Source organism: Lactuca virosa, chromosome 3 (assembly GCF_052849685.1).
Source record: "Lactuca virosa cultivar CGN04683 chromosome 3, Lactuca_virosa_CGN04683_v6, whole genome shotgun sequence".
Classification (NCBI taxonomy): domain Eukaryota; kingdom Viridiplantae; phylum Streptophyta; class Magnoliopsida; order Asterales; family Asteraceae; genus Lactuca; species Lactuca virosa.
Window position 1 is genome coordinate 55,393,045 of NC_136428.1, and position 72,089 is coordinate 55,465,133.

The following is a 72,089-nucleotide window of genomic DNA, read 5'->3' on the forward strand; positions in this document are numbered from 1 at the left end:
TAGATCTTGTTCTAGGTCATTTTATGAGCTTTTTGGTCTCAATCTTCTTATCCATGGAGTTTGGGTGAACTACAGAGCCTTTAAATTCATTATTTGGTTTCTGGACAATGGTGTTGGTTGGAATGTGGTCTTGTATGACTTAGTATAGTGTCCATGCATTTGGTGCAACCATTAAGAACTTAGACTTGGAGATCTTGACTTATCATGGTGTCTTAATTGATAAAGTTGGAAACTTTATCCATCAAGACCTTGGGGAGTTTCAAATCTGATTTTTAGAGCTCTTGGGATTAGGGGTTAAGAGCGTAATCCATTAAGTTGTCCCAGTGCAGTTGTCGTGATGTAGTGACATGCTTGACACAACGTGGTTGCTGGTCTGGTTGTGACTGCTTTGTCGTGAAGCTGCCACGACGTATCCAATGGGTGGCCACAAAGTAGAGGTCAGCCAGCATTGACTTTGACCGTTGACTTTTTGACATGGTTGACTTTTGGTCAGATTGCTAGTTTTAGAGTGTAGAGCTTGGGTGTTTCAATGGGTGGGTTGTATCACCGGTTTCACGTCTGTATGAGCTGTGGTATATTCGATTCGAGTGTGAGATGAGTTTTCTCACTATATACTATGTAGGATGCTAGTTGTCTTTGTGACTCTTGCATGTATGTTGGGCGGGGCCCGTTTTCTATGTTGGACAGGGCCCGTTATGTGAATTGGTCGGGGCCCCTTATGTATGATGGACGAGGCCCGATATGTGAAGCTGGGTGGGGCCCGTTATGCTAGTTGGGCGGGGTCGTATGGTTATGTGATACTTTGGGTAACTCACTAAGCTTTTTGCTTATAGTTTTATGTTTAAATGTTTCACGTAATTCTTGTTCCAAAGAGAAGGGTCAGACTTGATCACATTACATCCCTTGGATTTTTATTTCGCATTATCTTTTTATGACTCACTCTGATGTTTGAGAATACATTATAATTTGATTGCCTTTTGAAAAAATGATTGAATGGTTTGGGTTGTTTTAAAAATGAAATTTTTACTTGGTACTTTTGGGACGTTACACGTGAACTCCCTTGAAAACATATTAACTTCTTAAGCCCAAGACCACCCGTCGATTTGTGTGGAAAGGGAGATGCTTAAAAAAACAATTAGCTCTTTTTTGGCCTCTTCCTCCCTTTGAAATATGATTTTCCTTCTCCAATTCCAAGTATAAGATAACTTCATCCACCATGAAATTTTTATGTCGTTTCCAAAACTTACAAAGTTGTATGTCTAAGTTGGATTAGATCCGTACATCCTTCATTCATATTTTTGTCAAAAACCTTGTATCACCACCGTTCCCTAATTTTGATTATTTTTTTTATTGTAAATCCATATCGATATCACATAAATCAGTGTAGGAATCATTTTTTTAACAGGAAGAATGGGATATTATTGAAAAAAATATAGCGAAAAGCTAGTATTACAACACCTTTAGGCATTCTACTTTAGGGCTATTCCACCAATTTGTGTGGTCAATGATAAACCCTCTCATATCTTGACTTTTAATCAAGCTGAAAGTAGAAATTTTGATATCGCTAACCAAATCTTTAATGTTCCTTAATTTGCTATTGAAAACACAATTGTTTCTACAATTTCACATAGCACACACAAGCGCAACAAGACCACCTTTATACCCATTTGATCATTTTCTAGTAAAACAGAACCAACTCCAACATGGAATATATAATTATCGGATGAGAACAACATGATTCCGAACATCATACCACCACATGTTAAGGATCAATTTCACCTCTTTAGCTAGAGAACATTCAATAAAGAGGTGTGATTATGTGGCACAAAGGGCAATTTGATGAATCCAAGTTAATCCCGATTTGCTCGAGTTTGATACGTGTGGGTAGCCTACCAAGTCTCATTCGCCAAATAGTAATTGACCTTCCATGGAGCAATTCGATTTCTAAATAGTGTTAACGTGGGTTTTGATCTGGATACAGTGGCGGAGACAGGATCAAAGTAAAGGGGTATCCCATTTTTTTAGGGAAGCCTAAATTTTTATTCGGGGTACAAGGGTTTCCCCAATTCAGTTTCGGTTTTAAACCCAAACCTTAATCGAATCCTTAGCTAACCTCAAGTCTTGTTATATAAGCGTGAAGTTGAAGTATCCAAGTTGATCCCAATTTGCTCGAGTTTGATGTGAGTGGGTAGCCTACCAAGTCTCATTCGCCAAACAATAATATTGACCTTCCATGGAGCAACTCGATTTCCAAATAGTGTTAACTTGGGTTTTGATCTAGATACAGTAGCGGATATAGGATCGAAGTAAAGGGGTATCCCATTTTTTTAGGGCAACCTAATTTTTTTTCCGGGGTACTTGGGTTTCCCCGGTTCGGTTTCGGTTTTAAACCCAAACCTTAACCGAATCCTTAGCTAACCTCAAGTCTTGTTATATAAACGTGAAGTTGAAGTATATTTTGATACTTGAATCGATGTGCGACTCAAAGTAGATATCAAATAAAACATGAGGACAACATGTTTATATAACAGACGAAAATGGCCGAGTTTACATGTGTTTGGCGATGTGGGATAGAATAGCTGGGAAAATAAAAACAAAGGTAAAAAAAGGATATGTAAGGAGCAAGAATCGATCCTGAGACCTTTGCTTCAATAAGTCAGCACCTTAACTAACAAACCAACTGTTTGTTTGTTTTTATAAGTGAAAGGATGCGTATATATACACTATATAAAACGAAATTTTCCTAAAAAAATTACACTATCGAAAAAAAATTAAAGGGCATCCCGGGATCCCCTTGGATCCGCCGCTGTATATATATATATATATATATATATATATATATATATATATATATATATATATATATATATATATATATATATAGGCCTAGGTTATTCTATTCAAACTAATTATTGTGTTATTGTATGCATAAATATGGGCCAATCATTTTACTCATTTTAAGAAAGTGATTAATACATATTATTGAATTAAAAATAATCGAAAAATACCATCTAATTTAACTAGAAGGGTATTTTAGTCAATTAACATAGATTTAATAAAGGAAGTTTGCATATTTTAAGGGATCATAGATTCTATTAATTTTAAAAATCTGATTTTACGAATTATTAGGTTTTTAATTCGAACATTCTGACAGAATATGTTTGAATATATTCAAAAATAAAAAAATTCTTGAACCATAAAATAATAAAAATATTCGTGAACATATTTTTCTTGTAGAATAACAAATTCTCGAACCAGCAATTGAAGAATTAAAGCAAAAATTATATTAATTCTTATAGAATACATGTAACAATTGGTAAGAATTACATTTATTGTTAAAGAATAAAACTAAAAAACTTTCAAATCGGGAAAAAAAACATCAAAATCTAACAAATACACTAATTTATTCTAAAAGAATAATGTTGCTAAGAGGCGTCGTTGAAATTTCGTGGTCCGTTCTTCAAGCATCAACTTCTGTGGAAACAAATCCAATGAATAAATTAGTGAGAAAATATCCATATTCCATTCCAGCATAATTGGAATTCGTGATTTCATTCTGATAGAATTAGAATTCATTTACCAATAATTATATTAATTCGGGGCATTCTAACAGAATATGTTCATGATTATCATAATAAAACATTCTTTTCTGATAGAATACTATATATGCAACAAATCCAGTTTACAAAAAAAAAAGTAGACAAACCTGCAATCTTGCCCTTCTGATTTCTTTGTGTTGAGAAAATGCAACATAAAGAGGCTTGCTAGCAACCATCTTTCCATTCATCTCATTCAACTATAAAATTAGATACAAAATTTTAACTTTTTACATATACTATTCGAATATAATAAAAATAGTAAATGCAAATATCTGCTTACTGTTCTAGAAGCTTTCTCAGAAGTGGAAAATGCAATAAAGCCTGATCCTTAAGTAGTTCCATTAGCATCACGCGTGACCTGTCACCTGTTGATAAACAAATACAATTAACAACTGATTTATACAATTAGTTTGTATCTAGAGTAGTGATTCTTGATTAACAAACCTTACAAGAACAAGAGAGCAATAGTGTAGGAGAGTTGATCGTCATATAGTTTGCAAGTAGAAAAACTGTTTTGTTCCATATAGAGCAATACTCTACACCTAACAACCACAAAAAGTAAAACCTCTTAAAAGTTGAGATAAATAATATAGAATCAAACCTAACACGAAGGGGACTGGAGATGCTTCTACAAGTCAGGAACATTGATTTGGCGCTGAATTGCTCGTTTCCGATTCACCACAGGAAGAAATCTCATCATTCCGGCGAGCATTACTCCATCGCTGGAACGATCGATGAAGAAACAAAAGCAAAAATCAAAATTCCGAATCTACCTTCTGATTTGGCATTGTTGTTTTTCTTCTCTTACCCTAGCCCTCATGTGCCTCCGCCCATGCCGTGCAGTCGTTCACGGTTCTGACAACCCGAAATTTCCATTCGTACAAACCCTACAGTCTAGCACTTCAAATAAAAGTCAAATACTTTTCTGCTAAATTTTAGCCGGTTTAAAGTCCGTTTGAGTGTATTAAAGCTTAGTACTTCAGGAGATAACTGGAGAGAGGATACCCTAGGGTTTATTGTGCATCAATAAAGTCTCAAAACTCCAAGAGTTTGGAGTTTACGGCCCAAACATGGTGTTTACGGCCGTAAACCCCAAGGAGTATAAATATGACACTTAGTCATTTTTATCACTTTTTCACCATTTCAAGCCTAGAAAACCCATTTTCTCTCTCAAGTATCATCCGACTTTTCTTCAAGATCTTCAAGAAAGTAAGTGTTTTTTGCCTTGATTAGTTGTTATCTACCTTAATCTAGTGTTAATACACGATTCATCCATGAAATCTCCTCTTTTCTTAGATCTTCAAGTGTTCTTCAAGAACACCAAGAACACACACTAGTGTTTTTGGACTTTAAACACTCTTACAAGCTTCCTATAAGTAAGTACACTCCTCCTAACTAGTTATTTACTTAGAATACTCGTTAAACCATTGAAGAACACCAAAAACCCTCAAGAACACAAGTGTTTACGGTCAAGGGATCTCCTTGAACCGTAAACACCACCAAGTGGTGCATAAGTGTCCCCAACACCTTCTAGGGCTTGGATATTGGACTAGAACCTTGCATGTATGAGCTAAAGGCCCCAAATCACGAAATGGTAGGAGTGACCATGAGTTTACGGCCGTAAACTCATGGGTTTACGACCGTAAACTCAAGGGTTTACGACCGTAAACTCCAAGGAGTGGTCCAAGAACCGTAAACTCCAATGAAGGGCCATTTGGAGCCCTAGTCCCTTCCTAAGCCTTTGATACAAACCTAGAACACTTTCTTAAGGGGTATAAGACCTTAAAACACACAATGGTACAATTTACCATGAGTTTACGGCCGTAAACTCATGGGGGAAATGACCATGGGCCGTAAACTCATGTGTTGTCACCAAATGGGAAGTAAACTCCAATGTGAGGCCATACTCTCTTTAGATACCACCCTTTAGTACTCCTAACACTTGAAGCAGAGTGTTTCCATGTAATAGGGTGTCTTTACTTGATTAATTAGTTGTTAAATGACTAATTGGATACATATATGTATCATTACATGTTAAATAGGATTCGTGTGTGTGTTCAAGTCCTCACTTGACACTTAGCATCCTATCCGGCACTTCCATCCAAACCACTCACTGCAGGTGAGTTCATACCCCTTAATTAACCTGTTAAATGTTTTTAAACGCTTTTATGGGGGGGGGGGAATACAAGTTGAATCATGATAGTTATCATATCAATCACATGTGATTAATAACTATCAAACTATGGATTTACTACAATTTTAGCTGTTTTATCAAGCAAATTACTTCAAAATGATTTCTCGAATGCTTTTACACGTTGAACTCTTTATCAAACTTCTTTTCTAAACTACATCTTTCCTTTCAAATTCTGTTATGACCATGTTTCAAAAAAAGGTTTTCATGTACTTCAAACTATGTTCCAAATAAGGGATTTCTTATACTTTAAACTGTTTATATCAAACAAACTGCTTTTAAATCGTTTTATAAATTGACATCAAGTCATCAAGTCTTAAAATGTTTTACAAAACTCCTTTTAAACTGTTATATTGTCAAATGCATGCCTATATATGTATAGTTATATAAGTAATGTTTAAAGGACTTAGGACTGCTAACCCGCCTTATTTCCTGTTCCTTGTTTGGTTGTGGACTTAGGGTATCCTGTTATTTGTCCGAAGATCGTCTAAATATTAGTTATATATTATGTATACATGTATAGACATAAAAGTTCTATCAGTCAATTCAGTACCTTTGGGTAGCAAAGGCTTACTTCCGTTTATTCATATACATATATTACTAGTAACTATAATGGGTATAGTTAGGAGATACTATTTACTATTCCTAGTACAAGGAATCACACAACGAGTCAGTTCATACATGAGTCAATGCATACTGTAGACACTACATACACTACACTATATAACTGAACATACTACACACTAGAAAGAGAGAACATACACTAATACATACTATTCATACGCACTAAACTCTATACTAAGGAACACACTATGATGAGAATCAGGAGAGAACATACACTACACTAGTACAAATAATACATACCCACTATAACTTAAATGTGAGGCACTACTTCGGGGCATGGCAACTCTGTCATGGTTCGACTTGTAACCAGAGTCTTCGGAAAGAAGAGCGTGAATTCGTGTATAGATCTATACTGGACTGACCGTCCTACACCTTGCTGCTAGCTACAATGGGACCTGCAGGTCTTCGGGTGATGAATGTCATACCATCTCGACGTCTTCGAGCGTCGTGTTTTACTAAGTTCGATCAAGTATGGTTACAATTATATCACATTATACCTTAATTAACAATTGGTTTAAGGTAGTTAATACAGCAGTAGTCACTAATAGCATAATGCTACGGTACCCCGTTATGTCTTGGGGAGAAATACTCACTTTTAAATTGAATAAACATACAGTACTTTATGGCTTGGTAGAAGACTACTTTTAATAGAAAATATAGGGTTTTCTAAGAGTTACAAACCACCACTACAAACATTTTACAAACTTACACACTCAACCACTTACAAACTTTTCAGGCAAACAATGACACTAAAATACTTATGATCTCACCAGCTTTAAAGCTGATACTCGCTTTCAAAATAACTTGTATTCTCAGGTCACCAGTAGACAGGTACGATGACCAGGTTTTGAGAAGACGGAGCAGTCAAGACTCGTCTTTTATTTTGATTTCTTATTATCATGTCGTATACTATGAAAGAACACACATGTATTAAAATTTTACTATTAATGCAATGGATGATGTTGTTGCTTGTTTACTACTTTACACTGTTGTGATACTTTACATGACGTCCTCCGCCCCAGAACGTTTCCGCCGTTCTTGGTTTTGGGGTGTGACAACGGTGGTCGACTGCCCCAACTGTGTCAACATCTTCTTCAATCCACCTGTGTAATCCAGATTGTTTAACTGCAACAGAATGAATCCACCCTAAATTTCTTGCATAAAAGTTTCAGAAAGATAAAATTTTTTAATTGATGATCACAGACCTGCCATAAAATTAGGGAAAGAAGAGCTGCGATTGGTTCTGGAGATGGCAATGGTGTTTCTTTTGGTAAAACATAGAGTTATGGTGGGCAATAATCTGGATCTAAAAGACCTCGATTGGGTAAATAGTTTTTCCCGATTCTGAAATCGGTGGTGTTTAAAGGAAGAAGATGATAAATCCGATGAAGGTTTCTCGATGGTTACTGATGGTGTACAAGAGGGAGATGAGAGGGAAAAGGTTGGGGGCGACGATGAATAGAAGAGAAGAGAGAAGAGGTGGACGTGAGGATATATATTAAGTTTTAAAACTGATATTCCTAAATTAAAGGGATATTAATTGATTTATATATTTACCATAATTAATTAAATATAAGATTACATATTTACCCTTTTGAAATGATTGGTCCATATTTATGTATACAATAACACAATACTTAGTTAAAACATTTGAACGTAGCTCTCTCTCTCTCTCTATATATATATATATATATATATATATATATATATATATATATATATATATATATATATATATATATATATATATATATATATATATATATATATATATATATCAGTTAACTTGGATAATGTATGGGATCGTGATTGTAATCACTTTCAAAAATCTGTGATTTCGACCCTTGTGCATGGGGTATCATGAAATCTGATTTGAGATATGCAATTTGGAAATCATGCCACTTCCAAATTCGAAAAACATAAAAATATACCTTGTTGTTTTATGTTCTTTAGAGATAAAGAGAACCAGAAGTATAATTTTTGAGAGTATGTTTTTTTAACCCGTTTTTTGGAACATGCAATATGTTCTTATACAAGAGAAAAAGTAGTTGGTGGTAGTTACATGCAATTTTGGCGCCAAAACAAGTGGATGGATATATGGTTATAAGATATAAACGATTCTGACATCACTATGATGTCATCACTTATAATTGGCGGGAAATGCATGGTTAGAGCTTATAATTGGTGAGAAATCATTGTGATGTCACCGTCAGGGGCTCTGTCCTTTGGACCCCACTAGGGGCGTTGCCCCTAGACCTCACCAACGGGTTGTAGCCCCTTGGAACCATGCACCTAAGGGGGCTGCCCCCATACACAATTATTACACCGAGTGTGTACCCCGCACCTCTAAACTCGGTTAGTAAATGAAACTCAGTCTATCTCATTATTAATAATAATTATACTAAAATATGTTGATAACACTAAAATCACCAACATCTTCATCTAAGGTACGAAGTAGTATAAATCAATCATGTACGCAAGCCAATAACCATCTAATGTTTAGAAGTGTGGAAAAGCTATTGATATCAACATTGTTTTGGCCGAATGAGTTGTGTAAGTGGCTGATCGATTCCAATATACCGTCCTATATGCAACGTAGGAATCAATATCTCCTCTCCAAAGACAATTATAACATTTGTCTAATAGGATTTTTGTTTTGTTTTGTATTTTTTTATAATATTGTCTATTAGGTTCTAAATGTCGGCTAATATTCGTAAGCATATATTGCCCACATGTTTAAAGAAATTTAAACTGAGAATCTTAGGTATATCGGGATTAAAATTGACTGCTTATCATGTGAGCATAAGCTTGGACCACTAAACAAGACTTATCTTTTATGGAAGAAAGATAATGGTTTTTCCTTGCTATGAGAAAATGTTGCATCAATATAGACGTGCTCAGCACCTGCGACACACACACACACACACATATATATATATATATATATATATATATATATACACACACATAGTTACACACAGAAACTTGATTTCGATTACTGAAAATACCATACAAGATTTACAGGCACATTATCATCGTGCAACCCTTGAACTGTAAGCAATTAGTTTCTTAAACCCTAAAAAAAATTCAAACTTCAACTGCATCATGTACTCCAACATTCTTGGGGAGACCCGAAACCCAACTTGGACTTACTTTGTCAGCAGAGGTACTTTCACTCACACCCATCACAGAATGAAACAAACAAACCAATAAACCAAGAACACAACATAATGATCCTAACTAATAACGAGCCAACTAGCTAGCCTGCCAGGGCTCCGCATGGCCGGTTAGTTAGCTAGGTGACTATATATCTCTTACTTCAAACACATTCCGATTCTTGACGATTATATCGTACATATGCATGGGCTTGAGCTTTTTGAAATCTTTAGGGAGAGAAATTAGGTGCACAGTTGACCTTTTATGAAACTGAAAGAGATCAGGATCATCGTAGTACCTCTCCCATCCGAATGACAACAACATTCTTTCCAGCACCTCATACGAACTTACCACTTCATTCGTGGCTACATGAACCAACACCTTACGTCGACCAGATCCCTGAAAGGAATCACTTCCAGGGTTCTCCAGTCGAACCACACCATTTTTGAAGACCCAAACACCAGACATGTCTTTAACTTTTAGTTTCCTACGTAGGAATTAAAGATTAAGGTTTTGTATGATACTTAATCAGCAAGAATATGAATGTTTGAAGATGTGAGTGGAGGTTTATATAAGGGTTTTCTAGCTGCCCTAGGGTGGAGATCGAATATATACGTCTCAATCTTTAAGATAGTGCGGTGGGACCCATGAATGGATGAAGAAGAGACCCTTTGTCTTCAAGGCATCACATGCCCACGTGTTGATTGATGTGTGGGGAAGGGTAAGTTTTGACGGAGGGGAATCCAAAATCTTTTTCCAAGGCTTTATAAGACAACAGTGGTTTCTGGATCGATACAGGCTTCTGAAACAACTGTATGGATCTTATGGTAGGACATATCCTTTGGACCAGACGTTGATTGATATAACTGCCACACTACTTTTATTTTTATAGGACCAAACACTGTTTGTTGAAACGTAATTGTTAAAATTTAACTTTATACAGTTTTTTAATAACAATTACCAACGATCTGCTTCCCCAACCCCTAGCTCTCTTTCCACCACCTCCTGCTACCTTCGGTTCATCTCAGTGCAACATCTCTTCTCCTCCCGTTTGCCACCTCTTGCTTTCTAAACTCAAATACTCAAAGAAATTTTCAAACCCTTCCCAAATTCTTGGTGAGGCTTTAAATCTTCCCTTTAATCTAGCTTTTGGTCTATTTCGGTCGTGTTTGTGTTTCTAGAGGTAAGAGGCCCAAGAGTTTTACTTTTTATTCTTTTCTGAATCTGTGAAGATTTTTAGTCTTACCATATCCCCCCTGACTTCTCTTGGCATCCCAGAGTTCATGTGTACTACAAGCGCTCCCTCTTTTAATGTAACCATTGAATAATTTTGTTGTTAACAAGGTAAAAGCATCTCTCTTTGTTTGTAAGTTACACTTTTTTCATACCGCATGCCAAGTGTTTGATGATTTGCCCAAACAAAAACTTAGATGTGTATTGTGTCGCAAAATGCTCTCTTTTATACATACACAAGAAAGTCATTTTACTCTTGCTAATAACATCCCTGATAACGGACACAAATTCCCAAGATCAAATACCAACTATATCAGTCAAGCCATGTTGCAAGATTTCTTCGATCATCTCCAGCAATTTGAAGTTTATATTAAAGAAACTATGTATCGATCACCCGTCGAAAGGTAGTATTGATATTTAAATAAGTTAGATGAATTTGAGGAACAAGTAGTACTCAACAGCATAGTAGAAGAAGAATCTTAGAAAACTTATATTTACATATATAATTTATGTTACTAATGTGCAGAATGATGTAAAGGTTGATAAATATTGAGAAAAGTAGATCCGTCTACACTCTACAAGTAGTATCTCCAACTCTTCTTACATCTTTGTTTTTATGCATGTATTTTAAGATTTTCCCTTTTTACAATATTTTTTTAAATTCGTTTTGGTGAGTCTGATTTGTGTGTGTTGAATGTCCATTCTGTTCTCACCATTACCACCTAACACGGGGTTTTGCAGGAATTTAACATCAAGAATTAACTTGATGGAATGATGGTCAACATCCTTGGTGACACATATAAGCTTCAATTTTGACTTTCTTTGTATATTCATATTTTAACTTTGTCTGTACCTATATAAGTTCTTATAACTTCATTTCATTCAGTTATACAGTCATTTATTTTTTTATACCGAATCATAGCAATGACAAATTGACAATTGCTTTGTATTTATATGATATTGGTTTAATTGGGCTCAATTGTCAAAATCAATGAAAATACGAGCTTCAGTGAATTTTGGGTGCTTTTTAAAAAATAACTTGCACTTCATGTTTACTAATCGATTTTTCAAAATAACAAGAAGAAACAAAAATAGAATGCTACAGTAAACAAATTAACAAAACTATATTACTATTTTTTCCCCATTTATAAATCATTTTCAGGATCCATTGTACAGGGTGCAACCCTTAGTTTTAATAAGTTTATTATTTTTTAATGATGGTGCATATTGTTAGTATAATAAAAGTTTTTGTGATTTTCATTCATAATTAAAGAATGGTCGTATTGAAAATCAAATATTCGTGAAAACCCCAAAAAAATTCCAACATATATATTTGCCCATTAATATATTTTCACAAAAGAAAAAAGAAAGAAAGAAAAATTCCAACATATTTGCCAAAATATTTTCACAAAAGAAAAAAGAACGACTAAATAGCTTATTAAGACGCTGTATAAGAAGTCCATTCGCTGGAGGAAAAAAAAAATCTGACATACACACACATAGAGAAATTGGATTTAGATTAACAGTAAACAGCATACGAGATTTACTGATACATGACCATCATGCATGCAACCATTGAACTGTACGCAATTAGCTTCTTAAATTAAACTTAGAAAAAATAAACTCCAACCACATCGATCATGTACTCCATCATTTGAGGAGACCCAAAGCCAAACTTGGACTTAGTTAGTCAACAGAGATACTTTGACTCATACGACCCATCACAGGAAATAAACAAACAAACAAACCAATAAACTTCGAGATAAGAAAGTAATTCACCAAGAACACAACATATTGATCCTTACAGATAAACGAGCTAGCTAGCCTGGCATGGCTGCTGGTTAGTTAGCTCGGTGACTATATATGTCTCTCACTTCAAACACATTGCGATTCTTGACGACTATATCATACATGTGCATGGACTTGAGCTTATTGAAATCTTTAGGGAGAGAAACTAGGTGCACAGATGACCTTTTGTGAAACTGAAATAGATCAGGATCATCGTAGTACCTCTCCCATCCGACTGATAACAAGATTCTTTCCAGCACCTCGTACGAGGTCACCACTTCGTTTGTGGAAACATGAACCAACACCTTACGTTGACCAGAACCCTTAAAGGAATCACTTCCAGGGTTCTCCACCAGTCGAACCACGCCATTCTTGAACACCCAAACACCAGACATATCTTTAATTCTTGATTACCTACGTAGGATTTCAAGATTGATATTTATTTATATGAAGGTTTATAGAACAAGAATATGAATGTTTCAAGATGGAGTGGAGGTTTATATAAGGCTTATAGCTGCCTAGGGTGGGGAATATATACATATCTATCTATATGTATGTATATTACATGGCAATCAAAAAATAAATAATGTCACAAAGTGCTATGAGAGTGCTACCATTCCCTATAGCCTTATAATCCTTAAGAATGCCTTTGGGACCCATGAAATGGGTGAAGAAGAGACCCTATGTCTTCAGGGCATCACCTGCCCACGTGTTAATGTGTGGGTGAAGGGAAATTTTGGACCGAGGAGAATCCATAATCTTTTTAGAAGTCTTTACGAACCCCCACAAACACCAAGGGAATCTTAAGATTAGATTGGTCGAGTGATCTCTGGAACAATCAATCTTCTGAAGCAACTGTATGGATTGTATGGTAGGCCATCCTTTGTGTGACCACATGTACATTGATTGATATTACTGCCACAGCTGACAGCTCTACTTGTGTAAGACCATAGTGTTCAGAGGTCTTTGTTAAAATTAAAGTTTATCGTCCCAAGACAATATATTTAACAAGTAACAACAATACTAGACTACTAGTACAAAGTTCTATCAACAAGAGTTATACAATCGCGTAAATCTAAAATGTATTTATGTTACAGGGAAAATCGTGAACGGTTTATAGCACATTGTCGTTTCTTAACTTTTTTAAAATTTTGTTTGCTCAACAAATGGAATACATCCTTTTATGATCGAGATGCATATATTTTGTTAATATGAAATCTATATAGTTACAACGGTAGTTAAAAAACTCAGTTAAGTTTCTCTGGAGTAAATCCAACGTATTCTAAAAGTTTAACTAACATCTTACCAACCACATGTCTTCATTATCGTTAAAATGTTTTTAGAATACTTAAAAAAACATTGACATTTAGGCTATGTTTGGCGCGTCACAGCTAGCTGATAAGCTAGCTTATTTTTCGAGCTTTTTTATGTTGTCGTGTTTGGTAAGCCAAAAAGTAGCTTTTAAGCTAGCTTTTTGAAAAGCTACTTAGACTAGCTTTTTAGGAGCTTTTTTAAAATTTTCCAAATACACCTCTTAATTAATTATAGAAACACATACTCCTACATGTCCTTTTATGTAATTTTATATATTTCAGCTAGTTTTACCAAACGTTATTTTTTATCAGCTAACTTTTTATTTAACAGCTAGCTTTTTATTTAACAGCTAACTTTTCAGCTATCAGCTAGCTTTTCAGCTAACAGTTAGCTTTTCAGCTAGTACGCCAAACATAGTCTTAGTATGTAGATGAGAAAGTTTGCCACCAAAATTATTTTGCTCTGATGTATATAAACCAACGGCTATTGTATGTTGTTGCTAAAAAGCAATGTTTTAAAGACCACGTCCATATGGCTGATGAAAAAAAAATAGTCAACTAATAAGAGTCTAACACCGGGTTTTTGTTTTTAATGAATCAAATTCAACCGGTCAGTTTTATCTGAAATTGGTTGAACCGTACACCCATAATCGTTACAAAACTCAATTTAACATTAAAAATTTAATCTAAGAAAAAAAAACATATCAGTTGACCCACGATTCATTCACCACACGGTGGTAAACCAAAAAAATTGGGTTTTAAAGCATTGATGAATAGGTAAATAATTCATTTTCATCGTTTAAAAAGGATAATAAATTGAAATAATCAATGGAAATATTTTTGTCTTACCTTAGTCTACGGGCTAAGCTTTAATTTATTTTATTTTATTTTATTTTTTTATCTTTTATGTAAGAGTAAATTAATGAAATCGTCAATGTAGTTTGGTCAAAATTACACGTTTGACAATAATATTTTTATATTCAAGCCGCTCTTATTGTATGATTTTGTTGCAATCCTCGTCCCTCGCGGACATAAAAAGACTATATCGTTCTTTAGATTTCTTTTTTTATTTATTAATTTATTAATTTTATTAATTTCTTTTTTTTTTATCATTAGATTTCTTTTTTGTTTTTATTATTTATTAATTTATATATAACGTCCCACCACAATCACCACCAAAAAAAGAACAACCACCTTACCGCCAATAAAAGAATCGGTAACCACTACCAATGAAATTAAAACAAACCAATTTCAGATGCTCAAGCTCTCATGACGACCACAACACCTCGGTCATCGACCACAACCAACAGAAAAAACAATCAAACAGAGACACAACCTAAATGCAAATAATCCAGAAAAAAACACAAAAACTAGTTGAAAACTCTTATGCAAACAATTTAGGAAAAACACAAACCCTGAATCATAATTTGGGCGAAATTAGTTTCTTCAAATCCATAAATCCAAAATCAATTTGCTTAAATCTAATAAAAACACAAACCCTAAACTAGTACAAATAGGATAAAATTAGTGTCAAAATCCTTAATAACTTAGGCATTTCTAACCAAAAATTAAGAGATTGTTAATTTAAGCCGTCAAAATCACAAGTGATTAAGGTCACCTACGATATACGTATATTATATGCAAATTCTTCATAGTGGGTTATGAAATTGGGCCGTTTTCGGCACATAAATTCTTCATAGTGGGTTATGAAATTGGGCCGTTTTCGGCACATATGCCCAAAATATGTAAACCCCTAAAATTTAAAAATAACTTTTCTTTTCACACTTTCAAGTTAAAGAAAACCCTCTCTACTCACTCTAATGGCTCGAGAACAATATTCTCCCAAAAGCTATAAGTTATGTAAATATTTTGTGTTTTGTTCATCTTTAAACATATTTTATACAGTTAGGATAAGTTTATATATAGTTAGGATAAGTTTATATATTAGTTTTGGTTAAAATATGGAGGTGTTCGAATTTTTTAGAAGAATTGCATGTAATAAAGGTTATATCGTAGGTGTTTCAATCGCAGGCTTTTAGCCATCTACGATTCTATAGTATTTTTTTTTTCAAAAAAATAGGCTTTTCATAGTTATTCAATATTGGGGTGGGGATGAGGCGATTTCATAGCCCACTAAGGGAAAATCACATCGGAACTCACATAGCCCAAATAGCAAGTGACTTTAGCAACCATTTATTGAATGATTATTTTTAAAAACTCATTTTTTTTGTTTAAAATAACTAAGGAACTAAGGGTTCTAGCTATTTTTGTAAATTTTTTCTAAATATTATTATTAAGTTTTTATAACTTTCTCTAAATATAATTCACCCTTTAATAATATATTAAAATCTAATCACCCACGAACAAATGTGGGGCGGATCACTCGTGAGTAGCGAGTTTACAACCGCAAATCCTTCGACGAGACAAAAAGGTCATTGATTCAAAAACTGATTTCCTTCTTAAAAAAATAATATATTATGGGTGTGCACCAAACCGCATAAACCGCCCGCACCGCACCACACCGCACCGCATAATGCGGTTTAGAACGTTTGCGGTGCGGTTTGCGGTTTGTTATTTCGTTAAACCGCACTATGTGGTGCGGTTTGCGGTTTTCAATTACAAAGTCGCGGTTTAAACCGCACCGCATATATATATATATATATATATATATATATATATATATATATATATATATATATATATATATATATATATATATATATATATAAAGTGCATTGTTTCATCACTAGGATTAATAAAATAGTAATAATTGTCTGATTACAAAGTTCGTAACAGTTAGAATGTTGGTATGGATAAAAATGGATATGTTAATTAGCCTAAAATTAGTGAATATAGTCATACAATAGGAATTAATTAACAAACATATTACAAAAAACAACTTGTTTTTGAGTTTTTTGCAAAACATTTCTAGTTTCTAGTTTTATATCTCAAAAGATCAAAAGGTTTTTTAGATTTTTCAAAAGTTATAAAATGTAGCAACTCATCAAACCGCAAAACCGCACTTAAACCGCACAAACCGCCCGCATCAAACCGCACCGCATAACGCGGTTTTGAACTTCTGCGGTGCGGTTTCAAAAAAACTCAAACCGCATATGCGGTGCGGTTTGCGGTTTTGGACTTAAACCGCACCGCGCACACCCCTATAATATATGTCTTAAATCAATAACGTTAACTCGCTATATATTTTCAATAAAATCGTCAGTCAATATTATGAATCAACCGCTTCACTTCTTACTGATTCGTTGTTCAGAAAATAAAATAATTACGAATGATTTGTTTTCCGGTCACTTTTTGTCCCCGAGTGTCTTATAGTTGCTGTATGGAGTTATTATTTCTAGGCTAATGCTATAACTACCTCCTATTTTTTTTTCCAATTCCACCCATTGATGTGACTTTTTTGTCTTTTGTTGTTTTTTTTGTTTTTAATTCTTTTTTATTTTTTATTTTAATCTTATTATTATTATTATTATTATTATTATTATTATTATTATTATTATTATTATAAATTTCGATAACTGTATAAAATTCGGACAACATTTTAAAATTCGGATGAAATTTGGACGACATAATAAAATTCGAACAACTATATAAAACGGAACAAAAGTAAAGTTTGTCTTTATTTATCACGGATATATTAATTGGTTCGGTATTACATTTGCATGGTGCATTATCCGGATTGAAAGCAAACTTTACTTTTGTTCCATTTTATATAGTCGTTCGAATTTTATAATGTCGTCCGAATTTGTATTGTTGTCCGAATTTTAAAATGTTGTCCGAATTTTCTATGGTTATCAAAATTTATAATAATAATAATAAGATTATAATATAAAATAAAAGAAAAAACAACAAAAAAAACAAAAAGGGAAAAATAAAAAAACAAAAAGAAAAAAAGTGATATCAAATCAAAAGTAAACAATTGATTAGATTGATGTTAGAGGTAAAATTGATTAAGAAGTACTTAAGCACAACCTTTATTTCCATCTCTCTCTGGGCTTGCCAATGGGTCCGGGCAAGTTTGACGAGAGCCTCGGGCACCCAAATGTCAAAGGCTCTTATTTTATAGTTGCTGTATGGAGTTAGCCCATTATGCTTTAGCATTTTCCGATAATTTAAGGCCCAATGCTAATGTTATCAGGCGCCAAAAAAAAATTGAGGAAGCGGAGCGACCAGCGAGCGAGGCGTCAAGCATGCGATGTATATTCCGATTATTCTGATTTCTGTTGCATTATTTTGCTGTTAAAATCGATTTTGTTTCAATCTGATGTTCTGACTTCGTTTATTTTGATTTCTGTTGCATTTGGATTTCTTATTAACCGTCTCATTATGAATTTCAAATTTCTGCTGTGTATTTGATTTCTGCTGTATTTCGATTTCTACTGTATTTCAATTTCTTACACAGCAGATGCCAGCAGGTTACAGAACAGGAGGTACTCGCGAAGGGCCCAATTTTTATTTTGCCCCGGCCCCCAAATCGTCTCTAAGATCATATTTCCCACACTAATCTCAAATGGATAGTGTTTTGGACGAGTACGAAGGCGCCGATGAATCATCGGTGGTGTCTTCGATGTTGTGGGTTCGTAACCTTCGCCGGTATATCAGATCAGATGTCGATCTTGAATCTGAAGCCATGCTGGGTACATATTGTAAAAATTCATATAAAATTATTCTTTTCATCATAAAATGCACAAATCTAATCTGTCAATTTGGTGTTTGTGTGATTCGAATTGAATCCATAATTCAACATTGTTGCAGATATAGATACACGTGTAAATCTTTCATTTTCTTGCAGAGCTTCAAACAAGAAAAATCTTGCTTAATATTTTTAAAGAGAAGCAGCGAAAGAGTGCAAAAGCTGGCATAATCCCAAGTTTCTATAAGAGGGTTTTGATCTTGAATCTTGATTGTTTGCTTTCTTGTAAAAATATTGAAAATTTGTGTCCATTCTTGATTGCTATTGCATGCATGAGAAGATAATGTTGTGTTTCCGATCTTTAGCCAGTTTTTGATAAACTTTTTGATTGTTATCTGTTCAGAAACCTGAGGATGGCTCCATTAGCCATACAGTTCAGAGGTTGGCAAAATATCGTTTTTTAAAGGTATACATAATCTTAAATATTAATATATTGTCTTGATGTAGAGTTATCATTAGTTTTGTTTTTTTTGTTTATTCTTAATTGCAGAAGCAATCTGATATTTTGTTAAACTCTGATGACCTAGATGCTATGTGGCTTATCTTAAGAGAAAATTGTGTGATTGATGAAGCCACTGGTTCTGAAAAGGTATTTTGTTTAAAAAAAAACGTTCACATTTATTTTGCTTATATTGTGAGATGTAACTATTTATTTCTCAAACTAATCTATATATAGGTGAATTATGAAGACTTTTGCCAAATTGCTTCTCTATGTACTGAACAAATTGGGTCAAAGTGTTATCGTTTCTTCAGCCCTTCAAATTTCATGAAATTTGGAAAAGATGAATCAGGAAGGATTCCCATTCTTCCTTTTTATCTGTACGTAATGCGCACGGTGAGATTTTATAAAATAATTTGTAGGCTGTAACTTTTTACACATAAATTTATATAAATCTCCAGTAATAAAAAAAAAGTAATATTATTTACAATGTACAGGTCTCTCTTACTCAAGCCAGAATTGATATGAGTGAGCTTGATGAGGATTCTGATGGTTTCCTTCAACCTTATGTGTGTACCCTTTTATTGTTTTTTCATTATTGATTTACTAGAAATTAATCATGTTTCTTAAAACTTTAGTTTTATTTTAATTTCTATGAGCATTGTATATCTGTATGACAGGAAATGGAGGCCTATATTAGAGGTCTTATTCCTAATTTGGCTCAGCTTTGTGACATGCCTACAGAATTTGTTCAAATGTATTGCCACATAGCTGCACATAAGTTCTTCTTCTTTTGTGATCCCAGTAGGCGAGGTTTGTCACTCTTATTATTATTATTATTATTATTATTTTAATATCTTTCAGTTTTCATTATGTAAATCTTATATTTTTCTGTATATTTAAATTTGACTTTAGGGCCTTTCAGTGCTCATCTTTGATGAATTATTTTATTCACAGGGAAGGCTTGCATAAAGAAGATTTTGCTCAGTAACTGTCTTCAAGAACTAATGGAATTGCACCAGGTTTTGATTCAATCTCTTTTACTTTTTAATAAATGAATACGATATTTAGTTTAGATTTTCAAAACAGATAACTTTATCCACTTTTAATTGTAATAGGAAAGTGAAGAAGGTGATGCCGAAAACACTGAGAACTGGTTTTCACTAGCATCTGCACAACGAATATGTGGTGAATATCTGATTTCAACGCATGTAACTTTTTTATTTAATAAAACTCAAATTTTTTTATATTTGCAGATGCGTTTCTTGACCTTGATAAAGATGGAAATAGCATGTTAAGCAAAGAGGAACTTCAAGGATATGCAGATGGGACGTTGACAGATATTTTTATCGAGAGAGGTAGTGAAAAAAGTGAATCATTTTTCAAAGGGTGGGTTAAATGCAAGAAGTAGCAATGTACTTTGAACAGATTCTTACATCTTTTTATTTACGTTGTAGCATTTGATGAGCATGTCCACCATGGTAAAACTGTTATTGGGAATCCTTGGGAGATGGATTTTGAGAGTTTCCTTGATTTTGTTCTTGCCCTTGATAACAAAGATACTCCCGAGGGCTTAACTTATTTATTCAAGTGTCTGGATCTTCATGGAAGGGGATTCCTCACAGCAGCTGATATCCATATTCTATTTCGGTAACATTTCTTGCAACATACCCCTTTGATTTGTTTGCTATTTTTTGTATTAAACCCTTTTGGGTGAATCAGGGACGTGCGTGAGAAATGGATTCAGGTGGGAAATTATGAATTATGCACTGAAGATATTCGAGATGAAATCTGGGATATGGTGAAACCGGTTGATCCACTAAGAATCACACTTTCTGATTTGATAGCATGCAAACAAGGTGGTTCTATTGCTAGTATGCTTATAGATGTACGTGGGTTCTGGGCTCATGACAATAGGGAAAACCTTCTTCAAGAGGATTTAGAACCATATGAACCCGATGCTGCTGGTCGCACCTAGTTTTGACCCAAATAAAATATCCAACTCATTGACATTTAAATGTTGCAACTGTTTTATTCTTAGTGTTCTTAATGTTATATATATGCAACTCATATTTTTGGTTAAATCGGTTACAACATCTATATATTAGATTGAAAAATGGGTAAAGTAAGCAAAATGTGATTACGAAATAATCATCTTAATAAACAAACTGTAAGTACCTTTTTAATATTATAAAAAATAATATGTTTAATAAACAAGTAAACAAATCGCAGCTTGATAAATATAAAAAGAAATACATTTTTGATAAACAAATAAACAAATCGCAACCACAAGGATGAGCTGAGTAAAAAGTTCTTTATATCGATGATATTCATAACTTAATGTAAAAGTAAAACTTGACTCAAATAATGATGTCGAAGTAGGAAACTTTTTCAATTATCAAGATTTGTAATGATTCCTTACGGGTTGAATCTTTGAGAAGTTCGAAATGGGTCCGTCTATCTTATTGATTGATTCACTTGAACAGGACAGAGTCAAATAGAATTTATATATTCGTGTTATTTTTGTTAGTTATGTTATTTCTATATTTAGATTTCTAGATATTTTTGTTAGATATTTTTTTGAGATATAGATTTATAGAAAAAATTTCCGCTCATACAAAAAAAGCTTGGGTCTTGCTAACGTTGACGGTATCCTAAATGAAAACATAATGTTGGATAATTACTCTCAATTTTTAAAATATTTTTTGTTTTATTTGTTACAAATCATAAATTAGAATTAATGGATACTAAGTATATTTCTTAGTTGTTATACAAAAATAAAAGAAACAAGACATATGAAAAAAAAAATAAGCAAAAAGAAAAAGGTCAATTGATGTTTAAATTGTTTTTTTAATTTTGAAAAAACATACTTTTAATGTTTATTTTGGTTTAATGTTTCTTTTGGTATGGTTTAATTTGGTTTGTGTATTTGAATCTTGCATTGCAAAATACTCAACTTTGTAATCCCTTTTACCATGGTTTAACCAAATAACCGTTTGGATGTTGAGTTTACATGCCTAAAATGTATATAAGTATGTCTTGTTTATTAATTAGGTTTTATGGTGGTTCCTAACTTCAAAGTGCTGAATGTTGACATGTTTATTGCTTTTGGCATTTCTTTGTGCTTTAAGCTAGTTGGAGGATATAAGTAATGTGGTCCATTTCAGAAATAGCTAAGAACATTTAACTCAAGACTCAAGTGACATATTCTTTTGGTTTACTATTTACCTAACTAATATTTAGCCCAAGTAACATACAACTAAAACAATTCAAGAACATAAAGTAAACCATTTGCAAGAACACGAACATACATATGAACTCTAGTTGTAGATTTTACCATAGGTGATTCTATTTCAAACTTTTCGTAATTGTCTTCCTCAATTTTTGTGATAGAAAGATCTTTATAAAAAAAATTATATAAGGAAACTAACTGATATCATGTATTCATAGCATAATTTTAGTACGATAATTATCACAACATTAATCGAGCTTGCAACCTTGTCTTCAAAGGTAGTATTATTGAATGTTTTTATTTTCATTATGTAACACACGACATGATGCACATTTATTCGAAATAAAGCATGTATTCACATAACAAAATTAATGCATGGATTTTTAATATAGTAATTATGATTCAAATTTTTCTAAATTGTCATCTTAATATTGTGATTAGAAAGATCTTTAAATATAATTTTGACGATTTTTCTTTTATAAAAGTAACATCATATTTTGCGATTGATATCATGTTTGCAGCATATGATGCAACTTTTGTGAAAATTAAACAATTGCAAAATATAACATTATTTTGGAGTGGAGCCGTTATAAAACTGCAAGTTCCTAATATGGTTTTTAATAGACAAAACTGCAAAATTGGTCCTTGTGGTTTCTCAAAAACTGTGGATAAGATCCTCTCTCTCACACACACACAAATACATATTTAATAAAACAAACATTCACACACTTTAGAAAATCATCTGCCGCCAATCACCATCACCACCGACTGTTACCACCATCCACCACCATTTGCCGCCAACCACCATCATCTGTCACATACTTACCTCATATCTCTCTCTCTCTCTCTCTCTCTCTCTCCGCCTGCCAAAAAACCCCCATCTTCCCCACGCCTCTCCCTCGTCGGAAAAACATGGATCTAGAGTCTTGTCGGAAAACGTAGTACAATGTTTGTCTTAGCCTGCTAGACATCGGAGTTCATTAGCCCACCAGAATTCATCCAGATTGAGATTTGTGCGTAAACAAAGCAATGGTGGTGTAGGTCATTGGAGTTTTCATCTGTCACTTTCACCGGAGTTTAGGAGGTAGGTTGTGTCGTTGAAGTTTGGATTTGTCACTGTCATCATAGTTTGTTAAGGGTGGGCGGTGTTGAACAACCAAGGGCGGCAATGATGGTGTAGGAGGTGGTTTCTAAGAAGGTGTTAGTGATGGTTTCCGAGCACCGGTAGAACAGAGCGAGAGTGGTGGATGTCCAACGTGGGGGGGTTTTCATGTAGCGCTTTTCCGACGGTGGTGGTCTAGGTGGTGAGTTGCAGGTCCAATGAAAAAGAAGAGGGAAAATACCGGGCATAAACATTTTTTGGGGTTGAATTCCAAAATATAGACACAAAAAATTGGATTTCCGGATATAGACATGGATTCCGCGGAGGTAGCTCCGAGGAGCTCCGCGGAATCCACTGTAGCTCCGCGGAATGACAAAATCGGAAATAAGTGAGGGTATTAAAAAAAAACTCAAGATCCATTCCGCTGAGCTACCTCCGAGGAATGAACTCATTCCGCGGAGGTAGCTCCGAGGAATGGATCTTCAGAAAAAAAAAAAAAAAAATCACCTCCAATGATTATTTTATGTAAAGATCTCCAATTAAAAGACCAATTTTTTTCCACCTCACATTCATTCTAAACATTGTCAAGAAAAATTCATATTATCATAATCTTTTGTTGAAAATAATTAGTTGGAGAATGAATATAAACCCCGAAGAATCGATGTGAAAAAAAATATATGAAGATCCATTCCTCAGAGCTACCTCCGCGGAATGAGTTCATTCTTCGGAGGTAGCTCCGCGGAATAGATCTTGATTTTTTTTTAATACCCTGATTTATTTACGATTTTGTCATTCCACGGAGCTACAGTAGATTCCGCAGAGCTCCTCGGAGCTACCTCAGCGGAATCCATGTCTATACTCGAAAATCCAATTTTTTGTATCTATATTTTGGAATTCAACCCCAAAAAATGTCTATAGTCGGTTTTTCTCATAAGAAGAAGATAAGGATGGGGTTACTTTTTACCTAATGTGTTTGAGAGAGAGAGAGAGAGAGAGAGAGAGAGAGAGAGAGAGAGAGAGAGAGAGAGAGAGAGAGAGAGAGAGAGAGAGAGAGAGAGAGAGAGAGAGAGAGAGAGAGAGAGAGAGAGAGAGAGAGGGGGGGGGGTAGGGTAGGATGATGGGTAGTATACACAATTCTTTTGTTTTTTTAATTTTTAATTAATAAGTATTAAAATAAATATAAATAAAAAAAAAGTAATTAAAGGAGCAAAAAAAAGTAATTTTAAGTGTTTTAAGACTAAACCACGAAAAATTCTTGATTTTAGACATTTCATACAAGTCGGAAACTTTTTGGACCTTACTCATAATTTTAAGAAACCACATGGACAAATTTTGGAGTTGAGTCTTCTTAATAAAAGAAGTTATATTTTATGATAAGTTTTTTTTTTCAAAAAAAGTTGTGGTGATGTCCTTCCTTTTTAGTACTTTTGTGAATAATCTCTAAATTAAGAAATAGTGTTATCTGTTTAATCTTAAATATTTTTATTTGTATTATAAATTACTTTGATCAAACTTAATATCCTTCTTTTTTGGTATTTTTGTGAATATTCTCTAAATATTACTTGAAGAAATAGTAAATGACTAAATGTTATTGGAGAAAGAAACAAAGTTTTTCAGGTAAAACACATATGCGAAATTTTCCAAGTATAACAAGAGGGGAGAGAGACAGATTGAAACTTTGATTTGCTCGAACCCCGATTAGCTGAAATCGGTATAATCTCGATCGTGAGAAGGTATCTGATTACCAATCCAATCTTATGATTTTGCTTCTAAATTTTTTAATCTGTGTATTTTCTCTCACACTCGTTGGGGATCTCCTACCGACTTCGATTTCTCTTTGATGATGATGTTGATAATTCATTATTTGATCTTTCTCTTCATTTTTACACATGGATGAATCGAATTAATCGTTGCAATAGAGGAAAGTGTAATCGACGATTCGAAATCACCTTTTTCTTTTGTTGTGTTGCAGAACCTAAATTGTTTCCTCGTCAATTCCGACTCCTGGTAACGTCTAGTGTGAGTTACAGCTCATTTTTTGTTTTCAGAAATTTTGATGATCTGTTTAGCTGCTTTTATGTATGTCGGTAATCCGATGAGTGTTTATAGCTCACGCGTAATGAATCTTTCTTTTGTTTTTGAAGTCTTTGTCAAGAACAATTGAGTGATTATCTTAGTTAGATACAACAGATACACTAGTACATATTGACAGTTGTGAAATTCATTGATTATTTTTGTTGTGCAGCTGCAAAATGGCGTCGGTTGTTGCAAAACCATGTAGTAATAGTAGTAGTAGTTCCAGTCATGTATCAGCTGTTGCAATGGTGCAAGAAAATGGGAGTAGGAATAAGAGAAAGTTTAGAGCTGATCCACCACCTGTAACAGACCCAAGCAAAACAAGTTCTCCTTCTCAGAATGAATGCCTGGGTTATGAGTTCTCTGCTGAAAACTTCAATGGCTGTGACATGTGTAGCTTCAGTCATGAGAACACAGATCCTGTTGAACTTGATCTAGGGCTCTCTTGTTCAGCATCAGTAGGAACATGTGAGGCCGGGCGGAATCATAACAGAGCAGAAATAGAAGCAAGTGATGAATTCCATGATGCTGATTGGAGTGATCTCACGGAATCTCAGCTGGAAGAGCTTGTTTTAGCAAACTTGGACACAATTTTCAAGAGTGCCATTAATAAAATAGTTTCTTTCGGTTACACGAAAGAAGTTGCTACTAATGCTGTTTTGAGGTCTGGTCTTTGTTATGGCTGTAAAGATGCCGTGTCAAATATCGTGAACAACACTTTGGTTTTCCTTAGAAATGGGCAAGAAGTTGATTCATCAAGAGAGCATCAGTTTGAAGATCTACAACAGATGGAGAAGTACATATTAGCTGAACTTGTGTGTGTTGTTCGTGAAGTCAGGCCTTTCTTCAGTACAGGGGATGCAATGTGGTGCTTGTTGGTATCTGACATGAATGTCTCTCATGCTTGCACAATGGATAGCGAGTCTTTAAGTAGTAGTAGTAGTAGTAATATGGTTGGTGATGTGTCTGATCCCAATCCCATAGAAACACAGCCAAGAAAGGAAGTTAATAATAGTGAAAGTCATTCTTCCCTTTGTCCCCATAAATCGGCTTCAGAACCTCAACCACTTGTAATGACCTCTTGTGGACATAATTCTAGCTTTAGCAGCCCACCAGTTAAACCAAAGACTCCCTTTGTTTTAAATAGATTTGCATCAGAGAAAGAGAACCATGTGAGTAAATGTAAATCCCAAAACCATGAAGTGAGTGGTAGAAAGATTACTGGAATCAGTAAAAGAGAATCAATACTGAGACAAAAGTCTGTTCATTTGGAGAAAAGCTATCGTACATATGGCTCTAAAGGGTCTTCAAGAACAGGAAAACTCACGAATTTTGGTGGGTTGCTACTGGATAAAAAACTAAAATCCGTATCAGAATCTACAGGTATCAATCTCAAAAACCTGTCTTTGAAAATAAACAAGGGAGTGGCACCTCAACGTTCAGATTTCAACACAGAGACTTGTGGTAATAGCAATCCTCCTACATTACCAAAAACCCATAATAACCCTCCTGCATCTGCATCTGAAACTGAATTATCTCTTTCAAACCCACCAAAACAAAATGATGTTCATGTTTCTTCTAATCCTAGTTTTTCAGCCATCCCATATGACAAATGGATCTCACATGCTAAAAAAGATGAAACAATTATGAAACTGGTTCCAAGGGTACATGAGCTTCAGAACCAGTTACAGGAGTGGACAGAATGGGCGAATCAGAAGGTTATGCAAGCTGCACGCAGACTTGGTAAAGACAAAGCTGAGCTGAAATCACTTAAATTGGAGAAAGAAGAAGTGGAAAGGTTAAAAAAGGAAAAACAAACATTAGAGGAAAACACAATGAAGAAGCTTTCTGAAATGGAGAATGCTTTGTGTAAGGCGAGTGGGCAGGTGGAACGAGCTAATTCTGCTGTTCGTAGGCTGAAAGTTGAGAATTCCAATTTGAGACATGAGATGGAGGCTGCGAATTTAAGGGCTGCTGAGTCAGCTGCCAGCTGTGAAGAGGTGTCAAAAAGAGAGAAGAAGACGCTTATGCAGTTTCAGTCATGGGAGAAGCTAAAAAGCTTGATTCAGGAGGAGCTTATAACCGAGAAACGCAAGTTCACACAGTTACAACAGGATCTTCAAGTAGCTAAACAACAGCAAGATCAACTTGAGGTATTTCGTTTTTATTGTTTTTTTCATTTTTCATTTTATTTTAACCAACTATGAAGTATGAATTTGGTTTTTTTTTTTTTTTTTAATTGCAGAGCCGATGGAAACAGGAAGAGAAAGCAAAAGAAGAGTTGGTGAGAGAGGCGAATTCGTATAGAATAGGAAGGCTAGAGGCTGAATCTTCAGCCAAATTAAGAAACGAGTTAACAAGATTAAAAGCAGATAAAAATCTACAAAGATACAAACAAGATATCGAAAAGCTTCAAAAGGAAATCTCCATGTTGAATCTAAAATCCAATTCTGTAAAAATAGCTGCTTTAAGGGGTGGTGTTGATGGAAGCTACGCAAGTAAATTAACCGAAATCAAAACCTCAAATTCCCAACAAGAATCCCAGACACAGACACTTTACACCTCCAAAATGATGAATAATAATAACCCCCATGGTGTTGGTAATTATAATGGTGGTGGAGTAGGGGTAAAACGGGAAAGGGAATGTGTTATGTGTTTGTCCGAGGAAATGTCGGTTGTGTTTCTGCCATGTGCGCATCAAGTTGTGTGTACGACTTGCAATCAGCTTCATGAGAAACAAGGAATGAAAGAGTGTCCTTCGTGTAGAGGAGCTATACACAGGCGTATTTGTGTACGCTATGCTCGTTCTTGATGAACACAAACTTGAGCTTTTTTTTTTATATACTTTTTTTGCAAAATAATTGAGTGCGGAATGTTTTTTTTTTTCATATTTGTTTCGCGTGTTGATGAAAGTTTGGACATTTGAGGTTGTTATAATGATTGCTTAAAGTTAAAACCAGTTGTCTTGTGTTGGGGTTTGATGTAATAAAGACATGTAGGTTACTAAGGTCAGGCTTTTGGGTTTTTTTTTGGTGGTGTTATGTTTTTTAGTTAAGTTGTATCTAAATTTTCGGATGTGTTAGATTGATCTTCGGATCCGTATACATGCGAGTCACCTTCCGGTCCAGTCATCCTCGGGATGGAATACCCTAGGTGGAATGCCAATATATAATGGGTCCAGTCAATAGTCGGGATGGAATACCCTCGGGCCTAATCAACCATCGGGTTGGAATGCCCACGGTTTGTTGGCCCACACACATAGTAGTAAAGCATCAACCACCAACCAAAATATGTGCACATATAACAGATAAACATATAATAAGTCATCAGACAATCAGACAGATCTACATATCACTAAACATAATATCATCATATATACCAAGATACATATCTAACAGATCACTACAACACGATAACATGCTATCACATAACATGATATCTAATCCAATGACCCGACTTTGGTGCCTTAGACCCATAAGTACAGTGAGAAAAACTCACCTCACAGTCTGGACAAAAGCTAATGAGGTCTCGACTCTGAATCTGAGCTCTAACCGCCACCTATCCAACCAAATGACCAATTCTCAATCACAATCCCAAAATACCCAAAATACCCTTAAGTCAAACTTGGTCAAAGTCAAAGTCAAACCGATCAAATCCATAAGTCAACTGAGTCAACTCAGCCGAGTCGACACAGTACGTGTACGCGGAGTGTACTCCGAAGGTACGCTGGGCCTACTTAAGCCTTGACCGCAGTCGGGACATTTGACCTCCTACGCGCTGCGCACCCAGATTACGCGCTACTCAAGACCCTTCCTAAGGTCTGAAAGGACAACTTAATGGGTCAAGAACAGGCCATGTCCAAGAATCATCATTTTGGGACCAAAAGTGACTTAAAAGAGTGGAATGTCTAGATCTACAAGATGAAGTGGGAAAGTTGCAAGCTTTATACCTCCTGGTGATTGCAATCAAGGTAGAAATCCCAGATCCAAAATGCTCTCAACTCCAAGATCTTCTCGCCACCTTCTTCTTTCTTCAAAACCACCTCAAACTCTCTTAAAGGCTCCAAAATTGCTCTATTGCTCTTAGGCGCGCCCTAGTACGCTTAGCGTACACATGTAGCCCAATCCCAAAACTCCATTAACAACTTATTTCATTAAGCCCTTACGTCCAAAACTCAGATCCAAGCCCAAAATGATGTCTTAAGTCATAAACTTTCCAACTTTATGACTTTGCATGGCTATAAAGTGCTTAATGTCCAAAACCCTAAGTTCTTAACTCAATAAGACACCACAACTCTTGTATAGAATGGAGAGAAGGGCCAAGATCACATTTTTATGGTTCATAGTAGCTCCATAATGGATAAAGTTTCAAACTTTATCCATTAGAATGGTCCCAACAAACAAGATCTAGTCTTTAGGTCTCAAAGGACCCAAAAGTGCATCTTTTCAACTTAATCCATTAAGTCTAAGTCTCCAATCCTTCAGATCTGAATCAAAATGATGTTTAGATGGATAAAGTTTCCAATTTTATCAATAGCAAGGTCACAAACTTTCAAGATCTAACCTTTAAGCACTTAAAGTGACTAAAAGCTCATAACACTCGAAACTGGCTAGATCTAACAATTTCATCATCAAGATTCAAACTTTATACCTCTAAAAGAAAGATCAAGGTGCACAAAGTCTAGATATACAAGCTCCAATGCAACCAACACTTCTTGAATGAGTTCCTTCTTCTCCAAGGTGCACCAAGAACACTCCAAAGCACTTAAAAACACCTTCTTTTTTGCTCACAAGGCTCAATCTAGGGTTAATGTTTCAAGAGAGGGTGTTAGAAAGGTGGAGGCTGATAATGGAATGCGTTTGGGGAAGTTAAGGAGCTTAAATAGGGCTCAAGCCACGAAAAGAGGGTTTGGGCACTGATCGCGTACACCCAACTTACTAAAATTACGCCCAACGTACTAGGGATGCCCTAGTACGCCCAACGTACGTGACTCATCCTAAAACCGTCCTAACTTCAAGCGATCATAACTTCTTCGTTCCAACTCCGTTTTTGAGGTTCTTTATATCCACGAAAAGGTGTTGAAGAGCTCTAAAATATTATCTAAATATCTTGGACTAAATACTTATCGAAAAAAAATCCATATTTCATGCAAGAACCCGGCCTATGACTTCTCCCATTCTACCCTTCGACCCAAAACACAAATTCCAAGGTAAAATCTCTTAACTATCATTATCTCCTTCCATAAGGGCTAAACCTTTCCTCCTTAAGGCCCAAAACCTTACACAATGGAATTCCGGTTTATGGCTCAGAAGTGGCAGGAAACAGGATGTTGCATGAATGATCTCCCTAACCCGGTCCTCAGTCAATGTTGGCCTATCTTGGCCACCCGCTCCTGATCCTGATCCGGATCCTGCCTCAAATCGTCTCGTAATCACCATACTTAAAATAAACCAGGGAGATATCAGATAAAACACATATAACACAATGGGGACCAGTTTCCAAAACCATAGGGGTTGTGACTTCCCTGCTACGCGTACGGGTCCAATGCTTCCAGTAGTACGAGCCCATACTACCTTCCACACCTACCCGTATTTGTCTCAGAGGATCATCACAACAACCCTAACAATACTCACTAGAATACGCATACACTCTATCCTCACTTCCTAGAGGAAGGCTAAACATTATGCAACTGGCCGACTGACCCCACAAAATTCATCCATGAAACTTCCACCTACCCTGCAGCACTCGTGTATGCTAATCATACATAACACTGAATTCTATTGACAGTCGAATACTTGATTCTACCCTAATCCCTTCATCAAACAAGAACAGGAAATAAGGCTAAACCATATATTCTCAGGCTATAAAATCTTAGTTATGTAAAACTATGATGCATACACTAAGCAACTATAGGTATGATGTCAATTCCATATAAGAAAAAAACCCTAGGCTACCAGACATCATATAATCAGGCAATCCTATCATGCAGTTCTTGAAGTTGCCTAGTCTATCACTAGCATGTTGTTCTAACATATCACAACATCAAATAACAGTGTGGTAATTTGGGGTCTACTTACTGGCTCCGGCTGATCGTATACATCACATCCTTTTGTGATTATTTTGAAAACGACTTTGAAAATCATTTTTAAAACATTTTCCTTAGTTTGAGATTGGATTCACACAAGTGTTCCTTCAATTCACTCAAACCAAGGCTCTGATACCAACTTGTAACATCCATAAAAATCACAACAAATTTGAACTTTTTAAAACAACCCGAAATCATAGAATGTTTAAAAAATCATTGTTTTTAAAGTATTGTTCCATATCCAAGTATCCCATAGATCAAAAGTACATAAAATAGAGGATGTGTACGGTCACGCCTTCTCCTTCCGGTGATCATCAGAAGTACCTGAAACAATAACTAAAAACCGTAAGCCAAAGCTTAGTGAGTTCCCCCAAAGTACCAACACACAAACAGATAACATATACAACAGCATGCCGGGTCCAATTAACCATCAGGATGGAATACCATAGGCCCAGTCACCCTCCGGGTCTAGTCATCCTCGGGATGGAGTACCCTAGGTGGAATGCCAATATACAATGGGTCCAGTCAACCATCGGGTTGGAATACCCCATAACCAGTAAACCAATGGGCTGGAATGCCAATATACAATGGGTCCAGTCATCCTCAGGATGGATGTGACATCCCTATTTTCACGGCCAGAAAAGACGGATTTGTTTATGCTTTATTTGAAAATCAGAGTATACTTTTAAAAAGATATGTTGTGGAATTTGTTCCCCAAAAATATGATAAAGAATTTGTCAAAGCATTTCCGAAGAAATGTATTTTCATTATATTAAAAGCCTCGGGATGTCATTGTCAATATAGATCAAAAGCATAAACATAAACAACATAGGCCTTACAACATCTATTTATTCTAGAGTCCTATAGTCCATTGATCTCTCATCAGACCATCACTCCTATGCTCTTTTGCCACTACCTGTATACAAGAAACTGAGTGGGTCAGACTTGGGAGCATGGTAAGCACATAGGTTTTTCAACCCACAGTAATTAAGTTTATTAATTTCATCAAATCATTCAACCCGATTACCCATTCCCGTTATCCTCACCTTACGTCCCTAAAGCATATATTATAAGGGACCTAGCCTAAGGATTTTCATCGGGGTGACAACAATACTTAGGGTATTCCTCAGCAATACATGTCAAATAAGGCAACCATGAGGGGGATGGAGTACATCTGGTGAACACGTAGTTTAAATAAACACCTACATGTTGCGAGCATGCCAGCATTCCACTGGACTGTCTAGAATAGTCTGTGGTCGTCATCTATACTCCGCTAGACGAATAGATCATCGTAAACATCGATCCCCCTCATCCTTTTATTTCATCACATATCAAATATTACATCTACCCATGTTTTACCCAACATTTTCGTAGATATAAAATACATATACAGTTTAAATCATTTAAAACATGTATAAATTGTTCATCCATCATAGATATCAAGAACACATATAATATGCACACATAGCATGTAATTTATATTAAATACTTCATATCTATATGTAAGATGAAAGTAACTATGCACTCACTTGTTAAAGTGGTGATTCCAACTTGGACAGCGCTTCGCTTTTTAAAAATACAATTTCCTATGACGAAACCTAGTATTATTACCACTAGATTTTAGTCTAATATTTATCGCGACTAATTACGAGCGTTATTATTTTATAAGTGTTAAACAATACTTTTCAACCACTATGTACAGACAGGGGTCAGACATGAAACACCGGAGTCATGACCATTTTAGCATTATAGCACTTCTGAAATCCAACAACCCTATGCGGCCCTTCAAACCAGATTCCTTGTACCACGAGTAGTTAAAAGATATTATAATAACACTCTTTATATTATATTTTATAATATATATATTTTGTTTATAAGTTCATAATAACGATAATAAATTTAAACCTAAGCTATACTTAAAGTACGGTAAGCATAACTCACTTACCAGGAGGTTTGGCTAGAAACCGGGCTCTGCGGGGGTAGAGTTTCCGAGCCGAAAATCTCTTTTTCTCGGATCCTTCTGGCACTCCGGGGCTTTCCTCTAGCACTTAGAAGATACTAGAGGTTGGGAGGTCTTAGAGAGAAGTTAGAGAGAGAAGAGAATGACTTTGGTGTGAGAAATGAAGGCATTCCTCGCACCTCTTTTATAGGGAGGCTGACCCTCGGTGCGCAGGGCATACCTGCTTACGCAACGCGTACGAAGGGGGTATGTGTCACTGATCCGAAGCGAGGCCATGGGGAGCAAGCAAAGTCCCAGATCATGTCACGTCACTCATCCTTGCACAACACCCTTCCAACTTCTAAATTCCGTAACTTTTGCATACGAGCTCCGTTTTCAATGTTCTTTATATCCACGCGTAGGTAGAGACGTACTCTACACTTTCGTTTGGACTTCATCGGCTAATTTTGACTTTATCTTTAAAGTTATATTTTTAACAGGTTGGGACATGTAAAGTCCGTTAAAAATTCATAACTTCGTCATCCGACGTCCGTTTTCGTCTGTCTTTTTATCGTTGAGCTCCTATTAATGAGATCTTCAATTCTCATTTAGGTTGTGTCGGCTAAAAATCGATATTCGAATTTCGGGTTGTGCATTGCTATGCTAAATCTTAGAAAAATCATAACTTCCTCATACGAAGTCAGATTTGGATGTTCTTTTTATGCATGTTCTCGGTTTAACGTATACTACGACTTTCGTTTAGATTGCTAAGGCTAAAAAGTAATTTATCTAAAATTCACTTTTTACGTTACGCGGTGCCGTGCCGGTTTAGCCGTAAAACTTCGACAAATCATAACTTCTTTGTTATAACTCGGATTTCGGCGTTCTTTATATCTTCGGAATCATTGTCACGACCACTACAACTTTTTTCATAGATATTGGGTTTATCTATTATTTTATTTTTAACGCTTATTTTCATTCTTAATTTATTATACCTTATAAATGAGTATAATGCACTTAAAATCACATAATTCACATAATATTCAAGTAATTCCTCTTTATTACTTCAAATTAGGTTATAATTGTTGACCCTAACTATTACATCATCATACTAATGCTTATCCTAGAAACACGGGCGTTACAATTCTCTCCTCCTTAGGATGATTCCATCCCGGAATCATGCATCAACAAACAGATGTGGATAGCGAATCATCATGCCATTATCTGTTTCCCAGGTGAGGCTCGGCCCATTCGTATGTTTCCATCGCACAAGCACTAAGTCGACCATCTTGCGTCGCAACATCTTTGTCTTACGGTCAACAATCGCCGTAGGCTCTTCGATTAGCCTCTTATTTTCATCAATCCTTAACTTAGAAAGTGGAATTATATCAGGAACTTCTCCCATGAACTTCCTCAAATAACACACATGGAAAGTGTTATGAATATCACTAGTTCTTCAGGTAGTTCCAGCTTGTAAGCTTGGTTCCCAATCCTATGAAGAACTTTGAATGGTCTAATAAACCTTGGACTCAACTTTCCTCTTTTCCTAAATCTTATAAGTCCCTTCCACGGTGACAATTTGAGAAAAACCGAATCTCCAACTTCAAATTTCATCAATTGTCCCTTCTTGTCAGCATAGCTCTATTGGCGATCTTGAGCTGCTAACACCCTTTCTCTAATCACTTTCAACTTTTCAGCAGTCTGATGGACTATCTCGGGGCCCATAAACTGCTTTTCTCCAGCCTCAAGCCAACAAGATGGTGTACGACACTTCTATCCATACAATGCTTGATAAGGTGCCATCTTGATGCTCGAATGGTAACTAATATTGTAGGAAAACTCTACCATGGGTAAGTGCTCATCCCAGTTACCTTGGAATTCTAGGGTACATGCTGTTAGCATATCTTCCAGTGTTTGAATTGTTCTTTCGCTCCGACCGTCAGTCCACGGATGGTAAGTTGTACTTAAACACAACTTCGTACCCATTTCCTCTTGTGGATTCTTCCAAAACCTTGACGTGAAACGACTATCATGATCTGATACAATCGTTAAAGGAACACCATGAAGTCTTACTACCTCCTTCATATAAGCATTTGCAAGCTTATGCCTAGAACATCTCTCATTGGCTGCTATGAAGTGTGCACTCTTTGTGAAACGATCCACGACTACCCAAATCATGTCGTGACGTTCTTTGTTCTAGGCAGTTTAGTCACAAAATCCATGGTGATGTCTTCCCATTTACCCATGGGTACAGGTAAGGGTTCTAAACTCCCACATGGTTTCTGATTTTGTGTCTTAACTCTAGCACATGTTATACACTCGTCCACATACTTTGCAACATCGAGCTTCATCTTCAGCCACCAGTAGTAAGGTTTCAGATCCCTATACATCTTAGCTAAGATAAAGCTTTTAAATTTCATTATGTGTATATAAAGACAAAAATATCTTCCTGCCATCTCTTTGTTTTACCAATTATTCATCAAATCAAAATATATTAACATCATCACTCCTACATCCACCCATCTTACACATATCTACCAACTCACCCACCTCACACCCATACATTCATGCTTATATAGCCACCTCACCCGTAACCTAACACCTACACCCAACACATCAACGCTCCACCCCACCCACCACCACATAATACCCCACCAACCCCTCCACACCTATACACATACTCACACGTCCATACCTACATCAACATCAATGCCAACGTGAATGCCAACAAACACACGACTGCACCAATGTCCTCCCCACCACACCCTATACCCATACCTACCCACCCCATCCCCCACATGCACATGCCTAACCCACCTCACCCAAACAATCATACCCACAAACAAACCTATGCCCCACTCTGCCCTACCCTACCTTACCTAATCTCCCACCTACACCCACACACCTACACCCACAAGCCTATGCCAACGATGTCAATTCAGACTCTTAGTCTACCCCTGCACCCACACCCACATGTACTTGCCCACACCCACACCAACAAACTCACTTAAGTTTGAGTGTGTAAGAGTTTCATAAATGAAAGTTTTACAATTTTAAAAATAAAAATAAGTTACAAAAAATTAATAACAAAATATATGTTGGTCATATTACTTTTTTTTCCTATTCCTTAGTCAAAACCTCAAACCAAACTGAAAATAGATTTCATAGTATGTCAACCAAACGTCTAACAAATTCCAATTCGATTGGATTCTAATTCCTTTGACATATTCTATTCCTTCCAAAAACATTATGTGAACCAAACATCCCAATTTCTTTGACATATTTCATTCCTTTCAATTATTGTTTGATTCGTCAATTACAAAAAATATGACTAAACTGAAATTTGAGATTTCATTTGTCAAAAAGAAATTTAGTTTTACGTATATAATTATAAAATTAATGTTATTATTGTAGATTATATTCATTTTAGGTATTATACAATTGTATATTTGTATATGCCCATATCATGCAAAATGTTCATTAGTTTACTCTCGAACGTTTTGTATAGTATTAAATACTAATTACACATTTTTCATTACAAAATTTATGGTCAATATAACATTTTCCATCCTTCATGCAACACCAACATTCTCCCGAATAGCAAAACCTTGGTAGGCAATTTCCAAGCTTGATCTTCTCGTTTTCATCATTACTATTAGTATTATTAACATAACTCCATTTCTTACCTTCAATTTCTGATGGACACTCATCACAGTAATCTCCATTACCTGATTCACAAAGAACATGTCATTTACTAAAAAAAACAATTAAGAATTTTCAATTATATATGTGTGTGTCTCTTTAGAGAAACTTATCACAGTAATCTCCATTACATGATTCACAAAGAACATGTCATTTACTAACAAAAACAATTAAGAATTTTCAATTATATATGTGTGTGTCTCGTTAGAGAAAAATATGAACACTTATGAATCATAGTGGTTGAAATTAGGATCAAAACAAGAAAGGGAGTATGAGATGTATTGTTGAGGCCAACATCGAAACACAAAATGAATTTTTTTACGAATTGGTGAGATGAGACTGACATTTAAATGCATATAATTTTTTATCGTATTTGTTTAACACGGTAATTAATTATACGTTTTTATTTTTCTCTTGTTTATTATCGAAACTATTTATAAAATTTTATTAAATTAATAAGATATAATTTTTGTTTAGACTTTTATATAGATTATTTAATATATATATATATATATATATATATATATATATATATATATATATATATATATATATAGATCCGGTAAGAAATTTTTTTTGGTAGGAAGGTAAGAAGTTTTTTTTCTACATATTTTTTTGACGAACAAAATAAATGAATCACTTCTTATTTGATCTTGAGTCTATATATATATATATATATATATATATATATATTAAATAATCTATATAAAAGTCTAAACAAAAATTATATCTTATTAATTTAATAAAATTTTATAAATAGTTTCGATAATAAACAAGAGAAAAATATAAACGTATAATTAATATCCATGTTAAACGAATACGTTAAAAATTATATGCATTTAAATGCTAATCTCATCTCACTAATTTGCAAAATTCATTTCGTGTTTCGATGGCTGGCCTGAACAATACATCTCATACTCTCTTTCTTGTTTCGATCCTAATTTCAACCGCTATGATTCATAAGTGTTCGTATTTTTCTCTAACGAGACACACACATATATAATTGAAAATTCTTAATTGTTTTTTTAGTAAATGACATGTTCTTTGTGAATCAAGTAATGGAGATTATTGTGATAAGTTTCTCTAAAGAGACACACACATATATAATTGAAAATTCTTAATTGTTGTTCTTAGTAAATGACATGTTCTTTGTGAATCAGGTAATGGAGATTACTGTGATGAGTCTCCATCAGAAATTGAAGGTAAGAAATGGAGTTATGTTAATAATACTAATAGTAATGATGAAAACGAGAAGATCAAGCTTGGAAATTGTCTACCAAGGTTTTGCTATCCGGGAGAATGTTGGTGTTGCATGAAGGATGAAAAATGTTATATTGACCATAAATTTTGTAATGACAAATGTGTAATTAGTATTTAATACTATATAAATCGTTCGACAGTTAATAATGAACATTTTGCATGATATGGGCATATACAAATATACAATTATATGATACCTAAAATGAATATAATCTACAATAATAACATTAATTTTATAATTATGTACGTAAAACCAAATTTCTTTTTGACAAATGAAATCTCAAATTTCAGTTTAGTCATATTTTGTTGTAATTGACGAATCAAACAATAATTGAAAGGAATGAAATATGTCAAAGAAATTGGGATGTTTGATTCACATAATGTTAATATGTCAAAGGAATTAGAATCCAATCGAATTGGAATTTGTTAGATGTTTGGTTGACATACTATGAAATCTATTTTCTGTTTGGTTTGAGGTTTTGACTAAGGAATAGGAAAAAACGTAATATGACTAACATATATTTTTTTATTAATTTTTTTGTAACTTATTTTTATTTTTAAAATTATAAAACTGTCATTTATCAAACTCTTACGCACTCAAACTTAAGTGAGTTTGTTGGTGTGGGCGTGGGCAAGTATGTGTGGGTGTGGGTGTAGGGGTAGAGTGAGAGTCCGAATTGACATCGTTGGCATAGGGTTGTTGGTGTGGGTGTGTGGGTGTAGGTGCGATATTAGGTAAGGTAGGGTAGGGTAGAGTGAGGCGTAGGTTTGTTTGTGGGTATGATTATTAGGGTGAGGTGGGTTAGGGATGTGCATGTGCATGTGGGGGATGGGATGGGTATGTATGGGTATAGGTTGGGGAGGGTGGACATTGGTGACGTCGTGTGTTTGTTGGCGTTTGTGATGGCATTGGTGTTGACGTGGGTATGGACGTGTAGGTTTGTATATAGGTGTGGAAGGGTAAGTAGGGTATGATGTGGTGGTGGGTGGGGTGGAGCGTTGGTATGTTGGATGTAGGTGTTAGGTTGGGGGTGGGGGTGGGGGTGGGGTGGCTATATAAGCATGAATGTATGGGTATGAGGTGGGTGAGTTGGTAGATATGTGTAAGATGGGTGGATGTAGGAGTGATGATGTTAATATATTTTGATTTGATGAATAATAGGTAAAACAAAGAGATGGTAGGAAGATATTTTTATCTTTATATACACATAATGAAATTTAAAAGCTTTATCTTAGCTAAAAATGACTAATTCCTTTGGACAAATAATTAAATGAAACTTAAAGAATTCTAATTCCTTTGATATTGTCAAATAAACATAAATTTTATTGGAACTTAACTAAAATAAAACAACAATTGGAAAATAAGACTCATATGGTCATACACGTAAATACCACACAGGTAAGAGTAGTGAGAAGACTCACCTTGCAGATAGCAGCTAAAATACGACAACTCTCACATACATGGTAAACGGGAATAGCGAGGCATTTAACACTAGTAAATTCATACCCTATCAGCCTACATCCTTAAAACCCTAGTTTTCCCCAAAAGTTAACCTTGGTCAAAAAGCAACCATGGTCAAAAAGTGAAACGTGGTCAACTCCAGCCCACAATCACGTCTTGACCACCCATTGGTCACGTCGTGACTGGAAGAAGACAAAATAGTCGTGACCAGCTAATCTCACGACGTGACAGGCTAATGCTTACGTCGTGAGAACTGCTTTGGACAGATTTAAGCATTAAGCTCTTAATTCCTTAAGTTACTCTCTGAGACTTGCCAAAGGGTCTTACCCCAACCTTAAAGACCATAAAAATCATGGATTTTCGGTCATGCATGTCCAATGCATGACTTAAACACTAGCTAGGTCATTAAGAAGAAAATGGGATCAAGACTCATGCTTGGAGTCTAAACCAACACCAAATCTCAGATCTGATTTGTATTCTAGAGAAAATGACTCAATGATCCATAAAGTTGCTAACTTTATGGATCCCATTCATGCTATCACACCCAAACATGAAAAGAAAGGAATGTATCTAATATCTAGCATGCATAATAGATAAAGGCAATAGCTTTAGGACTTACAAAGGTCCAAAAGCACTAAAGAATGAAGAGGTAAAAGCTTGATGGCCAAAAGGATGCACCCAAGGAGTCTTCTTCTCCTTCAAAGATCCAAAAACCACCAAAAGAGCTCTTAAGATTAATAATGGAGGCTAAGAATGTTTTGGGAGGGAATGACGTGATGGAAGCTGAGGGTATGCAAAACCTAGACTCCCACTTCACTTAAATAGGGAGCAAAACACGGGATTAGGTTTTTGCCTAAACTCACATTGTGATGCTCTAACCCTCACGTCATGAAACTTAAAATGGCCACGTGTCACAGACTAAAGTCACATCGTGAGATCCTACCTTTCACGTCATGACCTTCAAATTTAGGGTTTTTCCTTCATATCTAGGTCAAAACAAATTAAGGATCGAGTACCTGAATTAGAATGTAAAAAGTTTGTATTTATACAAATTATGGTTTTTAAATGAAAAAAATATATTTTTACGGTTTCAAAGGTAAAAAAAAATACTTATACGATTTCAAATGGAACAAAAAATAATTTCCGATTTGGAACAAAAAAAATGGAGTGTGACATCACAAAAAATGAACAAAATTGAAAACATGGTGATTAATTTGGAACAAAAAAACTGAGTATCAAAATTGAAAAAAAGAAAATGAAAACTTAGTGTCAAAATTGAAAAAATAAAAATAAAAAATTAATGTTTTTTGTAATATTTTTTTTCAATTTTGGCACGTCAACATGTCATGTCATCAAAAATTGACACATTATCATGTCACGTTAGCAGACAGCCAGTTTGATTGATCAAGTGGTCAGAATTGTAACAAAATGGAAAACACGGTGTCAAATTTGAGACAAAAAAAACATAGTGTCAAATTATAATTTTGTTGTAAAACTTTGTGACTTTTGTGTTATTTTCCCTATAGTATTTGTAGTAGAACAGAGGTAATAGATAGGTTAGTAGATGTTTTTATATAACAATGTACTTTCAAACTACATTGCTATTTTTAGTTTTTAATTTCATTAATTTGATTTTTTTTGGTAGTTTTTATGAAACTATGCTACATTAAAAAAATAAGCATATGTTGCTATTTTATTAATTTCTATTTCTAAAATCTATGTTAATATAATTTGTAGTTTATTGCCTTGTGTTTCTTTTATTTTTATTACAGTTATGTTATATTTATTCTTTCATATATCAATGTCATTTGCATGATTGATTGCGTTTTTTACACTCTATTCAAATTTATATTTTGTTCTATAAATCATAATTTTATTAAATATCTACATATACAAAACGTATATCGGATATATATATATATATATATATATATATATATATATATATATATATATATATAGAGTCAAGATCAAATAAGAAGGAAATTTTTGATAGGAAGGTAAGAAGTTTTTTTTCTACATATTTTTTTCGCAAACAAACAAAATGAATCATTAGATGATTCATTTGTAAGATGATTCACAAGAAAAAATTCTCAAAAAAACATCTCGATGATTCATTTATACAATGATTTTGTTGTTATTCACTAAAATTGTCATAAAAATGAATTTTTTCTTAATTTACTTAAAAATGAATCATAAAGATGTTTTTTTGGGAATTTTTTCTTGTGAATCATCTTACAAATGAATCATCTAGTGATTTATTTATTTTGTTCGTCAAAAAAATATGTAGAAAAAAAACTTCTTACCTTCCTACCAAATTTTTTTTTTACCGGATCTATATATATATATATATATATATATATATATATATATATATATATATATATATATATATCGGATATATTAATACAATTATGATTTATAAAAGAAAATATAAATTTGAATAGAGTGTAAAAAACGCAATCAATCATGCAAATGACATTGATATACGAAGATTAAATATATAAGAAATGTAATAAAAATAAAAAAAAACTCAACGCAATAAATTACAATTTAAAATAACATAGATTTTAGAAATAGACATTGATAAAATAGCAACATAACCCTATTTTTTTTTTAATGTAGCATAGTTTTATAAAAACGAAAAAAAATCAAATTAATGAAATTAAAAACTAAAGATAGCAATATAGTTTGAAAGTACATTGTTATATAAAAACATCTAGTAACCTATCTATTACTTATGTTATACTACAAATACTATATGGAAAATAGCACAAAACTCACCAAGTTTACACCAAAATTCTAATTTGACACTATGTTTTTTTGTCTCAAATTTGACACCGTGTTTTCCATTTTGTTATAATTTTGACCACTTGACCGATCAAACCGGTTGTTTGCTAACGTGACATGGTTACGTGTCAATTTTTGATGACATGACATGCTGACGTGCCAAAATTGGAAAAAAATATTAGAAAAAACATTAAATTTTTACTTTTTTTTTTTCAATTTTGACACTAAGTTTACATTTTATTTGTTTCAATTTTAATACTCAGTTTTTTTGTTCCAAATTAATCACCATTTTTTCAATTTTGTTCATTTTTTATGACGTCACACTCCATTTTTTTTGTTCGAAATCAGAAATTATTTTTTTGTTCCATTTGAAACCGTATAAGTATTTTTTTTTACATTTGAAACCGTATAAATATTTTTTTCATTTAAAAACCATAATTTTATAAATACAAACTTTTTACATTCTAATTCATGTACTCGATCCTTAATTTGTTTTGACCTAGATATGAATGAAAAACCCTAAATTTGAAGGTCACGACGTGAGAGGTAGGATCTCACGATGTGACTTTAGTCTGTGACACATGGCCATTTTAAGTTCCACATCCGCCTTCAACCCACTACGGCCGAACTCCTCACCGACAACGAATGCAGCATGCTGGATCCGGCTAACCGCACTCGTGAACTCCGTGTGCTCAATTAGCTTATCCATGATACGCATAACCCCCACTTGTAAGAGCCATTCTCGGTCACGATGTAGAACCTCCGCCTCAGCTCGAGCCTCCTCGAGGAGCTTATCACGGTCACCAACATACCGCTCCAAGCTCTCATTTTGAATCATCATCCCCTTGTTAGCTTGGGTCAAAGAGTTCACTTTCGTTTCCAGGGTAGATCGAATCTCTTCGGCAGCAGCCTTCTTTGAAGCAAGCAGGGAATACCTCTGGTCGGAGTCGTGAACATCCTTCCTGAGCTCAACAATTTGGCATTTAAGTTCGACCTCTCGAACCCCACAGCCTGCATGGGCAACTTCCATCTCGTTCAACAATTGGATGTGACGGGAACCAATGACCACATAAAACATTGCTTGGGCAGCGACATATATGACATGTTGTGAGCCAATTCGGGGCTTCCTATGGCCTCCATATCAGTAACGGTAGCAGGTGGAAATGTCTGGCAAGCAAACTCTATAGCGTTGGTGCGGACAGATAGGCAAGAATCATTCCGCAAACTCCATGAAGGAACAAACACATCAGACCCAGGATCATCTGTTGCAAGAGTCCCTCCACTTGGAGGGGTTTGGTGCAGCGTGACTGATGCGAACAAATAGTTACACCTATTTTTACCTACTCTCCAACTAGCTATCCGACCCAGGGCAGTGTACCCTTTCGCATATAGTATAACACAAAAGTCGGGTTATCGAACTCAGGGAACAGTTTTAATTAATTAATTTACCTACTATTAAGTTAACCTAGAATTCTAGCAAATTAATGGTTTTTTATCTAATTTTGCAAGTTTAGATAAACTTAAATTCTTAACACAATTCAATCAAATAACACAAACACTTCTGTTAGTTCGAATTCACCTTCCCTCAATGGTTCAATTATTAATTATGACAATTCCTGTTGGTTACCAATTAAAATATTATTAGCAATTCAATTCCAAATTTACTAATATTAAACTAATTCATGTAGAGCTATGTATGGTTATACATAATTTAACACAAAATAAATTATTAGATAGGGTTGGAGTTATGTAAGATTGAGTTAACAAGCACAATTATGTTCATAATATGAGTTCTCCCGCACAGCTAAATTCAATATTTCAATTACTTATCTAAGATTGGTTCGATCTTAACTCTAATAATCTAATGTTCACTAAATTATTAGGTAATCAAATTCATGCAGATTAATGGTCACTAACTACACATAGTAAGAATTTAAAGCAATCTAGTATCAAATTAAGCATGCTAGGTGTAATTAATCAAACACAAGACATTAACCAACAAGAAAAGTCTATATCAATTAAATCAAACCATGAGTTCCAGCTTCATCTAACTAACAGAAGCAGCTAGATTTAGCTACTCATACTAACAATTAAACTAAAACAAGTCATAATCGAAAGCATAGTAAAATACCAAACTAGAAAGTAAATTATGATCTTCTCCTTCTTCCTTGGTATTAAAACCAATTTCCTAGCCTTCAAAACCTCTGAATTTGACTTCTGGAAATCTCTTTCTAACCAACCAACATCTCAAATTCATAGGGATCAAGGGTTTATATATTTTTCGAAATAACCCTACTCACGTCGTGAGCATAGGAGTCTCACGTCGTGAGTCCAGTAATAATCTGTATCCAACACGGACTCTTGCTTCGCGATGTCTATCTTCTAGAATGTCCATGCTCACGTCGTGAGCCTTAACTCCTCACGTCGTGAGGACGCATTTTGCTGGATTTTTCATCTTTTAGGCTTTTAACCTCCAAAGTTCCAATCTTTAACGCTTTCAGTCCTTTTTCTTCAATATGTCTTCTTTTGGCTGCAAAATATAATTTAACCTTATAAATACCATTTATCTATGAAAATAACCAAAATATTAATCAAAATGTAATTAAATAGTGCCTAAAAATATGTATAAATATGTCAATATCAAATACCCCACACTTATTCTTTGCTTGCCCTCAAGCAAATCTAATTATTTTTAAATTCAAACCTTCATCACTAGCATCACATAGAACAATCCATTTTGAATTCAACCATTACACCAAGACCTCAATGCGCATATTTGTGTCTAAAATCCTAACAACTTCCCAATCCTAAATACTCACATTCCTTATGAAACTTCACCCTTTCGTTTATATGATACTCATTTCTGCAACCCTCCGAATCGATCCTCAGAAATCTTTCTTAACCTCAAGGTATTTTTGTTAAGCTACCAAAGCATACATAATCTAGAAATTACAAATTTTGATACCACAATTGAGCTTTTGGAATTCTTCCCTTCTTTGCATATTTGATCTTCGATTCTTTGAATTCACCACCTTTTGGTTTGATTTTTGGTATCTTCAAATTTTTGAATTTCTTCAGAATTTTTGATCTTTTGATCTTCATACTTTGATAGCTCCAAAAATTCTTACAACTTTTTGGTAATTTCTCTCTCTTTTTTTTACATGTATATCTCACTTTTTTTCACTCAATTCCTACATGCTTAAGCAAGGGAGCTTAACTTCAACCCTTATTGGTTAAAGACATTAGTCTAAGTGCAATGACTACATAAGCTCTCCTGGATAGATTTCAGGTTTAGGCTGCAAAACATATTATGCCATACAAACTACCAGATTACCTTTCATATCTCATGGTTTTTCACTAAGAATGGGAAGCCACAAATACAATATAACATATGTTGGCTCAGCTAAACATTTGAGCTCGCATTGGATCATCCCACATAACAGTAGCAACTTAAGTTTTTAGTTATCACTAGATTCAATTTTAGATTATTATTTCAAATCTATTCCTAAATTTATTTCTAAATTTTTAAATATCCTAAATTTTCTAGCAATTTATTTTTTCGACCCCCTACCCCACACTTATTACATACAATGCCCTCATTGTATGCATGAAAATAACTTAAAAACAATAAAAGGGAGAAAAAAGAATAGACTCCACTGGGATAGTAGTGGCGTGATCGAACTTCAAATGTGTGGATAACTTGAACATCTCGAATATGCAAATCTTGAAATATGGAACTTGGATCTTCAATACTTGAGATATGTAAATGTGCCGACAAAAATTTGGAATCGAGACTTCAATCGCCAACAGATGTGGTGCAGAAACATATGCCACATTGCATGGTTGAGAAAATGAGCCATACTTATCTTCATAATATTTCCAAGAAGAATGGTGGTGACCCATGTAACAAATATGAAAGAAAGTTCTTCTATATTAGTGAAATTATGGACTCACGACGTGATGTATAGGGATTCATGATGTGAGGTCGCATGAAAGCGAATTCTGAAAACCATAATTAATGGGCTCACGACGTGAGTAATAAGAGCTCATGTATTGAGAATTGGGCGCACAGAAAGCAACTTCGCCAATTCTTCTCTCAATTTATGTACTTCAATCATTTGTCTTAATGAATTAAGACCCTTCTTAACTCTATTAGACGTGACTCTTTCTCTGAATCGCTTCTCTCTAGATTAACCCCACACTTATTTTTTATTGTGGGTCTTGACTCTCGACTCTAAATGACACAGCTAAACGTGTATACTCTCATATCTCTATCATTCCTTCCCGCGTTTTCTCTAATGAATTCTGAAAATAACAACCAAAGGAAGTAAACAAGAAACATAACAACTTCAAAGTTTTACAATCCAAATAAACTAAAATCAAACAAACAAACTAAAAATAAACTAAAAGGAAATAAAATGATAGGATAAACTAATCATTATCTTCATCTTCATTTGCTCCACTAGTCCCGACTCCATCTCCACCACGGTTTTGATACTCACTCCACATTTGACAAATCGGATAGTGATTTGCCAAGTGAGGTGGTTGCTCCACATTCAAATGTCGAACCAAATTTTCTACCATTCCTCCGATCAAATTTACACTCAAAGATAACTGATCAAAGTACCCCGACATATCGCCTCCATAAGCCGCTCCTCCCATCGGTGCATTATGGTGCACCGACTGTCCTCGGTCTCCTATTCCTCTTACAATTCTTCTCCCTCTTGGCCTCGGTTGATGTTCAGGTTGCTCACGGGGTTCCACATCATCATCTATCGGTATGCTCCAATGCTGTCACACCCCCAAACCAAGGATGGCGGAAACGTCCGGGGGTGGAGGACTTCATGTATAGTATCACAACAACAAGTATAATAGTGCTCAAAGTAAATACAACCATCATAAATATAATTGAAAAGGTTACACCATAGTATATGTTTACATGTTCAAAATCAATTACATTATGATGACAATATGAACTGTTTGACGATTTAACGTCCCATCCTCAAAATGCTGTTGATTTCCTGTTTCACTGATTTCCTAAGAATACAAGTAGTTTTGGAAAAGTGTCAACAATTAAGTTGGTGAGTTCATAAGGTTTTTATTTGAGAAAGAAATCGTTTTTCCTTTGTAAAAGAGAGTGAGTGTGATTCCAGAAAATCCAATATTTTCTTTATGAGATGTGAAATGAAAGTTTCTATGTTAGGAAATAATGTACTCTAGAAGATCCATAGATTCCTTCTATAATCACCCAGTGTATATAAGTTATATAAAATTTAAGTTAAATAAACTGTCGAATATAATGGGTCTGCCCTAGGCCCACAACCAAACAAGGAACAGGAAATAAGGCGGACCCACCAATGCTAAGTCGATTTGTGACTGAACTCTTATATAACTCTAACTTATACACTCAACAATTATACCCGAAACCTACAACTCTAAATGAGATGTAGTCTTAGCTATCCTAAGACTAGAACTGTATTCATGTTTTCTGCACTTATGAAAGCATACACGAGTTTAGGTTGTCATAAATACGATTTAGTGATAGAACACCGTGTAAATCTTATGTTTTGCGAATACCCTAAGTGAGTTATTATAACCATGCTATGGCCTAGTTGGCCTGAAACAACGTTCTTCAGGCGTCGGATGTTAATGACATTTGTCACCCGTAGACCTCGAGGTCCTACTGCAGCTAACAACAAGGTGTGGGGTGTCAATCCCAATATAGATCTATATACAACTATCACGCTCTCCCTCCAGGAGACTCTGGTTACAATTACAAGACTTTTGATTTCGTTACTTTGGAAGTAACGTGAAGCGAATGTCTCACAAAGTTATTCATTAACAGATTTACATGAGGTGAACCGAAAACTCTTTTGTGTAGAAATAAAACCTTTCGTAGGAAGTTTGCTCGTATAACGTAAACTATCTGTGTCATAGTTTATCAAATTGTTTGTAATGTAAATGAACATAAACTATACCTATTATAGTTTATCAAAACGTTTGTATTGTATAGTTTTCTTGTAAAAGTAGTGTTTGTTATGTAAATGAATCATAAACTATACCTATTATAGTTTATCACATAGTGGTAGTAGTAGTGAACATAAACGATACTTACAATAGTTTATCAAAATGTTTGTATGCAATGGATATAAACTTTGTTTATTATAATTAATTACCATACTTGTGGAGATAAAAATCCATTTGTTTTCTGATGTATGTCTATTTACCAGGACAAAATAACATATAATATAACACATATATGCACATAATGATATACACCTTGCTCAACAAGTTACAATGTGTAAATGAAATTGTTAACCATTTTCTAGTTTTAACCTTTTCGTTCCTGTTCTTAGAAAAATCATAGAAAAATCATTTGAACTTGAAATCAGAATCCGTAAATTCTGGGAGTTTGGAAAATGTTTCTAGTTTGTTCCTAATTTTTATTATGATTTTTAAAGAACTTTAACTTGTGTAAAAATATCCACATTCACAGACTGGTCCGGATTTGTTCTTGAAATGATAGGCTGTTTTGTAAAAATCACCATAAATTGTAGGAAAATCGTATGGAGATGCGCAAGTACTCATTTTAAAGATATGAATCTGAACTATTTGCACCTAATACAGTTTGAAAACTAAAATGTTTAAGTTGACCAAAACAGTCCGTGAATGGAGTTAAACTTTTCTGATGAAAGCTGTTGGATGAGTTTAGTTGTGTTCTTGGTGTTTTAACTTGTATTCCCCCCCCCCCCCATAAAACTTGAGAAAAACATGAAACTATAGGGGTATGAACTCACCTTGAGTGATTTCAGTAGATGGATGATGAAGAAAAGGAGTTTCCAAGTCAAGAACACTTGGGAGATGCTTGAAGATTCGAAGATCTAACAACAAATATGATGATGTTTGTGTAAGGAACTCATGATTCGAGTGAACAAGTGTAAGGAAATCAAGTGTGGGAAGAGATTTACTTACCAAAGGTGTGGAAGAGCTCAAGATCAGCCATGAATCTCGAATTCTTGGTGAGAGGAAGTGAGAGAGAATGTGTTTTGCTTTTTGGTGAAAAGTGAGTGAAATGGGAGGAGAGCTAAGGATTTCTCCAACCTTTGATCAAGATTATGGCTGGGAAAAGAGTGTAAAAAGGACAATGATTGACTAGGTATGACTGGGAATGGTCATGGAGTGGGTATGAGAGGTAACTTGTGTCCTTGCCCAAAGGATAAGTCAACACTCCACCTAAATATCTCACCCACTAGATTTTATTCTTAATTAAAGATTATACTCAAAACGTGATTAAAATTATTAAATAAAGGGTCTTATATGTTGAATTATAATTTTGGGTGAAAATCCCACGTTAAAATAATGAAAAACGGGCATAAAACGAAATCGTGATCGAAAACCGGGTGGAAAAGGGCTTCCTGCGAAGCTTCTCGGATTGGGTCGGAGGTTCGGTCCTCAGCAGCTTGGACCCGAAGGCGAAATGGGCCGAAAGCGAAACGGGCCGAAGGCGAAGGTCAGGAGCGAAGGCGAAGTTCGAGTTCGGTTCAGCAGGGTTCAGGTTCGGTTCAGAAGAGTTCGGTCCAGCAGTTCGGTTCGGTCCTTGATGGTTTCGGTCCGAGAGGCTTCGCCCCTTAAGGGAAGGTTTCAGTTCTTTACGGCTATTTTTCAAGAAATCTTCCCGTTTCGAGCGGTTTTTCCACCACGTTAAGTGTCGGGATGACCCGAAAGATTATAAAAAGTTTAAGGAAGTTTTGAGAGAGATTTGGGAGAGATTTTTAATAGAGAGAGATAGAGTGAAAGAGATTGGGAGAGACTTCTTTTGTAACCTTTTTGATTGTTTGGCTTTGTAACGCAAGGTTCGTACACCCCATTAAGCCTCATTATGATTGATATACGCTCCGAGGGGTATGGAATAATGTTTTATCGAGTAGATTCATCACTTACCCAGATTAGGGTTTAGAATTCCCGAACACGTGAAAACTCTAAGTGATACTTTATATTAAGATTGCGAGTTGTACAATAAGAATCATAATGGAAACCCTAATATACAAGGGTTAGATGAGTTGACCGGTTTGACTTGTTGACTTTGGTTGACTTTGACTTGACCAAAAATTGACGGTTGTCACATCATCCCCCCGTTAGAAAGAATTTCGTCTCGAAATTAGTGTTTTGACTGGGACTTCAAGGATTTGGAGAAAAGATGGGGGAACTTTTCGTATTACAAGAAATTGATATGGTGGGGACCAATCCGCCTGGTGTTAAATGACGACCTTGGAATTTCTTATTGTAACTTGAGCTAAGTCGATTTAAAAGGAGTTATTGTTTTGGAATGATAGTGTATTCTATGTGTGCCTTTATGCTCCCCGTTTTATTCTTGTTGTTACCATTACGAATATTCCAGGTTGTAGTTAGTGAGTACTAGTATTACGAATGCTTCAACAATTTGTGATGAAATTTGGAATATAAGTCCTACCAGATCTTTTATAATCGCTTGGTGTAAACTAGTCGTATATCGTTAAGATTACAAGGGCAGTCGAATGAGTGACTCCGCCTTAAGCCCACAACCAAACAAGGAACAGGAAATAAGGCAGAATTACACATTCTAAGTCCATAGAATCTTAATGATATATGGTCATAATGTTTACACTAGCCATCATAGATTCACTAGTAAAAACCCTGTGTTTTTATATAGGAGATAAGACTTATTCGGGTTTTGTCGTGTTCTCGAGGTTTATGGTTGATATACTTTAATCGATGCTAGTTTTAGTAAAGAAAAAAAATTTTAAAATCTAAACGTTGATGTTAGAAACACGTACTGGTATTTACGGGCGGTTCCGGGGTGGTTTCTTCGGCGGTGATCATAAGCACCCTTCCACCGTCACCAGCATTCCTTGCTCTTGGACAGTCTCTCTTAAAGTGTCCTGTTTCACTACATTCGTTAAAAGTTGGGCTTACTCCAATGTCGAGGACCTGGTTGATGGGTTGTGCCGGTGCCTTACAGAAACGGACAGCGTGTCCCTTCTTGTTGCAATTTTTGCAATGCATTTCCCGGCAAACCCCAGTATGATGGAAGTTACACTTGTTGCATTTCGGAAGGGTTCCAGCGTATCGATTCTTGGGTGATGGAGTGGTACGGGTCGTGGCAGCATGCATGGAAATAGTCTATTGTTTCTTGGTGGAGTCCTGGGCCAGTTGGTTCTTCTTATCGTTCCAGAAATTCCTTTTGTTGTTTCCCCTTCCGTCTTGCTCAGGTGTGGTTGTCACTGTGTCATGGATGGCACTATGGTCGATGAGTTGTTGTGCCAACTCCTTGGCGCTGTCGAAGGTAGTTGGTCTTGAGGCTAACACGCTGTCTTGAATTTGGGGAGACAATCCCCAGACGTATCGTTCCAGCTTTTTGTCTTCCGGGGTGACCATAGCGGGACAAAGGAGTGCTAGATCACAGAATCGGGCGGTATAAGTTGCAAGATCAGAGCCTGTCATCTTAAGATTCCACAGTTCTTGCTCTAGCTTTTGCACTTCGCCCCTTGGGCAATACTCTTTCAACATCATCGTCTTTAAGTCCTCCCAGCTTAACGAGTTAGCCACTGCAAGCGTCAGTGACTTAACGTGGCCTTTCCACCAAGTGAGGGCCCGACCAGAGAAAGTGCAAGCTGCAAATTTGACCTTGCTTGCTTCGGGGCATGCACAAATTTCGAAGACCATTTCGGTCTTTTCGAACCATTGTATCAATGTGATGATGCCCTCGCTTCCATTGAAAGAATCGGGTTTGGCACTAGTAAAGTCCTTATACGAACATTCCTTCGTACGTCCTGTACTGTCCCCATGGTTAGAGTTTGTGGCTCCAGATCCAGCACCTCCGATACCATTCGTACCAATTTGCGACATTGCGGCCGCCACGGCTGCTGTTACTGCAGCTTGGAACATTGCCGAATCAAACTGTGGAGGTGGTGGCGGAGGTGGTGATGCTGCTGCGCTGCCTAAAGGTCTGGAATTTTTCTTCGGTGGCATAGTTCTGTCATAAGTTTGTAAAGACGAACAGACGGTAAGTCTCCAATAGCAGTGACAAGTCGGATGTTATTGAACTAGATTTTTCTGCATTATGTTCCGACTTAAAAGTATCTTGCATGCAATTCATAAAGAAAGTCCATATGAATGAATTTATGAGTTTAGTAGTAGTGACCCGAATGTAATCTTGTGATTTGTTCCATGCCTGATCCACTCCTAAGATCACTCGACATATACCAGTTGTGTGTAATTAAGGTTTGATAGGCCGTTGAACTTAATGAGTCTGCCCTGAACCCACAACCAAACAAGGAACAGGACCCAAGGCGGACTCACCATTTCTAAGTCGATCGTCTCTACATTAAGTACTTTTAGAGTTATCATAAGTAAATCGTTTGTAATACCATGTTATGAAATATGTGGTAAACTCCCAATGAAATAAAATGCATGCCAATTTTATTGATATACTCTAGTTCATAGAGTTCAGGAACGTTTGACCTTATATTAGGTTTATATTTCGTTAGTGTAAGGAAAAACTTTGACGGTGACACGACCCCTTGAATAGTGAAGTCTCTAAATTTGAAGGGTCGAATTCATGTATAGGACGGGGCAGTGTTTCAAACGCACGCCAGGAGTTTGAGCCTGTAATGATACGTCAGTAGTGTACACACTACTCGTGGCGGGTGATGTTTCGTGGGCCATAGAATGAAGACATTAAATTCTGCATTGTCTTATCCTCCGCCTTGGCTTCTGCCATTTGATGTTCTGCTTTTGCCACGTGTTTTCTCTAATGCTATGTGAAGTTCCCGTTACTCCTAATCTCAGCTCGGGTTGCGGTCACTTCCCTCTGAAGGCTTTGATGTGGTTTCTGACCTGTTCATGGTCTCCATCCAGGTGACGAAGGCGAATTGCAGTGATCTTGGTGGTAGTGCCAACCTCCATGATTTCGGCTGACCGATGCTCGTGTTTGTATGCTTAAGTGAGTGATGCAGCGTATTATGACAAGGAGAGCCCTGTCTACTAATCCTCCTCTGTTGAGGCTGTAGAAGCCTCATCCATGTCATACGGAGGGTGTTAACCTTGTTCCTAACTCCGTCTCTGTAGATCTACGGCTTATCGAGGTGTCGGACTATGGAAGCCTCGTCGGGGCCTTCTTTCATTTCTTCTTTTCCTTTGTTTTCCTTTAATTTCTCTTCCTCTAGCTCCTCTTCTGATTTGTCTTCGGGGTCTTCCTCTATTATTTCTTCAGGATCCTCTTCGAATTTCTCTCTGATCCAACCACCATTTTTCTGATTAGGAAGAATAGGGTCTCTTGGTAGTTGAGCTCCCGTCACGTTGCTTGTGCGAGAATAGGGGTAGAAGAGATAATTAATAGGCGTCTAATCCTATAATTACTTATAGGAGGGTGATCCTTATCAGTCACGTCTATAATCACATAGTGCATACCATTTATACATAATCTGAGATAGAATAGACCTTCGAATAAATGAATCTACCCTAAGTCCACAACCAAACAAGGAACAGGAAGTAGAGCAATAGTCATAGATTCTGAGTCTATAATATCTTTAATTCTGTATAACCTTAGCGTATGCACTCAGTTATTATAGACCTACTAATAGGGGTCTTTAGTTTTCACATAAGTTGGTTATAGTATCACCAAATACTCCTATAGTATTTTAATGTTTGTCTTATGTTTTCAATGTTTCTTTGTGGATTGAGTTGGTAAGTTTTTAGACTTGTTGCAACACTACAACCATTCTTGGGCATATGCTAATCACTTCTGGGTTAGACATAGTTGATCAGGCTATGTCATTCCCAGACCTGACTATACATCCCCAAGCCTACTTGTGTTGTTCAACAATCACCACTTTTGTTCTGTTCTAGCATGATACTGACCTTAGTATGTATGCATGTATACTTTTAACAAGAAACTATTTATTTCTAAAAGTATAGTTATTTGAAAATGTTTAATCAGAGACTTTAGTCCCAATGCATTTATAGTTTGTGTATATTATGTGGTTCGATATACTTAGTTCACTATAAACAATGCTCTGATACCAATCTGTCACACCCCCAAACCAAGGATGGAGGAAACGTCCGGGGGTGGAGGACTTCATGTATAGTATCACAACAACGAGTATAATAGTGCTCAAAGTAAATACAACCATCATAAATATAATTGAAAAGGTTACACCATAGTATATGTTTACATGTTCAAAATCAATTACATTATGATGACAAAATGAACTGTTTGACGATTTAACGTCCCATCCTCAAAATGCTGTTGATTTCCTGTTTCACTGATTTCCTGAGAATACAAGTAGTTTTAGAAAAGTGTCAACAATTAAGTTGGTGAGCTCATAAGGTTTTTATTTGAGAAAGAAATCGTTTTTCCTTTGTAAAAGAGAGTGAGTGTGATTCCAGAAAATCCAATATTTTCTTTATGAGATGTGAAGTGAAAGTTTCTATGTTAGGAAATAATGTACTCTAGAAGATCCATAGATTCCTTCTATAATCACCCAGTGTATATAAGTTATATAAAATTTAAGTTAAATAAACTGTCGAATATAATGGGTCTGCCCTAGGCCCACAACCAAACAAGGAACAGGAAATAAGGCGGACCCACCAATGCTAAGTCGATTTGTGACTAAACTCTTATATAACTCTAACTTATACACTCAGCAATTATACCCGAAACCTACAACTCTAGATGAGATGTAGTCTTAGCTATCCTAAGACTAGAACTGTATTCATGTTTTCTGCACTTATGAAAGCATACACGAGTTTAGGTTGTCATAAATACGATTTAGTGATAGAACACCGCGTAAATCTTATGTTTTGCGAATACCCTAACTGAGTTATTATAACCATGCTATGACCTAGTTGGCCTGAAACGACGTTCTTCAGGCGTCGGACGTTAATGACATTTGTCACCCGTAGACCTCGAGGTCCTACTGCAGCTAACAACAAGGTGTGGGGTGTCAATCCCAATATAGATCTATATACAACTATCACGCTCTCCCTCAAGGAGACTCTGGTTACAATTACAAGACTTTTGATTTCGTTACTTTGGAAGTAACGTGAAGCGAATGTCTCACAAAATTATTCATTAACAGATTTACGTGAGGTGAACCGAAAACTCTTCTGTGTAGAAATAAAAGCTTTCGTAGGAAGTTTGCTCGTATAACGTAAACTATCTTTTTCATAGTTTATCAAATTGTTTGTAATGTAAATGAACATAAACTATACCTATTATAGTTTATCAAAACGTTTGTATTGTATAGTTTTCTTGTAAAAGTAGTGTTTGTTATGTAAATGAATCATAAACTATACCTATTATAGTTTATCACATAGTGGTAGTAGTAGTGAACATAAACTATACTTACAATAGTTTTTCAAAATGTTTGTATGCAATGGATATAAACTTTGTTTATTATAATTAATTACCTTAATTGTGGAGATAAAAATCCATTTGTTTTCTGATGTATGTCTATTTACCAGGACAAAATGACATATAATATAACACATATATGCACATAATGATACACACCTTGCTCAACAAGTTACAAGGTGTAAATGAAATTGTTAACCATTTTCTAGTTTTAACCTTTTCGTTCCTGTTCTTAGAAAAATCATAGAAAAATCATTTGAACTTGAAATCAGAATCCGTAAATTCTGGGAGTTTGGAAAATATTTGTAGTTTGTTCCTAATTTTTATTATGATTTTTAAAGAACTTTAACTTGTGTAAAAATGTCCACATTCATAGACTGGTCCGGATTTGTTCTTGAAATGATAGGCTGTTTTGTAAAAATCACCATAAATTGTAGGAAAATCGTATGGAGATGTGAAAGTACTCATTTTAAAGGTATGAATCTGAACTATTTGCACCTAATACATTTTTGAAAACTTAAATGTTTAAGTTGACCAAAACAGTCCGTGAATGGAGTTAAACTTTTCTGATGAAAGCTGTTGGATGAGTTTAGTTGTGTTCTTGGTGTTTTAACTTGTATTCCCCCCCCCCCCCACATAAAACTTGAGAAAAATATGAAAAGATAGGGGTATGAACTCACCTTGAGTGATTTCAGTAGATGGATGATGAAGAAAAAGGAGTTTCCAAGTCAAGAACACTTGGGAGATGCTTGAAGATTCGAAGATCTAACAACAAATATGATGATATTTGTGTAAGGAACTCATGATTCGAGTGAAGAAGTGTAAGGAAATCAAGTGTGGGAAGAGATTTACTTACCAAAGGTGTGTGAAGAGCTCAAGATCAGCCTTGAATCTCGAATTCTTGGTGTGAGGAAGTGAGAGAGAATGTGTTTTGCTTTTTGGTGAAAAGTGAGTGAAATGGGAGGAGAGCTAAGGATTTCTCCAACCTTTGATCAAGATTATGGCTGGGAAAAGAGTGTAAAAAGGACAATGATTGACTAGGTATGACTGGGAATGGTCATGGAGTGGGTATGAGAGGTAACTTGTGTCCTTGCCCAAATGATAAGTCAACACTCCACCTAAATATCTCACCCACTAGATTTTATTCTTAATTAAAGATTATACTCAAAACGTGATTAAAATTATGAAATAGGGGGTCTTATATGTTGAATTATAATTTTGGGTGAAAATCCCACGTTAAACTAATGAAAAACGGGCCTAAAATGAAATCGTGATCGAAAACCGGGTGGAAAAGGGCTTCCTGCGAAGCTTCTCGGATTGGGTCGGAGGTTCGGTCCTCAGCAGCTTGGACCCGAAGGCGAAATGGGCCGAAAGCGAAACGGGCCGAAGGCGAAGGTCAGGAGCGAAGGCGAAGTTCGGGTTCGGTTCAGCAGGGTTCGGGTTCGGTTCAGAAGAGTTCGGTCCAGCAGTTCGGTTCAGTCCGTCATGGTTTCGGTCCGAGAGGCTTCGCCCCTTAAGGGAAGGTTTCAGTTCTTTACGGCTATTTTTCAAGAAATCTTCCCGTTTCGAGCTGTTTTTCCACCACGTTAAGTGTCGGGATGACCCAAAAGATTATAAAAAGTTTAAGGAAGTTTGGAGAGAGATTTGGGAGATATTTTTAATAGAGAGAGATAGAGTGAAAGAAATTGGGAGAGACTTCTTTTGTGACCTTTTTGAGTGCTTGGCTTTGTAACGCAAGGTTCGTACAACCTATTAAGCCTCGTTATGATTGATATACGCTCCCGAGGGGTATGGAATAATGTTTTATCGAGTAGATTCATCACTTACCCAGATTAGGGTTTAGAATTCCCGAACACGTGAAAACTCTAAGTGATACTTTGTATTAAGATTGCGAGTTGTACAATAAGAATCATAATGGAAACCCTAATATACAAGGGTTAGATGAGTTGACCAGTTTGACTTGTTGACTTTGGTTGACTTTGAATTGACCAAAAATTGACGGTTGTCACAAATGCGACCCCATGTTTACTACCACACGCATAGACTCCAAATAACCCATAGAAAGATCATCTCCAGGTTTACGTGTCAAAGTCCTGGTCAAACGTGGAGTAAGAAGACCATACGATTTTGCAAGGCGGGTAATGAAATGGCCCCCATTAATGGGGCTACCGGCTCGTGAAATAGCGGCTTTGCTACCCAAATAGCTATCCAAATGATATGGGATGTTGTAGAAAACTCTCGGTGTGACAATGCTCCATAGGAAAAAGAGATTCAAGCTTGTTACTTTGTCCCCATGCCTCTTATGGTTGATTAAAAAAGTGATTAACCGGTGAAGTACTCGGTGGATCGGGGATCTGATATGGCTCTCTTGTGAAACACCCGAGTGGAAAGCTCCATTTGCAATTGACCCCCAAAAATCATGTCTAGATGCACCCGACAAATATTCTTGGGCCACTGATCTCAAGAAAAGCTCAAAAACCGGTAAGTGCGTTTCATGCTCCTCATATATACCCATCTGCCATGCAAATTCGGCAAGGCTGCATTCCTTGAAATCGCCACCGAGGCGGAAAACTAAAGCCCTTGAGTAAGAAGGATCGACAGTAGCCCCTTCAAAAGAAACAGAGGCAAAGAACTCAACACAAAGCTCTTGATAAACCGGCTCACTGATAGCGAACAAATTCCTCCACCCGTTACAGGTGAAAGAAAAATCATCCACAGAAAAATGTTTTGTCAAGAATGGAGCCTTCCTCTCCATTAACCCAATCTCCCCAAATCGTACCCACTCAATCCTTGGGGAAATGGAAAATTCTCTGCTGTGCAGCCACCCCAACTTATTTGTGAAATTAGTGACCACATTGGTAGGCATGTCCACGGGAAGTCGATACAATTTGTGGCAGGAAGACACATGCCCTTGAAACTGTTCATTAGAACTTATGGAATCCATGTTTCTGCAAAAACAAATAAACAAGAAAGACCAAACAAAGTATTCCAAAAATTAGGCAGATTAGCAAAAACAGTGAGTCTGATACCCAGGACTCACGTTGTGAGTTCGCAGTTCACAACGAAAATCGGTCATGGCATAAGTAAAATTGGGCCTTAATCTGTGTTGGGGTTTACTCATAAGTCAATTCTAAGAACATTTAAGCAACATGCAGTAGAGGAATCGCATATTTAGGGCAATAATTTCGACATTCAAACATATTACAAACCCTAACCCCTAAATCAAACAAATTGATCAAAATAAAACATTAAAAGTAGGAGTTGTTTACCTTAAGTTGAAGATTACGTAAGTAAAAAGGTTGTTTGTGGTAGATATGGCCGAAATCGGGTGTGGGGGGGACCAAAGAAGGTTGTCGGCCGTTCGTGAGATTAGAAAAATGGGAGTCAAATTGTGTTCTGTTCTTTAATCCATGGTCCAGATGTTAAACTTCTTACGTCGTGAGTTCGTAAGTGGGTTAAAAAACGGGCCAAATAAAAATACCACGAGGTGGGCTTTTGGGCCACGAGGTGGTATCGATGTTTTTCATAAAAATTGTCAATTTTCTTATAAAAACCATAATTTATTTTACCACTTAATATTTAGGAACCCACACTTGATTTTTACCAATTATAAAATTATTAAGACGATTAGATGACTAATTATCCTAAAAACCAATTAAAATTGCAAAAACTAGTCTAAAAACGAAAAGAAATTCAAGCCGAGCTCGGGTTGCCTCCCGAGAAGCACTTCTTTTTCTTGGAGTCATGAGCCGGACTCCGTGCCGCCTCACGTTGAATCTTTCGGAGCATCCATCCCCAATTGCACCTTTTGTTCTTTCTATTTCCTCTTGTACGCTTGAACTCATCGAATATACGCCTTTTTCGAGTTTTCTTTTTTAATCTTCATCTCATCTACTTCAAGCTTTCGTTTAATCCCTTTATTTTTCTGAAATTTATTCTCCACTTTTTCCTCATTCTTTAGCTCTACGGGAACAATCTTTTTAGCCATAGTTGAACTCTTTCCTCGGAAATAACCTCGTCCTCGTCACTTGAAAATTCTTCAACTTCCTCACTCACCAAAGAAGTTGGGTTTTTATAAGCAATAATTTCAAACACGTGTGGAACGGATGCCCTTGGTTTTGTGGGTTTATCTTGTTGAATCGTCTTAAGTTCTTCTTCCATTAGCTTCTCCAACTCTTCAAGTTCATCTTCTTCATCCATGTTGAAGACTTCTGTGACAACCCGATATTTCAAGTCAATGTAATGTTCAAAAAGTCAAATATTATAATCTATTTTTGGAATCAATAAAAATAGCGTCAAAAACGAATTGTTCAAAAGTCTGAATTGGGATACATAAATTGTTAGATATCGTATCAGGGTTTTCAGAAATATAAAGAACACTCAAATCCGAGTTATAACGAAGAAGTTATGACTAATCAAAGATTCACGACAAAACCGTAAAACACTGTCAAGTATAAAAAGTAAAATTTCAATAAAATACTTTTTAGCCTTAGGTGTCTAAACAAAATTCGTAGATTATGTTAAACCATAAACGTGCATAAAAAGAACGCCCAAATCTGACTTCGTATGAGGAAGTTATGATTTTTCTAAGTTTCGGATATAGCAGTAGACGGCTAAAAACTCGAAATAGAGATTGAGCGATTTTTAGCCGACGCAACCTAAACGAGAATTTGAAGATCTCGACAATAGTAATACAACGGTAAAAAGACAGACGAAAATGGACATCGGATGAAGAAGTTATGAAGTTTTAATCGATTTTTCCTGTCCCGTCCTATTAAAAATATAATATTAAAAACTTAAGTCAAAATTAGCCGACAGAGTCTAAACGAAAGTTTTAGAGCATAATCTCACCTACGCGTGGATATAAAGAACGTCGGAATCGGAGCTCGTATGCGAGATATATGAATTTCTGAAGTTCGGGGCACGCAAACCAACCTTATCCGAAGACTCACGACGTGAGCAAGAGACTCATGACGTGAGCCTATGACTGATGTGTGCCAGAGCTAGACCATCAGCCGTCGCTTCTACGGACCAAACTCATGATGTGAGCCATCCCATGCTCACGACGTGAGTCCCGAAATTTCTCCCTATAAATAGAAACTGAGGGTTTCGGTTTTACTTGCTCAATTCTCTCCTCTCTCTCACTTCTAATCTACGTTTAGCACCCCGAGACGACCCCGACACTCCGGTTACATATCCAAGTTCCGACGAAGGTCCGAAGCTCCGAGAATCCCGAGAAACTTACCACTTCTCGGTCGAAGTGCCGCCCGAGAAAATCTTGTTTTCTTCAAATCACCACACTTTCCAGGTGACTTCATACCCCTACATTTTCACGTCTTTTTCTTGTTTTAGGGGGGGGGGGGGGAATACAAGTAAAACACGAGGAAAACTTATGTTAAAATACGCATCGTTACATATGTTTTCAAATACTTTACCTACATTTTGTTTATAAATGTTAAACAACATTACTACCAACGTTACACTTTACATGCAAAGTTGGTATTACACCGAATTTTCATCACCAAATGGAACACACTTTCGAAAAACTATAATGGATATAGTTTACAAGTTATTCATGACATCTTTACATAAACAATGTAAAAAAGGAAATACTTTCATTTACAAGAAATGTAGACTTTTCAATCCGTAAATCTATTGATACTAACTTTTGTGAGACATTCGGCTTCAACGTACTCTCAAGTACACATTTCAAGTCCTATATTATAAACCATAATCTCTTGTAGGGAGAGCGTGATACTTGTGTATAGATCTATATGGGATTGACAATCCCGCACCTAAACTGTTAGTTACAGTTAGACCGGCAGGTCTGGGGTGACAAACGTCATAACACTGCAACGCCTGACGAACGTTGTTACAGGCAGTCTGGGTCAATAACATGGTTATAAAACTCACATGGAGTATCAAAATATCTTTGATTTACGAGACTATTAAATGCATTCAGTAATTACAGTATATATGTATAAATCCACTTACACCATTTTTAGTACGGAAGATACTTATGCATTCCAGTTTTTGGAATTTTTTTCAAACTACCACACATACATGGAAAGTATTGGATTTTCAAGAAACACGCTCAGTTATTTTTACCGAAAGGAATACAATTTTAGTACAAAACCTCTTATGAACTCACCAACTTAATTGTTGACACTTTTTCAAAACTACTTGTATTTCTCAGGGAATCAGTAATACAGGTAAAACATCAGCTTTTGGAGAAGGGACGTTAAGGCGTCAGTTTTCAAAACTTATTAAATCATCATATTTGTAATATTCTTTTGAAACATGTATCACATGCAACAATGTAACTTTTAAAATTATATTATGATGGTTGTGTTTACTTTCTTTACAAATATTCAACTGTTATAATACTACGTGAAGTCATCCACCCCCGAATGTTTCCGCCATTCTGGTTTGGGGGTGTGACAACTTCTCCTTGAACATTATTCCCTTGAAAACCATCTTCTACTCCAAAAGTAGCTTTGTCATCTCCAACTCTCAAAGTTAGCTTGGATTCGCGAATATCAACTAAGGTTCTAGCAGTATTAAGTAGAGGGCGGCCAAAGATAATTGGAACATTGTTGTCTTCTTTCATGTCCATTATGACAAAGTCAATTGGAAAAACGAATTTCCCAATTTTTACCAAGATGTCTTCCACAATGGCTCTAGGATGTGTCACTGAACAGTTAGCCATGTGAATTGTCATTCTTGTAGCCTTCAAAGCCGGAAGATTAAGCTTTTGATAAAACGAGAACGTCATTAGATTTATGCTAGCTCCAGAATCAGCTAAGGCATAAGTCTTTGTATTATTTCCAAATTCACATGGAAGAGTGAGGCGTCCAGGATCTCCCATTTTCTTTGGTAACTCTCCCAATACAACCTTAGAACTTTGCTCACTAAGAATCACCTTGGAGTTTTTCTTTAATTGCCGGCGAGTATCTATTAAGTCTCTTAAGAACTTCACATATTCAGGAAATTTAGACAACGACTCAATGAAAGGAGTATTTATTGGAATACCCTTCACTTGCTTCATAAATTTCAAGTGCTCCTGTTCCAGTGGATCAATATTAGCTCGAGACGGAAACGGTAAAGGAGGACGATAAGTTTGCAAATTGGCTAAAATTTTATGTTCAAGCCGTTCCCACGTCGTGAGCTTTGAAGGCTCACATAGTGAGCCCGATGTTTCAGCACAATTTTTCTCGTCGAGTTTCGACTTTTTCGGCTTTAGTTCGGACTGCTACGGCTCCACTTCTAAAGCTTCTAAAAACTCAGAAATTCTTCTTCAGTTTCAATCACCATGACATGTGATTGAGTCTTCTTGTCGGGAAATTGTGGATATAATCTTCCATTCACCAAAGTTGTTAGTTGACCAAGTTGGGATTCGAGATTTTGGATCGATGCTTGATGATTTCTTAATAATGCTTGTTGGTCAATCATCATAGCCTGTTGATCTTTCATCATTGCGTGTTGATCCTTCATCATAATTCTTTGATCTTTTATAGTTGCATCTGTCTCATCATGTCTCTTTTCTGAAGCCTCCATAAACGAGCTAGCATGGTCTCTAAGTCAACTGTCTTTTCAGTCGGTGGTTGTTCCTTTTGGTAGAAGCCTCGGCCAGTCTGCCTATATTTTTCTTCTTTCTGCTTCTTGTACTATTCATATGGCAACCACTCCTTCTTTGGTTTTCTCCAATCATCATCATATTTATCCCCACTTGAGTAGCAGACTTGAGCCTTTTTGTTCCCATTATCATCTAAGGAGCAGTCTTTGGTCCAGTGCGGACCATTGCATTTTTCGCATCCAACTCTAATAGCATGAATTGACTGGTCCATTTTTGTCATTCTTCTGTCCATAGTATTAAGCATGGCTAGCACAACAGCCATGTCTTTAGAACTTCCTCCCCCAATGCCTTTAACTCCATCATTCATTGGATTGTGGTACTCACGAGAATGCTTTGCGAATTCTTCAATTAACTCCTTAAGTTCACCCGGATTTTTCTTAGTAAGTGGTCCTTGAGAATCAAGAAGTTGCCTCGTCATGACATTTACCCTATCATAGAATATAGACACTTCTTATTGTATGTTAAGGTCATTTTGAGGGCAGTTTCTGAGTAACCCTTTATATCGTTCCCATGCCTCATAAAGCGACTCCCCTGGTTGTTGCTCAAAGTTGGCTATTTCCTTCTTGAGTTGAGCTATCTTGGATGGTGAGCAGAATTGTTCTAGAAATTTCTCACGCATCTGTGCCGAAGTAGTAATTGCACCTGGTGGAAGTGCTTTCAACCAGCCTTTTGCAGTTCCTTTAAAAGTGATCAGAAGCATCCTTAGCAAGACTGTCTCCTTAGGAACATTTTGGGACATTGAAATAGTCTGCAATGTCATTGACCTTATCTAAATGCTTGTAAGCATCCTCATGATTCTTCCCAGAAAATGGTACATACTTAAGCGCAGTAAGAATGTGTCCTTTCAGTTTGAATGTGGCAGTTGCAGGAATTGCAGGTTGTACTAAACCAGGACCAGCATCATCTCTTATTCGCTTCTTGTAGGCTCCCATGGAAATATCCGCAATATTAGCCATCTCGTTTTCTGGCTCGTCTTCGGGTTCGCTCTTTTCTAGTTCAAACTCGGGTTCTGATTCGTATTCGGATTCTTGTGGACTAGGTATTAAATCAAATCCTTCAACCTTGCTGTTGTTCTTTGAAGATGTACTTGACTCCCCCACGTTATTCCATTTTGTCTTTCCAAAAACTGATTTTAGATCCTTAAAAGGCGACTTCTTAGGTGTTTGGTTTACTCCTTCGTCCTTGTTCATCTTTTTGTGAAGGGCTGACTCAGGATCTTCAAGCGGTGGTACCAATCGGGTCATGAACTGCAATAAAAACAAAATAAAAACGTAAAACTGAACAAAAACTAAGTAAAAATTTCCTACTGACTGGTCAGCACGACGTGGTAAAGATTACCACCTCGTGTTGTCGCAGAAAATCTAAACAGAAAATAAAATTGAAGAAAAACAAAAAATTACTGAACTCACGTCGTGAGCTTAAGGCTCACGTCGTGAGTTTAGTACTGAAGCAAAAACTAAGCTGAAAAATTAACTTTTTGCAAGTTTTACCCCACAAAAAGGATCGATTAACCTAAAGCAAATAACTTAACTGTTAGGAATAAAACTCTAATTGTGATTTGATGAACAAGATGCGGAAAATAAGAACAAACACAAATATGAAGATTATGTCGAATGATCACTCGATTTATTGAATTATGAGGAACATATTACACTTTAAGGAATAAGAATCTAACTCTACAAGAAACCTCACAACGTGGCGGCTACATTTTGCCTCACTCTTAACCCTAATAATGAATAATAGATGACTATTTATAGGGAAAAGACAAGTCTTGGGCTTTTATCCTACACTTCATCAAGGGGGCCCATTGCCATCATCCATGGAGTACTTTGAAACCCTACAATCTCCCCTCAAAGTATGGAATGGATGACAATGCATCAACTTCCAAAACAAGCATCTAGCAAATAAGAAAAGATATTGCAATGAAGAATATTTGAAGCAATCCACGAATCTTGATTCTTCAATAGTCTTCAACCACAGGCTCAAGGATATATAAACCAAGCACTAAAGTAATGTCTTTAAACTTCATTTTCGAATGTAATCCCAAAAATCTTCAAGAAAGCCAAACTCGTTATAAAAACCCATTTCAGAACAAAGAAACCGAATCACTTCTTGTCTTTGAAGAGCTCCCCCTCCAAGTCACAATGATCTTCAAATAAGCTAATGATATAAGTCACCAAAAATTATCATGTAACAACCCAAATTTTAAGATTTGTAACGCCACTTGATCGAGAAAATACTAGAAGTCGGAGATATAACAAGTCCTTAGAAGAGCTCAATGAAGAACTGCTACTGTAAATGATACTTCTCTGTAAAAGCTTTAGAAGAGCTCGATGAAGAACTGCTACTGTAAAAAGCTACCTTCATAATTCTACCACAAGCTTTATCAAAAATCTTCAAATTTGAAAAGTCACAAATCCAATTTCGAATGGCCATACCAAATTCTCCCCCGATTTATAATAAAAAAACGTGATTATAAAGCCTTCAAATGGTCATGAGAATGATCTTGAATGGATAAAAAAAATTATTATGCTCTCCCGTGACAAAACGATATACACAATGAAGTATAAAATTCGAAAAAGTCGTGAAAATTTGTCGTTATCACGAAAAACGACTTTTCGAACCGCCAAGACTTGATGGAATCCTTAATTTTCTGTTCACGAAAAAATATGTGCGTTAAAAAAAACTATTCACCGGCCCTCAAATTTGTAAACTTTTCTGAATATTGGGCAGAAACTGTCACTTGCTGAAAGACAGGGGCTGGAATGGTAATTCTGCATCAATATACCCCTTTATTTGAAACAAAAACTGGAAATGGTCCAAAAATACCAAACTGTGAAAATAACAGGGACCAAAAATGCCAATTCGCTGGAGTTGCAGGGACCATAAATGAAACTTTGAGTTATCTTCTTCCCCATTTAAAGAATACAACTCGAACAACGGTGACTTAATTTTGAATCCAATAATTCCAAACAACGAACACTCGTAATTTGAACACGAATCCAAACCACTATGATTTTCACTTTCGTTCCGAATCAGATGATTAAACACTCAAAGCGAACCTCCCTTCTTTCGTTCCAAGTGCTAACAAACGAACCTAATCATAGGTTCGCTTCCGATTCGGTCGAATACAGCCCAAAGTGAATCCATGTCAACGAGTGTTAGTGTGAACCCAGAAATCAATTCCACATCCGAACGGTTGCATGTATGATGTTCGTTCCAAGTCCATTGATTATACCCCAAAGCGAATGTTCACAAGAAGGACTTTCAAGGCAATTTTGACTTTTGAGGTTTGACTCGTAAGAACATGTGTTCAATTTCCAATTGCAGATGAAAGATGCGCTTCCGATACGTGTACTTCAAATCCGATTACACCGTTCATAGTGAGTTCACTCGAACCAAAGATTGCGCAACACCAATTTTGACCTGCAAAAGCGAACAGACACGCAAAAACCATTCCATCTCGTTCTGACTGACTCCATCCAACATCACAATTCTGAAATACAAACTCAAGGCTATCGACATTCTTCAATAACCATTGATTTTGATTCATAATATGATTGCAAAAGATCCTTCCCGTTCCGATTTTAAACCAATTTTGACTTTTTCATTGACCACCAAGAACGTCTGCTCAAATCATTCTGATAAGTTCCAATCCCGATTCCATTCACTCTGAACATCACACTTCCTATTGTAAATCCAATTTCATTTGTTCCAATTGTTTTAAGCACTAATTGCAAGACCCATTTAGCGATTGCGAACTTGACTTCATATCAATTCCGAACACAGTGAATACCAAACTCAGAATCACGATAAACAACAGAGAATCCGACTATCATAGCAAATCGATTCATTCCGATACAGCCTTCATATCCGATTACACACATAGATGAGAGCACCGTTCACAAATCTATAATTCCAATTTTTGACTTTTCTGTTTGACCATTCAAATTGAGATTCAACACATATGACTCCAAAAATTGCATTCAACCAACACCAAGTCAATACTCCACATATCGATTTCATTCAAGAATCATTAGTAATTTTAAGAAACGAATGAAATCTAGTCAGCAGTAAGAACGGGAAAAAAAATCGACGAACAAAGAATGGAGTAACAAAGAATTCAAGATACGTCATTTACAGATGGGTCGATTTGTAATAGCATCAAAGAAACGATCAATATTTTAATGTTTACAAACAATAGCATCAGTCAATCGTCGATTTGTTAATTTTGATGAACAAGAAAGATTGAACTTTGAAAACCAAACCCAGAAGTGACGCAAACGGAACCCTTTAAACATGTTGGTTCATAAAGGATGGATTATGAATAGTATAGTCTCGAATAAATGGCCCAATACCAATGAAACAAATCCAACGACAAGGCATTTGAATTCAGATCCAATCAGAAAGTATGAACAGAAAAAAAACGAATTGGATTGAAATAACGCCAGATGAACTGTAGAAAATACCATAAATCTTCATGAACAGTTGCTTGAACAAGATTCTTGATTCCAAAATGCCAAAACACCAATAATCTTCAATAACTTGTGTAGAAAATCATCAAATCAAGAACCAGATACTTCAAAAATCAATAGATCTTTAAAGTCCTGCTCTGATACCACTTGTTAGGAATAAAACCCTAATTGTGATTTGATGAACAAGATGCGGAAAATAAGAACAAACACAAATATGAAGATTATGTCGAATGATCACTCGATTTATTGAATTATGAGGAACAGATTACACTTTAAGGAATAAGAATCTAACTCTACAAGAAACCTCACAACGTGGCGGCTACATTTTGCCTCACTCTTAACCCTAATAATGAATAATAGATGACTATTTATAGGGAAAAGACAAGTCTTGGGCTTTTATCCTACACTTCATCAAGGGGGCCCATTGCCATCATCCATGGAGTACTTTGAAACCCTACATTAACAACTAAAATAGTCGTTCCCTGGCAACGACGCCAAAAAATTGATACGAAAAAATAGCTACACCTAATTTTACCTACTCTCCTAATAGCTATCCGGCCCAGGGCAGTGTACCCTTTCGCGTATAGTATAGCACAAAAGTTGGGTTATCGAACTGAGGGAACGGTTTTAATTAATTAATTTACCTACTATTAAGTTAACCTAGAATTCTAGCAAAGTAATGGTTTTTATCTAATTTTGCAAGTTTATATAAACTTAAATTCTTAACACAATTCAATAAAATAACACAAACACTCATGTTAGTTCGAATTCACCTTCCCTCAATGGTTCAGTTATTTATTATGACAATTCCTGTTGGTTACCAATTAAAATATTATTAGCAATTCAATTCCAAATTTACTAATATTAAACTAATTCATGTAGAGCTATGTATGGCCATACATAATTTAACACATAATCAATTATCAGATAGGGTTGAAGCTATGTAAGATTGAGTTAACAAACACAATTATGTTCATAATATGAGTTCTCCAGCACAGCTAAATTCAATATTTCAATTACTTATCTAAGATTGGTTCGATCTTAGCTCTAATAATCTAATGTTCACTAAATTACTAGGTAATCAAATTCATGCAGATTAATGGTCACTAACTACACATAATAAGAATTTAAAGCAATCTAGTATCAAATTAAGCATGTTAGGTGTAATCAATCAAACACAAGACATTAACCAACAAGAAAAATCTATATCAATTAAATCAAACCATGAGTTCCAGCTTCATCTAACTAACAAAAGCAGCTAGATTTAGCTACTCATACTAACAATTCAACTAAAACAAGTCATAATCGAAAGCATAGTAAAATACCAAACTAGAAAGTAAATTATGATCTTCTCCTTCTTCCTTGGTATTAAAACCAATTTCCTAGCCTTCAAAACCTCTGAATTCGACTTCTGGAAATTTCTTTCTAACCATCCAACCTCCCAAATTCGTAGGGATCAAGGGTTTATATATTTTTCGAAATAACCCTACTCAAGTCGTGAGCATAGGAGTCTCACGTCGTGAGTCAGTAATAATCCGTATCCAACACGGACTCTTGCTTCACGATGTCTATCTTTTAGAATGTCCATGATCATGTCGTGAGCCTTAACTCCTCACATCGTGAGGACGCATTTTGCTAGAATTTTCATCTTTTAGCCTTTTAACCTCAAAAGTTCCAATCTTTAACGCTTTGAGTCCTTTTTCTTCAAGATGTATTCTTTTGGCTGCAAAATATAATTTAACCTTATAAGTACCATTTATCTATGCAAATAACCAAAATATTAATCAAAATGTAATTAAATATTGCCAAAAAATATGTATAAATATGGCAATATCAGTGACCCCCCCCCCCAAGGCCCCCGGGGGGAGAAATATCATAAGAAGATTGTGGAACAGGTTGAACCGAAACAATGGGCTGCTTAATCGCCCCTTGACCCCCCTCGGACTGTTGAGCGTCATCATCAGGGATCACAACAATCGCCTCTGGCATGGAGGAGATTGAGTTCAACAAACAAGTAAAATTGCGTCTCGATTGAACTCGCCTCCTGATGTTAAAGACACTGGTGGGGGTCTCTCCCATGGCCAAGAAGACATTCCTCTTAGCCATGGATCGCCGAACGTCATAAATAATGCTATCCTTGCTATCATCGACTACCTCCGTATGGCCAGAACCGACAATAGAAGGCAGAGCAACCGTCGTGATGGGTCGCGCGGAGAGGGGTCGCTCTCTGACAGTCGCTGACGATCCCTCCACGACCAGCTTCATTGGAGAATCAATCACGGTATGGTGGAGGAAGATTTTCAACGAGATCAGCCTCCTGATGCTCCAGCTTCCCCCGATACCGCTTTCGCAGGACATCATCCATAGAAAGAGGGGACTCAACTCCTTTAAAAACAAAAAAACAAGCCAAGAACACATAAGCAAAATAATCACCATTCTCAAAAGCGAACCCACTTTTTCTTTCAAAAATAAGGGGGGGGGGGGGGGAGAAGGTAGAATAACAGAAAAGAAAGCAGGACTACCCACCATCAGTAATGGTGTAAAAGATGGGCATCTTCCCCCGACGTCACCAAGTTGGGCTCATCCCAACCCCGACATGCAAAACCTCCGAGTACTCATCAGGCATGACCTAAATGCTCTTCAGAAGATCAGTAGTAGCCTGATTATGAGGATACAACTTAGGAGTGACGTCAGAGAAATTGTTTGCCAGGTATCGCACACGACCGACCCGATCTTGGTTAACCCACAACCATTTGTCTTGCCAGTTCTTCAGAGTCTTGCCATCAGGAACCAAGACATGACCCCTACATCGAGCAGAAAACGTGTATTTTTCACCTATAGCATTGAATCTAAAGAAGAACTTGAAGACAAAGTAGTCACTGTTTTCCCGACAGATCATCTTAAATGTCACCTTCTTGTTGACAACGTTCGGAGTGAGCATCTGAACGCTACAACCGTTCTTCTTCAAAAGTTCTTCCTGAAAGTCAGTGAGGGGAAGGCGGAAACCAGCATCAAGGGCTTTAAAATAGATGTTCACCTTTCCTGAAGGAGGATACAGGATCATCGAGTCGGCCGACGGGAATTCTATACCATCAACCGGAGAAAGGGAATAGGCATCGCTAAGAAGTTTGAACTCAGCTTCAGACGGAACGGTGCCAGGTTGAGCAGCCATCAAGCCAAAAGGAGAGAAAAGAAAACTCTAACTAGAGAAGGAGAAGAAATAAGAGGAAGAAGTGGCGTGGATAAAGAACGCCCTTAACCATATAAAGAATAAGGAAAGCCGGGATATTCAAAATCTGTGGCTTAATGATGTAACTGACTGTCATGATGGGCGGTCACGTCGCCGTAAAAACCGAAGCGATGATTGAATCAGAGCTTGACGCGTGTACTAAGCCGTTAAGTCCAGAACATCATAGCTAGTCTAGCAATGCTATGACTACTAGACTAGGGGACTTGATGACGTGCTGTTGGCACGAACGAAGAGTCACACTTAGACGCACCAGAGAATTCCCCAAGGCACGCCGCGCCTAGCGGAACGAGCCTAACGGAACTTAGCACCCGCTAGCGCCCCTAAGAGCAGGGCGCCCGCAGAGAAGGTCGGGCCCCGCCAGGTGCACCTTCCTCTCTGCGACAAAAGAGTAACGGCTCCATGCGACAAGGAATATGCTTAGAGAATTACCACCTAAACCAATCGTTGGCTCTGACAGATTAAGGAGCGCGATTATCCAATCAGTGTCCCCGATCCTGTTAGGTCTGACGCCCTTGTCCCATACAGACTAGCAGAAGGGTTCAGTATAAAAGGCCACCCCGGTGCCTTGGAAAGTAAGCCGCTCTCTCCCATTTTACCCCAAATACCAAGTCTATCCATTAACTTGACCGTCAA

The 72,089-nt window shown here is 36.0% G+C and overlaps 4 protein-coding genes and 1 non-coding gene across 9 annotated transcripts; 3 read left to right on the top strand and 2 right to left on the bottom strand.

Moving 5' to 3' along the window:
* Positions 1–9,385: 9,385 nt before the first annotated feature.
* LOC145162321 (flowering-promoting factor 1-like protein 3) lies at positions 9,386–10,119 on the bottom strand. The gene has a single exon (XM_079081497.1). It carries the CDS (start codon positions 10,036–10,038, stop codon positions 9,718–9,720), a length of 321 nt encoding a protein of 106 aa, XP_078937623.1. The 5' UTR covers positions 10,039–10,119; the 3' UTR covers positions 9,386–9,717.
* Positions 10,120–12,384: 2,265 nt separating this feature from the next.
* LOC145162322 (flowering-promoting factor 1-like protein 3) lies at positions 12,385–13,060 on the bottom strand. The gene has a single exon (XM_079081498.1). The coding sequence runs from the start codon at positions 12,984–12,986 to the stop codon at positions 12,645–12,647; it is 342 nt and encodes a 113-aa protein (XP_078937624.1). The 5' UTR covers positions 12,987–13,060; the 3' UTR covers positions 12,385–12,644.
* Positions 13,061–18,073: 5,013 nt separating this feature from the next.
* Positions 18,074–21,138, top strand: LOC145165733 (putative serine/threonine-protein phosphatase 2A regulatory subunit B'' subunit TON2). 4 transcript variants are annotated; one of them, XM_079084563.1, is made up of 13 exons: positions 18,074–18,119; positions 18,338–18,559; positions 18,715–18,806; positions 18,959–19,021; positions 19,106–19,204; positions 19,292–19,450; positions 19,552–19,623; positions 19,735–19,867; positions 20,012–20,076; positions 20,173–20,242; positions 20,311–20,412; positions 20,512–20,704; positions 20,777–21,138. In XM_079084563.1, the coding sequence occupies exons 2-13, from the start codon at positions 18,433–18,435 to the stop codon at positions 21,030–21,032; spliced, it is 1,431 nt and encodes a 476-aa protein (XP_078940689.1). In that variant the 5' UTR covers positions 18,074–18,119; positions 18,338–18,432; the 3' UTR covers positions 21,033–21,138. The 4 variants fall into 4 exon arrangements, with proteins under 4 accessions (XP_078940689.1, XP_078940690.1, XP_078940688.1 ...); XM_079084564.1 differs by having other exon boundaries at positions 18,077–18,119; positions 18,335–18,559; XM_079084562.1 differs by lacking the exon at positions 18,074–18,119 and having other exon boundaries at positions 18,126–18,559.
* A 3,825-nt stretch (positions 21,139–24,963) lies between these two features.
* Positions 24,964–28,489, top strand: LOC145165735 (putative E3 ubiquitin-protein ligase RF298). 2 transcript variants are annotated; one of them, XM_079084566.1, is made up of 4 exons: positions 24,986–25,121; positions 25,361–25,407; positions 25,634–27,617; positions 27,710–28,489. In XM_079084566.1, exons 3-4 carry the CDS (start codon positions 25,641–25,643, stop codon positions 28,274–28,276), a joined length of 2,544 nt encoding a protein of 847 aa, XP_078940692.1. In that variant the 5' UTR covers positions 24,986–25,121; positions 25,361–25,407; positions 25,634–25,640; the 3' UTR covers positions 28,277–28,489. The 2 variants fall into 2 exon arrangements, with proteins under 2 accessions (XP_078940693.1, XP_078940692.1); XM_079084567.1 differs by lacking the exon at positions 25,361–25,407 and having other exon boundaries at positions 24,964–25,121.
* A 35,706-nt stretch (positions 28,490–64,195) lies between these two features.
* On the top strand, positions 64,196–64,302 carry LOC145167961 (small nucleolar RNA R71). Its single transcript, XR_013741560.1, has one exon. It is a non-coding gene; the product is annotated as a small nucleolar RNA R71 (small nucleolar RNA).
* Positions 64,303–72,089: the final 7,787 nt, after the last annotated feature.

What these genes read in the sequence shown, in the direction of transcription:
- LOC145165733 (XM_079084563.1), top strand. Translation starts at nt 18,433, where the DNA reads ATGGATAGTGTTTTGGACGAGTACGAAGGCGCCGATGAATCATCGGTG. An exon ending in AACTAATGGAATTGCACCAG is followed by an intron (nt 20,077 to 20,172) that starts GTTTTGATTCAA and finishes TAATTGTAATAG; the next exon opens with GAAAGTGAAGAAGGTGATGC. An exon ending in ATCTGCACAACGAATATGTG is followed by an intron (nt 20,243 to 20,310) that starts GTGAATATCTGA and finishes TTATATTTGCAG; the next exon opens with ATGCGTTTCTTGACCTTGAT.
- LOC145162321 (XM_079081497.1), bottom strand. Translation starts at nt 10,038, where the DNA reads ATGTCTGGTGTTTGGGTCTTCAAAAATGGTGTGGTTCGACTGGAGAAC.
- LOC145165735 (XM_079084567.1), top strand. Translation starts at nt 25,641, where the DNA reads ATGGCGTCGGTTGTTGCAAAACCATGTAGTAATAGTAGTAGTAGTTCC. An exon ending in AACAGCAAGATCAACTTGAG is followed by an intron (nt 27,618 to 27,709) that starts GTATTTCGTTTT and finishes TTTTAATTGCAG; the next exon opens with AGCCGATGGAAACAGGAAGA.
- LOC145162322 (XM_079081498.1), bottom strand. Translation starts at nt 12,986, where the DNA reads ATGTCTGGTGTTTGGGTGTTCAAGAATGGCGTGGTTCGACTGGTGGAG.